This window comes from Anarrhichthys ocellatus, unplaced genomic scaffold, assembly GCF_004355925.1.
Source record: "Anarrhichthys ocellatus isolate YVR2014 unplaced genomic scaffold, GSC_Weel_1.0 scaffold112, whole genome shotgun sequence".
In the NCBI taxonomy this organism is placed as follows: Eukaryota; Metazoa; Chordata; class Actinopteri; order Perciformes; family Anarhichadidae; genus Anarrhichthys; species Anarrhichthys ocellatus.
The window spans coordinates 1-69,183 of record NW_022280142.1 but is presented as its reverse complement, the minus strand read 5'-3'; the positions used below and the strand labels follow the sequence as shown (position 1 = coordinate 69,183).

Genomic DNA, 69,183 nt, shown 5'->3' with positions numbered 1-69,183 from the left:
GAATGAATGTGTGTGTGCCGTCAGGGTTCCCACACAAGTCACCATAAATGTCACGAGACTTTCGATACGTTTCCGTCCTCTCATCACGTGTGCGCATGAACTTCAAGAAAACAATGATTTGCCCCCCCCTCCCCAAAAACAAAATCTTTAGCAACTGCAAACAGCTTGTTAAGACCTGGAAGTTGTTCCTCCGAAGTCTTCGGATGTGTTGCAGGAACCCTGAAGAGTCGACTGAGAACAGCAGATTAAAGTGGGCAGAATTCTCCACAAACAAAGTCCATTTGGCGTGTTTTTGGGGAAAGTGTCGATACACAACCAAATAAATAAAAGGTCACATTTATTTAGTTTTTATCTACACAGTGAGTTCATCATGTTGGGATGTCTGAAGGTTTTCTCTGGGCCCAGTAGAGGGCAGGACTCACTCAGTAGTCTGGTCTAAAGGCTCCCGGGTCCATCATTTCAGACCTGTGGGGACCGAATCCAACAGGCAACAACTTAGTTTCCTCCAAAATGCAGCAACACTGTGCAACAGGACCTGGACTGACCCGATTAGACTAAATATACTTAGAACACGACCCCCACTGGGGTCAAGGGTCAGGTCTCCAACACCAGGAAGTGGATCCATCAAGACCTCTATCCAGTCTGGTCTGGTCGTATATAGTATTTACTTCTGTTCCTGTTTTGAGGAAATCCTACGATCTTTCCAAATTCACAAACACTTAAACTGAAGCAAGTTTCATTTCTGTTCACTTCGGTGTTCGAGTGACGACGAGAGAGGAAGAGCTGCCTCCCCCGATCCTCGTTCACGAGTTCAAAACATATCTGAATAAATGTATTCTCGGATTATGAAACAGCAGCCTCGTGTTGTTGTTATTTAGCCTTTCTGAGGCTATCGCACGGTTGAAATCTCCGGTGTTAATTGATCAGCTTTTAGAGGAGTTGGTTTGATGCATTTTTCTTAACTTTTGACAGAGCCAGGCTAGCTGTTTCCCCCTGCTGTCAGTCTTTTCTGCTAAGCTAAGCTAATCACCTCCAGGCTCCAGCACCGAGCAGATGACAGAGAGGTATAAACCTATCCCCCCCCCCCCCAAAAAAACCCCGTCAAACTCCTCCTGCAACATGTTATCCAGCCAACGAACTCACTCAAGAGTCCAGAAATATCACGTCAACTATCAGGTCTTCAGTAGCAGGAACGACAGATGCACACATGCAACAAGAGGACAGAGGGGGAACACTTCCTGTTCACTTCTTCACCCCAACACTGAAACATCCAGAACATATCCGTAGTAGAGCTTAATGTCTGCATGCTCCTGAAGGAGTCACTGTGGATAACCACGTTTTCAGACGCACAACTGAACGCCTCTCTGTGTGTACTGGCTTTGACTTATAAACGCACACACACCTGTAGTTTCAGTGAGTGTTAAAGAAAACCACCAAATTAGGTTTTGTTTGGTTCACACAAACTGACGACTTCAGTCTGATCAGTGTAAATGTGTGTGTGTGAGATATATATATATATATATATATATATATGTATATATATGTGTGTGTGTGCATGTGTGTGCTATGACAGCATAAAGTTGACCCCCATGTCCCACATACATACATTACATATATTAAGCCACATGTCCCTGTGTAAACACCCATTCCACTAGTCCTACAGCTACGATGAGGAAACAAAGAGCGGAGGTGAAGAGGAGGAGGAGGAGGAGGAGGAGGAGCGGTGAGAAAGCAGAGAAAGGCCTCGTTCCCTTTGCCGGCTGTGGAAAGCTGGAGCGGTTAGCTGAGTTTGAACGCGGTTGTGCTCTGTGGCGCCTGAGTGAACTGTGCAGTTTCTGGCAGTTTAGTGTTTTCCTGTTTCAAAATAAAACAATAAAAAAAAAGGACAAAACTTAGACGTGAAGAGCAAGAAAGAAAAGGAATGAAAAAACATGGGTTGAAAAAAATACGAGAGACTGCAACGATGAGAGGAATGATACAGACTCGTCCATTCTCGTCCTTCGTCCTTCTTCCTGTCGACAGTGACCTCATTGCCATGGGATTGGGGGAATGTGCGCCGATGGCAAATGTATGAGAAAGAAAAATGTTTTCGTTTTTTTTTTTGTAGTTTTTTTTCTGAGTGAACCACGAGCCATGCACTTATTCTCAACTAAGAATGACTCACAACCCCGAACCCCCCGCCCGCCCCCCCCGCCCAGAAAAAAACCAAAACACCCTGTCGGTATGATACGAAACATCTGCACACGTAAGGCAACATTTTTGGTTTTTTGTTCCCTAAAACGGCCCTTCCAAACCAAGTGCAAAAAGTAAAAAAAAAAAAAAAAAAAAAAAAAAAAAAAAAAAAAATAGGGCAGAAACAAAAACAAAAATAAACACAAAAAATGAACACAACCCGGGTCGACAACTTAATACTGACGGAAAAAATAAATAACAAAAACATTGCCTTCTGCAGTAAATAGCGCTGAAAATGTAGGAGACTTATTTTTTAGTGTGGGGAGACCGGCTGGAGTCTATTCCCACTGTGCAAAAACCTCTTTTAAAGTCCCTAAAAAGACTTCTCCCCGTCTGTGAGGAGGCAGAGAAGGAGAAAAAGAGGGGAGACTGGTATTTTTTTTGTTTTGTTTTTCCTAAAATGGCTACGTGTTTTCCTCAGAATGGCCACGAATGGGGACGATACTTGCTGGCTGGGCCCGGAGCGCTCACTCCCGCCCGCTGGCTGAGTAGGAGAACTGTGGGAAATGAGGCCTTCGCTCGTTGTCCGCCGCGTCCATCCCGTCCTCGTCATCTGCAGAGAGACGGAGAACATCGAACATTAAACCAGCTTCAACACGTATGTCGGGTGATTTTAGCCTCGTTAGTCCATCTAGCTCGATTACAGTCGAGGTCCTTGAAGATGAAGCATCATTATCTTCCCTGATTTTTATCTATTGCCACCTGCAGGTTAAAAACATCCGCTTTCACACTCGATTTAAAAACAAATATTTGAGATTAACAACACAGAGTATTAAAAACTGTTAAATTGATATACAGAGTAAAATGAGTTCTCCTTTAAGCCAAATACTCGGCAGTAAACAAACACAGTTCCGCGTCCGATATCGGTTCACACGGTGAGCTTACATTTCTCCGGCGGAGTGATGGTGATGGTCTGTGCTGTGAACTCCTCGTCGAAGTAGCGCGTGTCCGTTTCCGAGCTGACCTGGGGCTGGAAAGGCGGGACCAGCTGGAACGAGACAGGAAGTAGAAGGTGACAAGTGTGAGTGACGGGACGTGTGATCGCTGAGCGGGTTGTGTACGTGTCCATTAAATGAGCACCGGCATTATCTTTGGGAGGTTTTTGTTCTTTAATAAACGCAGAGACGTTACTGTTACTACTGCGGTTGTATCTGTTTCTACTTGTTCAGGCACCTCTGTGTTATTTGGTGCCAGTGATGGAAAGTAAATTTACTCAAGTATTGTGTTTTAAAAAAGGTACGATGAGCAGGATTTGTCAGTTGCGGTTTGTAAACATTATTTTTGTCTGTACATTGTTGTTGTTTTTTGGGAAAATCCTACAAGGTATAAGTACAATTTGAAAGTACTTCTACTTTACTTGAGTATTTCTATTTTATACCACTTTATACTTTTACTCTACTATATTTGAGACTTATCGTTACTTTGCAGAATCAGATAAATAATACAAATTATCAACAATTAATTATGAATTATTATATTATTTTACAGTATATACATTTGGTAAATGAGCTCCACCAGTTATAATATAATACATATCATTCTGCATAATTACTTATTTTACTTTTGGTACTTTAAAGTATATTTTGATGCTGATACTTTTTGTACTTTTACTTTTTACTTGTAATAGAGTATTTCTACAGTGTTGTATTGTTACTTTTACTTCAGTAAAATTCCGAGTACTCTACTGTTCAGTGCCAAGTCAGATATCTTGGACTTTTAACTGGGATTCATAATCATAACTAAAAGAAGCCATATGCGACTCAATAAGGTGCAACGTGTAATACATCTGTGTGAAAGCAGTGAATGACTAAAACACATTATTTTCTAAATATTTAATGTAAACATGCGGCAAAGAACCTCGACCGACACGTCCGTGAGACGCTCAGAGTCGAGTGTGTGTGTGTGTGTGTGTGTGTGTATGTGTGAGTGTGAAGAGGACCTGGTGTTGTTTGCACTGCTTTATGTTGCTGAAATGAGGTAATTTTGTTCTTTTGTGTTCTATTTTGGACTCAACACATCCCAGCCGGGCTTCTTTTGTAAAAAAAGAAAGAAAATGAGGTAACCCTGATACCAGAATATGTCAGGTACGCTGTTTGAATAAATTACCACTGAACACGGGATGACGTCTCGGCAGCTAAATCCTGCTCTCACCTTCTTGTCGTAGACGTCCTGCCAGTCGACTGCGTTAAAGAAACTGTGTCGCATGATCTCCTTAGCGTCATCCGGTCCGCCGCCCAGCCTGTCAGAAAAGAGAAGAAGAAGACGACGTCGAAAGTCAGACATCAAAACGCTGCTCTTACAAAGTCTCCATCAATGGACCCAGAATATCCACCTGCTACGGATCCCAAAATAACTCTGCGGGGTGAACGGGTTCGCTCTGTGAAGCTGCAGTAGCCTCTTTTCAACGGCTTCTTCACTTGAGACAGAAGAACGCCTCCGGGACAATCGGAAGGGGGATATTAACAGCAGCCACCAGCCAATTCTGTCTAACAGGCAGTTGTTCGCTGGATACCAGTTATCACTAAAGGAGGTTCAGTTCTTAACGTGTTTAAATAGTGAAATGAATCGGTGTAGTTCTGGGACGTAAAGGACAAACTGTCCTGTGAATAAGAAACAGGATCCTGGAAAGTGAAAGGGCCACAGATGGTTTCTTCCAGCTACACCGTTTCTGTTCATATTTGTGTACGAGTACATGTGTGGATAGTATTTTAAATCTGAGCAGGATGGATTATATATCCAATCAGGCGTAGGAACAACTCGGGATCCCCCAGGAGCTGGAGTAAGTAGCTGGAGAGGAGGGATAGATTATTCACACCCAGAAACCCAGCCGACGGTGAAAAGATGGATGAATGTCCGAAACTGGTCTTGAACCTGACGGACTAGGTGTAGTTTTCACTCCCGTGCTATGATTATTTTACCCTGTATGTGAAGCAAATCAAATTAGACCTTCAGCTGCATCACTATCCACGGGATCTTGGTTATAAAGGTGATATTGCCTTTTTGAAATTCATCTCATATACTAGGCAATTTCATTTCTTCCTTTATTGCATCTCCATTTACTCCGGAAGGGTACTAGAAATAGGTTTACTTGGACCAGAAATATGCATATACGCCTCATGGTTGAGCAGCTATTCTTGATTAATTTTGGGTTATTTTAGGCATCCCGTGAAAGCCTGGCGACGGTGTGTTCGTCTCCTCATTATTTATGTGTGTGTGTGTGTGTGTGTGTGTGCGCGTACCGTTTGTTGGGGTCCTTGATGAGCAGCCCTGACAGCAACGACTTGGCGTCGGCCGACAGGGTTCGCGGGAACTTGATCTCCTCCATGAGGATGAGCTCGAACAGCTTCTCGTGGTCCTGGTTGTAGAACGGCAGGCGGCCGCACATCATCTCGTACGTCACCACGCCCAAACCCCACCAGTCCACCGCCCGCCCGTAGTCGTTGTCCTCCAGCACCTGATGACGTACAATATGATTTAACCGCGGTGTTACCGGTATTTCTATATAATCTACGGTTAAGAACTGGGCTCTAAATATGGAGTTAGTCCGCTTCTCTACCGTCTACTCAGTGTTCGGACTGAAGAGGTTTAAACTGTGATTTTTCAGGCCATAGCATGTTCATCAATATATTACAATATTCACTTGACACTGAAACAGGAAGCTATTCCTATTTAAATCTGGATCTTTGTCTCTTTTTGCCCTGAACGTTGTCAGTGTGGTTGAACCGTTGTACAGCGTTTTGCTCTCCATGTACAGAACAAACCTTTCATACTAAATGTTTGCAAAGAGGGACTCTGTACAACCTAAAAGCGTGAAAGACCATTTAAGGATATAGAGCAGTCTTCTCAGACATCCGACGCATTTTAATTCATCGTGTATTTCTGCCCTCGACATATCCGCTTTCACATCCTCCTAATGGGAAAATAACTTTCAAAACCTCCATAAAGAGCCACATTAGAAGAAGTGAAACGAGCGACTGACATTCTACTTTGCTGTGAGGAAAATATTTAGCTGCCATTAGAGGAACAACATGTTCGGGTACTTCCACAAGTTGAGCCCCGGTGGTTTGCCGCTTGGTGACAAAACAAAACGCAGTTTCATCATACGGGAGAAAAACAGACGACCGCTCAGTTTTTAAGCCTGAAACGAGCACTTTTCTTTTCTGCACTGCGTGTTCCATCAACTCTGAAACCCAAATGATCGTATTTTTAACTGGTGTGACCTCTGACCTCAGGAGCCAGGTACTCTGGTGTTCCACAGAAGGTCTTCATGGTGGCAGTGTCGGTGATGCCTTCTTTGCAGAGGCCAAAGTCTGTGATCTTGATGTGTCCGTCTTTGTCCAACATGAGGTTCTCCAGCTGATGAAGAGGACGAGGGGAATTAAAGACACGTGCACGATGTGGGTGGGTCTCTGCACGTCTCTGCACGTTTCCACATGTTTAACTGATAACCGTAAACCCAGACCAGGTGCAGCTTACCTTCAGATCCCGATAGACGATCTTGGCAGAATGTAGGTAGTCTAGAGCGGAGACGATCTCGGCGCCGTAGAAACGAGTGCGGTCCTCCGAAAATACTCTTTCTCTTGACAAATGGAAAAACAGCTGCCGAGAAAAAGGAAAACAAGTTCAAACACCACAGACGCCTCTGTTGTATTCAGCTGAGTCATCCGGTGAACGACCAGTAATCAAGACCAGGATCACCGAAGGGGAACCCAGGAGAGGCCGAGGTGGAGCGGACGGCATCCGATCGTTAAAGACGACTTAAAGCACCTCACGCTGTGGATAAAGGACCGCTGAAGCGTGTGTGTGTATGTATGTGTATGTGTATGTGTATGTGTGTGTGTGTGTGTGTGAGGAAAGGAATTTACTTTTGCATTGTAACAGAAATAAATAATTGTCTGCAGGATTCTGTAGGTAAACAAATGAAGTAATAAAAAAAAGTAAAACACAGTGAAAAATATATAAATATATATATATATATATATATATATATATATATATTGAGAGAGAGACTGTATATATTTGGTTAACCATTGATTCAAAATCGACACTGTGTTTTTGAGAAGAACATCGCTAAACACAATTATTTTTGTAATGTTCATTTAATTCAATGTTCATGCTTGTGTTGTGTTCGTTCTCTTAACTAAACTCCTTGTTGCAACACTGATTTAAGAACAGCTTGTAAGACATTAAGTAAGTGTCTCAGACCTGAATAAATTAATATTAAATATTAATATATTTTGCATCTCTTTGGTGGCATTAATGCCTTGGAATGTAGAAATTGATACCCGTCACCAACAAACAGACACTCCCAGTCCTACAATGAGAGCAGTGCAGCTCTTTGAATCCCACCGTCATCGTTCTTCAAGAACTCTTGAAATAACTTCCATGTTGGAATAAGACGGAACATCTGCCAGCATCAAAACCATTTTCTTTTTCGGGAGAGTCCTTGATGTCTCACCTCTCCTCCGTTGACGTACTCCATTACAAAGCACAGCCGATCCTTCGTCTGGAACGAGTACTTCAGAGACTGCAACACAATATATTCACATTCTTTAAACTCAGCAGAGCCCAGCGGTTTGTTTTAAACACATTTAGGAACAGAAGCTCTGTGGTCTGAATTCAGTGGATCCTTCCTTCTTTTAAACATTCATCAAAAGAGGCTGACGGGCCACTGCGTCTCTACATATTTATTTATTCCAACACAATCATTTGCATGCAATCTACCTGCTGGTACTCACAGTTAGGAATGGATGCCGAGTGTTTTTTAATACCCTACTTTCTGTGAGCGTGTGAGCGACTTCATCCTGTGATGGAAAAAAAGGGACGAAGGAGATGGTGATTAGTCGGGAGACAAAAGGTTGAGGATGGCAGGGAGGCATGTGAACACCACGCCAACGCCAGTATCAAACCAACCTGCATCTGATCTTTCTAAACACGCCCTAGACAGTTACGTGCCAAATATTTGACACTGAAGGTGATGCTTGTATTTGTAATTATTTCTTTACACATACAGGACTGTATCTTTTTAAAGTAACCAAAAAACAACAAAATAACAGACGACAAAATAACAATAAAATGTGATAAAAAGGGACCTTGGCTATGATGACTTCCTTCTTGAGGATCTTCATGGCGTAGTAGGTGCCACTGGCCTTCTCCCTCACCAGAATGACTTTCCCAAAAGTGCCTTTGCCCAGAAGCTTCAGATAGTCAAAGTCATTCATTGTCTGCACAAAGAAACAAGAGGGGATGGGGTGAAGAAACCTGGTTCTCCACCATTCTAACGCACTCACTTCATCTTTTTCAAAATAGGCTTTTGGAGCGGGAGCGTCAGCGCGTCTCCGCTCGGCTCACGCCGTCACCTTTCGTTTGTAGTGGCCGATGGAGGTGTCCATCTCCTCCTCGTTGACGTTCTCAATCTGGGAGGTGGGGCTGCTCAGGATGCCCTCCTCCTCCTGTTTGGCCAGAGACTCGGCTACCATCTGGATGGCCTCGGCCCACTCGTCCCTGCAGGTCACAACGACCAGGTTCAAAAAAAGCTTTTATCTTTATTGTTATTCACCAAAACACAAAAGGCAAATTTCTTTGTATGTGTGAGTTAAATGGGTTTTGGGTGAGGACGTCATTTACAGATTATTGTATATTTAGAATCCTTTGAGTCTTAAAATAGTAATGATCGACGGGTGGAGATTTTTCCTTCATCATTATCTCAGAAATAACAGAAGCCAGTAGTTTCCCAGATATTTTTTTAATCAGCGAGATCGCCTTATTTCTCCCCGTGTTAAATTTAGCCAGATTTAAAAACGACGGCTCACCTCTCATCAGGAGTGTCGACGTGAAACGTCCTCTCGATGACCGTGGTCCACTGCAGACAGCGGATGATGAAGGTGTTTGGCTTGGGCCGCTCCGTCTTCATCAGCTGACATTCTGGAAGTCACACACAGAGAGATCGATGTTCAGGCTCTGCATACATATTTCTTCCTTCAGCGTATGAAATATGCGCCCCAGTTCCTCTGCTCGCGTGTCTTACTTGCTACGGAGAAGTTGTTGAGCGGGTAGGCCAGGTCAGAGTCCTGCGGTTTGTCCTTGTAGCCGATGAAAGAGCCGTCCGTCTTCAGCAGAAAGTAGCGTGGTCGCCAGTTCTTGATGTACTCGCCTGCGGGGGGGGGGGGGAAGAGAGAAGGTGACACCAACAGGTTACATCCTGCTGCACTCACATGTGTTTACAGCTGGAAGCAGCGGAGTCTGGGCTTCTTGCATCACTTTGATTCTGTGATGAATGTGGAGGAAACGTGGCTCTGTAATGTTGGTGTTCGCCTGACGATCAGACTGAACTTATTATTCAGTCTGACAAGTTCATGTTCGCTGTTTTCTGTCTTTTAGGGGGTGTTGTTCCCTAAAGAATCAGCAGTGACTGAAATCAAGTTTTTACCTCAACGTGTATGGTAATATTTTACCTTATGCAACAAGACATGAGCGAATAAATCAGTCAACGCCGTGACTGAGCATTTCCGCCTTGCAGTGTACCAATGACAGTCTCAGAAACAGTCAGAGTTTACTTCGTCACAGGCCGGGCGGGGCTTCCTGTGTCATTAGCGTAACGACACGGAGAAACAAGGGGTATCAGAGGAGAAGCCACGTATCTGCATTTTGCAAGTTAGGCATCACTATTTTAAAAACTGATCGCAAAGACCTGTTGTTTTCAGTAGCAAAGATGTACCTACAGTATATCCAAACATGCTAAGAGATGTAACATTTTTCAACCGTTTAAACAGGATGAAAAAAAGCAACGTTATGTAACGTCATCTGACCTGAACGTGCTGCCATGTGACGTGATGTGGTGGTGCGTTCACACAACATAACCGACTGCAACCTAAACTACAATATGAACGTTAATATGATCCTGAACATAACTTAACCCTTTCAGGTGGCAATGTAGTTCACTCTCAGCTACAGGAAAAGGTTGAAATCATTTTCCAGGACATTTTCTCCACGACGAGGGAAACCTGAACTTCCAGCTGAAGAGGAAATCTTTTGATGTCGAATACGACACAGTGCTGGTTCCTATTCAGCAGCCATGACATTTGTGCCCGTTGGAATACATGAATATGTTGTCATATTAGCACCAAAGCCAACGAAGAAGAAGCCGGCGTTGGAACCAAAGTGTGTTTGTATTAGTGATAGAAGGCCTCGGCATCTTTCTCTGACAAAGCTCTCCTCACTATTCTCACACACTACATCATGTGTATGGCTCGACAGTAAAAAAATATTCCTTCCCGATACCGATTCAGATACAATAAACTTGCGTAGCCGATAAGGAGTACTGATCCATTAGCAGTGTGGTAAAAACAAAACAAAAAGTTATATTCTTTTATATATATTTACAGTTTAAATTGATTCCCCGCTGCGTTTCGTCCCGCCCAACATCCTGTTCAACAGGAAGTACGTCACATTAAAGAGCTCTATCGTGACCCCAAACTCAACATTCAGTTAATCACAGTTACTGAGGCTCATTTAGTTGAAACAGATCCATCAGTTTGTGAATACAAAGAAACTGAAACCGGTTAAACAGCTGAGTCTCCACCAACATAAACTCTGCGATCAAGAACAATAATGCTGCTCCACATGCAACGTTTATGACGGCTTTTGTTTCCACAGTTTACAAACCGCCCTGAACTGTGTGTGAACTGTGCGTTTTGAACTTAAACGGCCCAGAGAGCCGTTTGGGGCCGTTTTCTCCGGGAGGGCCGCTAGGACTGAATTATAAGAGCACACAGAGGTGCAATAAACAAAACAGGGACTTGTGGGGGCCTGGAGAGGAAGGAACCAGAGTGTTAGGTCATCCTCTGTAAGCTCATAGTGCCACAGAGAAACTTCCCCCTGCCTGGCAGCCACACACACACACACACACACACACACACACACACACACACTAAATCACTGTGGGAAATAACACACCAGCCAAGTGCAGCTCAGACTGGGCTGCAGCCCTGCAAAGCCAGCCGGCTCTGCTCGCCGTCTGGCAGGTAAACAACCATTGTTTGGAGGGGCTGTTCTTCAAACCGAGCAGGGTGGTTTAGGCCACGTTCACACTGAGCTGTAATGAAAACACATCTTTTATCTGACCGAGGACGGCCGGTGTTTCCAACAACCAAAGAAGCGGGGGTTTTCCAGCGTGGACCAGGTTTTCCTCTAACACAGTGACCCGGGCCTGGTCCCGTTCCCCTCTCTGTCCCCTCTAACTCGCTCTGTGATTGCTCCTTTTGAATGTCAACACAACCAATCACAAAAGGGAGGTGGTGTTGTTGTTGTTGTTTCCGTTTTCAGATGACTTCTAAGTTATAAAACAGTGATTTCATTGAACTGAAGGTTTGTTTTGATACTTGGTCGCAGGACGGTAATAAGTCATTTCATTCAGCCAGTTTCCTGTTTTTGCATTTCAGTGTGAACCTAAACTGTTTCAATTCCATACTACGTGTGTTTACATTCCAAGTCATTATTAGTGCTTTTGTCCCAGAATGCAATGCACAAAGGGAATGGAAAAAGTTTCAATTCAAAAATATAGTCAATCTTTGGTAAAACATTTTGCCTTCTTAACATGTTTAAGGTTTGATTTTCAATACACACATGTCCATCCAAGCAAATCTTAGATCATTTAATGTCAATATAAAATGTTTATTTATTGTAAAATCAGGCCTACGGGATGCCTCTGTGTGGAAGACAATGTTTTAGCATGTGAGTGCATTATTCTGGTGCATGTTTTGTATTTTATTAAAGCTGCTGTGGGTACCTTGAAAAAGGTCAAAAGAACTGTTAACCCTCCACAGCCTGAGTAGTTTATTGATTATTTACGCATCATTTAAAGTGCTTGTTGCTGCATTTTTACGCCAACCGACGTCTGGAAAGACTCTCGTTGGTGCGATATTTTTCCTTCAGATATAAAAATCTTGCTGAAAGTTTGAAGATCTGTAGAAATGACAAAGTAAAGTTTAAGGTGTAAAACACACTATGAAGAATGAATGGAGATTATGGAATTGAGACCCGTCTAAAATAATAAAAGCTACTATTATTTATAGAGTCCTGTAACACAACGGTCTCGGGTTCGATTCCCTCATCAGCTGAAACGCGACACACATCCTCCACCTGAACACGAAACGAACGAGTCAGCTCAACGGTTCAAACTAAAAACAGGAAATCAGAGGAATGAAAGAGAACAGCAGCCATCTGTGGCTGACAATGTTTCATTTAAGACACACCTAAAGCCAGACGCACCGAGATACATAAACTCATCCAAACAAGCACAGACGGAGGCGGCCACGAGCACCAGAGCACATCAGCCGTGTCTCAATCCAACCGTCAGGTTTGCAATAAAGGAGAAGTGACTTCCAGGAGCTGGTTAGCATCGTTTGTCTCTGTCGACTAATGTCGGCCGTGTTCACGCTCCCGCTCTAAACCCGTGACTGTCCACACAGAGAGTTTAAATACACTGGGATGTATCGTCCACCCTCACACAGGATGCATCACTGTGTTGACATGATTAGTCGATGTGTTCAGCTTGGTTGCCTCACTCGTCTTTCATACGTTTGGGCTTCGGTCTGGAGTATTTGGGCTCTGATTTCATGACATTTTATTGACTGAACGATTCATTTAAATAAAAGAATAGTTAGTTGCAGCTCAGTCTCGGCCAGCGGACTACTTTTTCTCGTTGCCTTTCCTGCTCAAGAGGACGTTCTGCTGCCAGTTCTCCACCAAGACAAACAATTATCGTATTGTGACAACCAAGCATCCTAATTGTAGACGTTCACTTTAGTGCATAAATAGGCAGTGGGCTAACACTGTGGGCACATATCAGACTTCCATAGTTGGCTTAGAACATTCTGTGACAATATTTGGTTTCTAATATAATCCAATAACTCTTCTGACTTCCTGTCTTACTTTGTATTATTTCTTGGCTCGTATGTAATTAAACTGAAGCACCGGTCAGGCTGTTCACAGCACTCCTCCGTCATTATTGGTTCAATGATACGAGATGTTTACGTCAATATTTACTACATAGATTCAGAGTACACCAAAAGAAAGGAGCCACTTCATGGATAAGGACGGCGTTATTCTACAAATTATATGAAAAGATGAAACCCAACAACGTGTTAATGTCTGAGGATGTCCTAACCGGCCTACGCTGGTTCCTTTTGAAGATCTAAATCTAAAAAAGGAACCAATTCACAAATATTAAGTTCCGTTTATTGAGGGGGAAATAGTGCATTTGTAGGGGACGATTATTTTGCGGCGGATTAATACGATTATTTAAAATTGGGGTTAGGTTAAAGATGAACACGTGAAAGCTCCTCACCTCTTTTTTGGACCCAGCCTTCCTTGATGACGTTCTGGTCGCTCATGGTGGCTTCTCCTCGTCACCAGTTCTCCCAGTCCGCCCAGTGTGGTGACGGTGAAGGGACGCTTGTTGTTCGGCTCAGTCAGCCTTCCGTCTGACCGCCACTTGACCTCCGACCTACAACCTACCTGCGCCTCCTCTCACCTGACCTCAGATCTGTTCTGTTGTTCCCCCACAATGTCTCTCTATCCTTCTCTCTCTCCCTTTCCCACAATCACTTTCTCTTCCCTCCTCTCGCCCCGCCGACCCAACCCGACTTTCTCCTCACCTCTTTTTTGTGTTTTTCACTCCCCTCTTTCCGTCCCTCCCTCCTTCCCTCTCTTACTCTGTTTCTTTTCCTCACTTCCTCGCCCTCTCAAACTTCTTCTTCTTCTTCTTCTTCTGTGTTCAGGCGCTCCAGCGGTGAGTCAGCCTGGAAGGAAACGGAGGCAGAGAAAGGAGAGAGGGGGTCAGTGGATAGTTTCCTTCACACAGCAAACACAGCAGGCCGCCACTTATTGTTCAGAGCCTTAGACACACTTCCTGTCTCCTTACATCCTTGCTCCTTGCCTCCTCACACTTTCTCCTTCCTCTGTCCCCTGCTTTTCTTTCCTTCCTTATCTCTATCAGTATTTCCCTAACTCCTCTTGTCCCTCCTTCCCTCTTTACCTCCCGCCCTACTTTTCACACTCCTTGCCCCCTCACTCTCCTCCTCTTCCTCTGTTCCCTCCTATCTCCTTCCTTCCATCGACCCTTTCCTAACTACTACTACTCCAACTTTTTCACCTCTTCTCCATCCTTACAGCCTTTGTTCCCTTCCGTCCTCAACAACTCCTCTCCCTCTTGCCTCCCTTTCCTTCATTCTCTCATCAGTCCTTCACTAACTCTTTTACCTCCTCATCCCTTGTTCACTCTTTCCTCAAAGAATTGATGAAGCTCCCTCCCGCAATATCTTCCTTTCTTCACAGGCCCCTACTTTACTTACCTGCCTCTCTCTCTAATTCCTTGCCTCCTCACATGATTCACCCCCTAACATCGCCTCCTCCTCTTCCTTTTTTTTCTTCCTTTCTTCTACTCTCCCTCCTTCTTCCTTCCCCAACCTTTTCTCCTCTTCTCTCCATCCTTCACTGGGCCTCACTTTTCTTCCCTCCCTTCCTACCTCCTTGCCTCCTCACACCTTTCTTTTTTACCTCCCTCCTTCATCTCTTCTTCCTCATTTCCTTGCCTCCTCACATCATTATCACCCTCCTCTTTCCCATCTTCGGTTCCCTCGTTTCTCCATTATTACTTCCCTGACTACTCAAAACTTCTTCCCCTCCTCTTCTCCGTCCTTCCTTCCCCTTCACACTAACTCCTCTCACTCCCTCTTGCCTCTCCTATTTCCTTCCTTCTCTCATCACTCCTTTACAAACTACTTTTACCTCAACTTTTGTTTAACTCTTCTTCTCGTTCCATCCTTCTTTCTCATCCTCCATCCACAACAACGTATCATTCCGCGTGGCTTCTCCTTCCTCATAAGTCTGGTCCCTCCCTCTCTGCCTTCCTCCTTTTCCACTCTTCCTCACTAACTCCTTCTCTCAATCCCTTTATTTTTAAAACAAAAACACCAACACTTGCTGGTTTCAGCCTCTTGAATGAGACGATTTGCTGCTTTTCTTTTTCATATATACGATAATAAATCAAATATTTTGGCTTTAATCAAACAAATCAAGCGATTTATCACTTTGGGCTTGTTGTGAAAGCTGTTTTTCACTTCTTGTTTTGCATTTAATAAACCAAACAACTAATCGATCAATTGACAAATTGAGCTTTAGTGATTTTATGATGTACATTGTGTATATATTAATATTATACATACAGTACATATTTAATGTATTAGTGTTGACCATCACTTAAACATTACCCAAGCACAGACACAACAGCACAACGGTTGCATGGACCTAAACAAATGTGCAACATGACATCGTTTACTCCAGCGACATGTTATATTTCATACACACACACACACTTGCAGCCCATGCACGAGCATTCAACAGCCCTCTTTTACAGCAGCTGTTGGTCCACGAGCTCTTCTAAAACCCCATCGAGATGGCACACAGGTCAGTTCTTAAAGGTCACATCTTTCAACCAAATTGCTCCTGAATTTGCATACAGACTCCAGTGCTGCTTGATAGAGACTGGAGCACCTATTGCTTCACACCTGATCCCCGCCTTTACTGTGAAGTAGCAGCAGGAATGTGACGTACATATATCCAAGTTATCGCCTGTTCAACACTTGTCTACATCTAGTCGGGAGTTTTAATAGAGGCCTAGGACCTGAGTCTGGGAACCACTGTCTCAAAAATGGACAGTGCATTTCCACTTTGACTTCACACTCCTGAACTCATGCTGCAGACTCTGACCGTCGATTAGCTGCAGACCAAAAGCACTGAAAGATTTGTAGCTGAAACGTAACCGGGGACTATTTTACAGGAACAGTAACGGAGGTATATGAGCTGTGGGTTGTGTACCAAAGCAACAAGATGATTCACCAACATGTTCTGTTTTGGCCTCTTAATAATTAGTAGTTCCTCGTATATGTAGTAATTTATATTCCTTCTTTTATTATTGCTTTGGTATGTGTGACACTAAATATTTATACACCAATGTACAGTATATCACAGACATGTATCATGATATAGGCAGAGGCAAAATATAAACAATAAAGATGATCAATAAGAAAGGAAAAAACATTTCTGGGTTTTTTGGGACATTTTCCTACTTTGTACTTTAACAGCTGCACAACAATTTCCCTTTAGATATATAAAGTTTAATTTCATCTTCAGTGTATCTTTCTGTTACTTTAGAAGTCTTAAATTGAACTATTTCCTTCTGGTGTTTTTTTCCTAATTGACGGCTGTCTGAAACTGAAACTGAAATGATTACACATGTACAGTACATGTTGCGATAAAGGTGAATAAATCTATTAAACTACATCTTAACTGTCCTTAAAACTCTCTCTAACACAGTGGGCAATATGGCGCAAATCAGTATCAGATATTCATTTTCAAAATAGACTTTCAATATTGATATACATCACAACATGCCAAATGTGTGCAAAGAGGTTCAAAACAATGAAATAACTTCTACTGTTATGCATTTCATGAAACGCTTAATATGTGAAAACCAAAAGCTTAAATTCAGTCAGCTTTTATGTCGAGCTTTTCAGAATTATCAACACGTCTGAGCGATAACGTGTTAAGATCAAATTGTGACGATACGATTCTGCTAAAAGCCAATAATCACTATTATATCATCGCCACGCCCTGCTTCATGATGATTTTTAAACGTTGTAATGCATATCTATTCCTTACATGTGTCACTTTGAAGAACCTCTGTGTTTTACAGACACTGTATAAAATGCCTTGCCTCTATGACGGTAAGAGATCAATGTTTTATATCTCAGCGTATTCGTTACAACCTGTCCATACTGTTAATACTACTAATTCTGTACGTATCCAGCATATCCACATCTACCTCTTACTGTCTATTATATTTATTATTATTACCATTAGACATTCAGTGTGTACATTACAATGCACTTCACTGCTGTTTTGCACTTCTGGTTGGATGCTAAACTGCATTTGGTTGTTTCATTACTTTACTACTCTGTGCAATGACGATAACGTTGAATCTACTCTAATCACAGAATGGTTTATGTCCTGTTACCGATCATGGGAAAACCTTTATGTCCCACTACAACCAGCATTTTACAAGAAATGTAATAATAAAACATGTTTTTTTCAACAACAAAGTCTGGGTCAAACTGCCACCCCACCGCATTTCATCCACTCCTCGAGGTTAGCCTTTCCTGTACAATTTACATTTGGGAGTAATAATCACATTTCCAATAATGATTAATGAATCATTATTTGGCATTTGGAGAGGAGGCCACTGAAGGAACTATTATCCATACTAGATAACCCGGACCACCCTCCCCACCCTCTACTGCAGGGACAGACTGCTCCAGCTCCACTGTCACAAGGACCGATACAGGAGATCATTCCTGCCCTCTGCAATAAGACAATAATAAATCACCTCTGGCCAAATCAATCACAAGACTATGACACCGTTACTCTGTTGTTTGTTTGGTTCATTCTTGAAACTACTGTTTAGTTAGTTAATTTAATATTATTCTATTTCATTGTATATATTGTGCAATTTTATATCTAATATTTTTTATTTTTTACTCTGGTATTTTATTTACCTGTATTATAATGCTGCTGTTGCGAACAAATTTCCACGTGCGGGATTAATAAACTATCTATCCATCCATTCATCCATCCATTCATCTGTCTACCTACCTACTTACCTATCTATCCATCTATCTCGGCAACAAGCTACAAAGCTACTGAAGACGTTGTGTTCCATGTTCCTTCACTCGCACAGCGAGACACCATCAAAGGAGAGATCCGAGAGGCTGGGAAACAAAACGCGAGCCCTCCAATGACAACAAAAACAATGGCTGACAGGAGCAGCAGCCGTTGTTTATTTCAGAAGCCGGTTCAGAGCTGCGGCCCTTTCGGCTCCACAAACAAAACAAACACTGAAACAACAGCTTTTGTTTTCAAGGGCGTGTGTGTGGTGTCATTATCTTAGTTACATAACAACATCCGCTTCAGCGTGCTCCGGTATATGCAATGTATATATAAATAAATGTCTAGAAGTGACTATTTCGTTCCGACTAGTCGCTGTTAGCAGTGATAAAAAAATAAATAAACCGGCTCCCGGTATGAAATGGTTGTATAAGCCTGTGATGGCTCGGAGGATGGAGGATGAGAACTAGCCAGATGATGCTACTGCTAATGTTAGCCTGCTAGCTGCCTGGCTGGGATTGGCTTAGCTTGGCTAACTGACGGAGGAGCCGTGATGTTATTTTAATGTCTGTAATGAAACAACTCCGGGGGATTTATCGGGTTATTTGAAGGGGTGGGAGACCGGTGGTGGTGGAGGGAGGGAGGGAGGGTGAGGAGGAGAGAGGGGGGGAGGTTTTGGGGGGGGGTGTCGTTCATCACGGAGATGGGCCGAGGCCAGACAGACGGTACCGTTACAGTAACGGTAACGGTGTAACGGACGGTACCGTTACCATTGTGGTGGAGGAGGGAGGGAGGGGGGTGAGGAGGACAGTAATGGTACCGGTACCGGTAATACCGTTACTATTACTGGCCCTCCTCTCATCCTCTTCGGCAGCAGCATCCCCGGCGTCCCAGACTGGCTAATGACGAAGCAGCGGAAGCTCGCTAACGGCAGCTAGCTCGCTCGCTAACGGCAGCGAGCTCGCTAGCTAGCATGCTAACCTCCGCTCCCACCCGCTCCGGGCTCGACACAAACCCGCCCCCCCGCCCCCCTCAAAAAAAAACGACGACCCCCAACCCCCGCGTCCTCCCTCCCTATTCCTCTCAATAGTCCAACAAACAACAACAACGCTATAGCATATATCACAATAATGATTTCACCTGGTAGTCGAAGAATGACACGGATGCCCCCCTCCTCTCCTCTCCTCCTCCTCCTCTCCTCCTCTATGGGTACTGGAGGAGCATCCAATGGAGGAACGTGCCTCAGTGGTGACAACAGCAGGAGGACAGCGATGGATCCATAGCCGCTGATGAAGTCCAGACACCGTGGAAGCGGTAAAAAAGAGGAGGGTTGTTTTCGTGTGCGTGTGCGTGTGTGTGTCCCCAGACAGACAAGAGACTGCGGCGGCAGACAGACACACGGACAGACAGACAGACCCGCTCGGCTCCTGCTCCCTCCGCAGCTTCCGCCAGGAAACCTCGCTCGCCTCTCCGAAGTCGACACGTTACGTCACGTTCAGCCAGATCTGACTGGGAAGGACTCCTGGTGCGTTCACGGGCAGTCGGAAACATGGACGATTCGTGCAGCCACTGCTCCCGGCTTAAACCTGCTGGGGAAATGTGACGGGATCAGGGAGCTTTGGCAGGTGGTGGAAGAAGTATTTAGATCCTTTACTTTAAGTATAAGTACTAATACTGCATGCTGGAAATACTCCACTAAAAGTAAACGTCCTATTTTCCACACTTTACTTAAGTGAGAGAGTGTATCAGCCAAATGTTCTAAAGGTATGAAAAGTAAAAAGGATAGTGCATTAAAAATGTTTGGATTGATTTTACTGCAGCATTACTGTGTGTTGCATTGCACTGCTGTATTTAGAAGTTACTTTTAACTCTTTGTCTACAGCAATGATTCATGTAAATGTATTTATATACCACCACTAGGGCGGATTGTCCCTTTCTTTAAATGAGGGCCTGAAAGTGATATCAGGTAAGGTCTTCTCAGAACCAATCAAATTGGCTTGTTTTGTCCGACCGACAGCCCAAAACCAAAAAGATATTCAATTGACTGTCATGTAAGACAAAGAAAAACAGCATTCTTAAATGCAGTCAGCAATTAATGTCTAATTGTGCTGTATAGTTTAATCTTTAATCCATTTTCTTATTTACTTTTTATCTATGTGGATGTTGTTGTTTTTGTATTATTATTAATATTTTTTGTATTTCATATTATATGTTCTAATCTGGGAGATTTCTTATGTTTACGCATATTGTATTAAATGTATAAAGTCAATAAAAAAAAGCTTAGAAATATGCAAAGTTGAGTATTTAGAAATGTATGATGCATGCACAGGAATAAAATATCTTTAGTAGTTTAGAAGGCCACCTGTGCCAGTGCCACGGTCTAAAAACACAGGCACCCTGCAGCTGACTGACAATTTAGATTTTATACAATGAAAGAAAGATTTCAGCTTTGAGTAGCTTTGACCAAACACATGTGTTTGGTTCCACATCTCAGTAATGGCTTTTTGCATCATGACATTTTTGATGGGCTGCAAACTAATGATTGTTTTTATTAATCTGTGTTGTTTTTCCTGAGAGTGAAAGCTCATTCTTGAGCAGATCCATTCATTGATAAGATGCAGGTGAAAGGTAGAAACGAACCCTTGAGTTAGCATTCTTGTCAGCAATTGTGTCAGTTAATTGGTTTATTGTTTAGCCAATAAAATGTCAGATGCTAGTGAATAACATGACCATCACATTGTCCCATTGGGATCCATTCTGTGGCCCTGTGCTGCATGTCGTCCCCTCTCACTTACTGTCTGTTTATTAAATAAACGCAAAAAGGCCACAAAAATAAAAAATGGTAAAAAAGAATGAGAGAATAAATTATTTCTCTTGTCAGACAAACAGTCCCAAACCTATAATATATTCAGTTTAAAATGATATAAAAGAGAGACAAGAAACTCTGTAGATCAATTTTCTGACGATCATGTAATGGATTAACCCACAAATCATTTCAGCACTACATTTTGATCATGTGTCTGGATCTAGGCTCCTGTGTGTCTCTTACCATGTCTGTACAGTATGTTCCAATATACTGGGAGGTGGGACTTTACAGGGGGTACGTGAATGCAGCACCCCTCTCCTCATGGCATCCAGGGCTTTTGTCAGTCCCCGGGCTTTTGTTGTCTCTCTCTCTCTCTCTCTCTCTCTCTCTCTCTCTCTCTCTCTGTCTCTCTGCTGGATTTACGTGATTCAGTTCAGTTATAATTCACTTCCCTTTTGACCCACAGCAGATATCATTTATAAATATATCCACTGGAGTAAATCTCAAACCAACCATATGGATGTTTTTTGCACGTTGATGATTATTGTTTCCCCCCCCCCCCAGACTTTTGTACTGTTATCAATGTACTCAGGCTTACCTAAATGTATAGCACCCCCTCCTCCCCAGCCTTCCTGAATGGATGCTTTGTTTGAGGATCCTGGTCCCAGTCTGGCTGCAGGCCTGCACAGACGCGACTGCTGCTGCTGCTTTGCATTAATCAAGTACAGTGTGTGAAATAACAATTCAGTGCCACGCGATGAAATGAGAGTCTCCACACACAAAAAATTTATTTAAAACATGCAAGTCAACAATATCAAACAAGAATACAACATCAATGAAAAAATGAATTTATTAACCATAAGCAATCCTAATGGTGTTGACTAATCACTTCAAAGTAATTCAATTGTTGAGTCGTCACACTTAGTAAAGATTTATTAAGTGTGTTCTGTTTTATATCTTTTAATTTGATATTTTGATTGTTGGTCAGACAAAATAAAGCACTTTAAAGATATCTCCTAAAAGCCTAATATGATGGTCATTTGACACAATTTTTGATATTTCATAGACGATCAAATAAAAATATGTCAAATGTGTATTGATTTCGATGTTTGGATGTGGAAATTGAAGCAGAGTTGGTGTCCAGATCTCTACATGTGAGGAGACTAATTTGATTTTGCCCTTTAAGTTCTGACTTCTCATTTCCTGAGTGTTATGTGTGTTCACACCTGACACTTAATGTCCTACATGTTCAACAATAACAAATAACTGTATTATAGAAAGGAGTCCCTGAAAGTCAAAAACATCACAGCATAAAAGTGTTGGCCCACACAAATTATTTTTACACTTACAGCTTTATCTGAGGGGAAGCTAAAAATGTGCAATTTGTCCTGAGGGTGGCGCCAGAGGAAAGATCATGAGGTTTACAGCAACACGCTGTCGCCCTCTTTGTGTGTGATTACACGTGCCAAGTTTACATTATACAAGCAATACAAACAGTATATAATACAAACAAAAACAAATGAATAAAACCAACCACCAACAAAACAAATCAGTAACAGTCAACAATACGGTGGTTTATCATAGAGGAAACGTGACTTTCCTTTGTCCATATTTTAAGATAAATGGTTTTCTTCTATTTATGGTCAATAAGATATGTGCACGTTATCGTTTAAATATACCAAAGAATGAAGAATACAAACATGAATCCAAAGAGTCCTACAGTAACCATAGAAGCCGTGTGTGTGTGTGTGTGTGTGTGTGTGTGTGTGTGTGTGTGTGTGTGTGTGTGTGTGTTACTGTGGTTACTAGTGTCAGTTTGCTCTGATGTCACACTGCAGTGTTGAGTTTCTCTGTCCTCGATCTCCTGCAGAGAGATAATATCTGAAGAGAAGAGACACTAATATATAAAAAAAAGAGGACAGGACACTCGTGCAGATTGTGTCTCAGGTTACCTTCTCTAAACAAGACTCCAACTGACTCCAGGTCAGCAGCTTGAGGGTACGTCTCTCTCTCACGGAGGTAGTTGATGAAGGATGGTGGGACATATGACGCATTTTAGAGTAGAAGTTGTTTTGTGTCTTTTTTAAAGACAAAAGCTATTATTATTCATGTTTTGTCAAGTTGTACAGTAAATACACTGAGGCTTGAATTGTTTGTTTCCTCTGATGTTGGAGGAAGTATTCAGATCCTTTACTCAAGGAAAAGTACTAATACCACACTGTGAAAATACTTGAAAAATGTCCCCTGTGACTGTTAATATATATTATATGATTAGATTATTATCACTCATGCATGGTACATTAACATAATTAACATAATTTAAAGGAAAAGCAAAACATCATATTTTTAAAAAGCTCTTCATATGTTTTGTGTACAAATATCTCAATTTGTAAAGTAACTAAAGTTGACAGAATAATGTAGTGAAGTAAAAAGTACAATATTCATCCCTGTGTGTGTCTAATATCTTCTGCTGTGTGACTCATTTATGTGATCTTGTCACCAGCAGCCTATAGAGGCCTCACAGCTCATTACAAAACCAAACGATCAATCGATTAATGGAGAAAATAATCAGCAGATTAATCCATAATGAAAATAAGCACAAGTTCAAAAGAGCATTAATATTAATGCATGAATAATAATAATATAATTATATAATATAGAATAGTATGACAGTGACGGGAAATATTTATACTTGAAGTACATTTTCCAGATTATACTTACTTATATATATATATATATATACCTTTTTACAGAATATATTTACTGAATATATTTACTGAATATATCTACAGGTCCCCACACTTTTAATTATCGATCAGGAAGATATTGAAGGTTAAAGACAGAGCTACATCCGTGTTCTTCAACAGGAAACTCCCACTAAAGCCGCCGTGGTCTCCGGGCTCACCCTCGACCCTCTTCGGACCTGGTCTTGATGTGGACTGGCCTCGTCTGCGATGGCGGGATCTGGTGTTGCTCTGAGGCTGCATGAGTTCAGAGAGCCTCAGTACTCCAGACAGCTCGATGGACCGACCACGTTGATACCGAAGTGAGTGAGTGAGCAGCATCAGCAATCTAAACGCCCAAATTATGTTAAATCCTTTGAAAAACTACTGATACCGTTTGTGTGCGTATTCTGAGTGAACTTTATATTCCAGATCGTCTCGCCTGGGGAGAGATGTGCATGGATTATATCCAGGACAGCTGGGTAGAGTCCATATCGTCCACTTAAAAGATTGGTAAGGCTGTGTGTGCACTACATGTTTAAAGTCCTGCAGTGAAGTCCAGTAATGTCTTTTATTTTATTTATTGAAGGCCAATAAAAGTCTGGAACTCACACGAGAATAATATGAGATTATTATTATGAGATTATTATTAAGAGATGATACAGAAGGAGCTGAATGTAAAACATCTATAAAAAAACAACATGAATTTAATTTGTTAAAGTCAGATTGTTATGTATTATGAGATTTACTATTTTTTAAGACAACAGTTTGGCCCGAGGGTGACACCACAGATCAATATTGAGTGTTTCCATTGTCTGCTATACTTATTTATCTGACAGCTTTAGTTACGTTATTTTTTTACATAAAAGCATTTAGTTTGAAATTCTTATATAAGATAATGCAGTACTGTAGTAATCTATAGCAGTATACAAAGTATCTCAAATTGGCTCCACATTAACGAACTACAACATTGAAATGCTCTGACGTGAATTTGTTAATGATAACAAGAGAATACTATCATAATCTATGATAATATAACACTTTGAAAGAAGCCATTGTGCGTACTGAGTATTTTTACTATTGATACTTTAAGTACATTTCGCTGATAATACTTCTGTACTTTTACTTAATTAAGTAACATCATTAATTCCTTCCTGAAAGCTTTCTAGTTCAAAGATGGGAGTCCAAAATGTGAAGGGTTCATCCTCTGGGGATGATGAATGTTGGTAGAAAAATGGCTGCTATTGTTTACAATAGTTGTAATAGCCAAGATAAAGTGTAGAAAACAAATGTCTACATGTAGTTGTACTCTGTCTCTCAACATGCTGCAGCTACAGTGTTCAACGTGGACGCTCTCAGTCCCTCAACGAGTCTCTTCAGTCTCCAATCGCTCCGGGTCAAAACTACCAGCAGAGTTTTGACATTCGTACCCTGAGAGCGCTGGCTGTCCTCCGTCACCGCCCTGCTGTCCTGGAACAGCGCCCCCCTCAGACAGCCTACCAGGACCAGTTTCAGTCTCCTCTCTTCCCGCAGTAGTTTAGCACAATGTGCTTTCAATGGAAACAGATGTGGATGGAAAAATGTTATTCACACCAATAAAACACAGAATTCATTCAATGAGGTTTCCAATGTTCAGTGGAGGAAGAAGTATTCAGATATTTTACTTCAGTAAAAGTAGTGGTACCACAGTGTAGAAAGGCTATTTTACAAGCAAGAGTTCTCTGCATTCAAAACTTTACTTGAGTAAAAGTACATAAGTAATAGCATCAATATACTTAATGTACTTTAAGGGCCAGCTCGTTATGCAGAATGGCACATTTTAGGATAATAAATATTATATTATTGGGTTATAAATATTGATGCAAATAAAAATATATATTATTAAAAAAAAATGTAAAAGTACACATTAATACATCAATAATAATAATAGAATAATAATAATAATCCAATAATATAATATACATTATTATAAAATTGTATACAAAAATAGTACTTTTCCTTTTGGTGTAATTAAGTATAGTTTGATACTGTCACGATCTTGGTTTTGATTTGGTTTGTTTCCTGTTTTATTTTGAATTTCCCTGCCTTTGTCCCGCGTTCACGTCACTTCCTGCCTTTGTGTGATTTCCCGCCTTTGTGATTCTCTGCCCCGCCCCTGATAGAATCCTCCTGTGTCTAATCACTTGTACTTCCCCAGTGTATTTAAACACTACAGTGTTCTCCTGTGCCTGTGTTGGTTCGTCTGCTATGTTCCGTTCAATGTCCCCTGCTTTGCTTCCTGGTATGTTCCCTGCTATGCTTACAGGCAGGGGCGTCGTTCGGCCTATTTTAGGGGGGCTGAAGCTATGAACTGAAATCTATGAACTGTCTGAAACAATGTATATCCGCAGCCCCAAATGAGCCCCAAAAAAAAATTGCCGCTAACATGCCACTCCCCTTGGGTCTAAGCCCCCCCTTTCTTTGTATCCTAGAAACGCCCCTGCTTCCTGATATGTTCCCTGCTATGCTTACAGGTACAGTATGTCCCCTGCTTTACTTCCTGCTATGCTTACAGGTACAGTATGTCCCCTGCTTTACTTCCTGCTATGCTTACAGGTATGTCCCCTGCGGTGCTTCCTGGTATGTTCCCTGCTATGTTCCCCAAAAACATCAACAACAAAAACAAATACAACAAAACTAAATACTATATACAAGGACACCAAGACGCAGGTATAATCATTGCAGTTAAAAAGTCACTTGTGGTTAAATAAACATACAGACAATTGTTCCAAAAATAATAACTTTAATCACTTTGTGTTGGCTCAGGTAAGACCTTGATGATTACATTTTTTGTTTCAGTCAATCGGCATTTAAATTTGGAGATCAAATTCCTCAACACAGCATGAAAGGTGGGAACATTACGAGTCACAAACGTATGACTTGCACTTGTCGATCTTGGGATTTTTCAGTTAGTCTATTTGGACTCCCCTGCTCCGTTAGTTTTGTTTGTTTTGGACATTTCTTGTTTATTAAAATTCACCGTGTATCATCCCTCTGTTCCCCCGTGTCTATCTGCATTTGGGTTCATCCCCTGTTGTCTTTTTGCCCTCCATGTTACAGATACTTTTGTACCCGTTAATTGGCAAAACAATTTGAATACGTCACATTGAGCCCTGGAATGTCAGCTGTCAATGAAGTGGAACAGTCCCGAGGCACAATCCGATGAAGTAAGTGATCAAACCTGTGTGGGTGGATCACAGTCTCTGCGTTAGATGAGACCGTGTTCTTGCAGAGAAACAATGCCTGTCGTACGTTGAAACATGAAAATGATCTGTGTGTATGTGTGTGTGTTGGTATGTTAACCACAGAAGCCGGTTTTGTCTGTAACTGGGATCATCACTTAACAAAGAGCCATCTGCAGATTCATTCCACACCTGATGTGTTACGATCCACTAAAGATAAACACAATATAAGTTGAATAAATCCCTGTTTTTGTTATCTTCGCCACCATCTTGACTGGAAGGGACACTTCTCTGTTTGGGAGGAGAGAGGGAGACACATCTGGGCCCAACTTTTGCCCGAAGACATTTTCTGCTACGATTCCAATAAAACACAAATAAGTATATATTGATGTGATATATCCACTTATGTGTGTGTGTGTCAGCTTCTTGAGCCGCGTGTTACAGTGCGACATGTCGGAGTGTTATCGTGCCACAGACTGGACGCATTGCCTCGTGTTACTTTAACCCGGGTACTTTATGTGTATGCTTGCTGTGGGTGAGTTCTGGAAGGAAAACCTTCTTAGCTTTGAATTATGTTTTCATATTTATGCTATTTTTCACTTTGCTCAAAGTCCGTTTCACACTGCTGGGGTTGTAGCTGAAAGAATAAGGCTGAAATTGTCACACATGACATCATTTCACCAAGCGGATGAATAAAGCATCTTCCATTATTATTTATAAGAATTCATGTAAGCAACACATTCATTTAACGGCTTACAGTCGGCACTGCTTGTGCTCAGATCATCATATCAGAAGTCTGTTACTTTCAGCCTGAATTATGTGTTTGTTATAGTTTGCTGTCAAATGTGCCGCTCTGTTGACAGCAGACTTGTCCATGTCTGTGATTGGTCACATGCTTTAAAAACCCGCCCCCTTGATGTGAAGGCACTCACAGCCTCACTCTACTGATTGCACTTTTCCAGTTGATCTTTTTTTTTGGCATTGTGTATATTTTGATTTGCACCTTCTGGACATTTTTGACATTCTATATTTGCATTCTTTCCTTCTTTGAATAAAGTTCCATCTTGTCATATTTCATCCTTTATAATTTACAGAAATATGTTTAATTGCTGCCTTCCTCCTGTTAATAATCTCCCAAACCCGGAGTCACAGGTTGAGCACCACACACATATTTTTTCAAATATTCATATTAAAAAAATGTTTTTCCCCTTTGTTTTATTTGTTTGTTTTCTTCTACATTTATAATTTCATCAATCTTTTGTGTCCTTGCACTGTATGTATGAAGAACTTGATTAAACAAACAACACAACACAAGGATGGGCAGTAAGAGGGTGAAAAGTGTTCATCCAAAGCAAACAAATCTGATACTTCCTGCACGGTAACCCAAATTTTAAAGCCTGTTTCTGTTTTAAATGGTTTTGGTGAACTATGAACGCAGCTGATTATCAGACATAAAAACACAAAAACAGTTCAAGAGTTCAAACATGCTTTCAAACGTTTATTTATGATGAGTAAAGATCTTCAACCACAGTGACTATTTGTATTGAAACAATAAACTACAGTAGATTTGTGAGAACTCTGTAGCATTAAATAAATGGTGTGACTGACAGAGAGACATAAACAAGCTTTATATTCATTTAGCATGGACTTCATGTTTTACTGTATTATACTGTGTGTTGCTGCTGGACGGTGGCGGGAGAAGTATTCAGATATTTTACTGAAGTAGAAGCAATACTACAGTGTAGAAATACTCTGCCAGAAGTGCTGCATTCATACTTTTACTCAAGTAAAAACACGGCAGTATTAGCATCAAAAGTAAAAGTACTCATTATGCAGAATGTCCCATTTTAGAATAATATATATTATATCATTGGATTATAATCATTGGTCCATTAATGTGTGTTCATCACTTTGATGTTGCAGCTATAAATAATTATTTTATAATTATTACTATTGTAAATAATAGAAACACCTCTCTGATAGATTTGTAAAAATGTGTTTGGTACTCACAGGGTACTTTCACTCATCATGCAGTACATTCAGTATTTGTACTGGATATAAAGTGGCGTAAAAAGTCACTTAAATTCCTGCCGAGGTAAAAATATAGATAACTGGACGCAAGTAAAAGTCACACAATACAAGTAAATGTCTTAATAGCACACAGTATTAACTGAACTATCAAATATATATATTTAATGTATATATATATATATATATATATATATATATATAAAAAATGTAATTATGTCTAAAAATCCTATTTTATTATTATTATCATATATGTTGTAATAAGTAATCTGGGGCGAGGGGTAAATAACTGAAACGTAAACATGTCTTACAGTATACTTAAGATTACATTTAGATTGATTTCCATTTGCACACTCTATGCTAATACACACTGAGTTACATATGGGTCACCTCAGTGTCATCTTTTCACCACTTTATGAAAAGACTCCGGAGGTATGTCAGCTCAGCCCTTCTGGAGAATGTTCTAGTGCTTTCTGCCAAGGGAAAGGAATCTAAACAGGTTTTTTCAGACTTCGTGGAAACATTAAGTTGTGTGTTCAATTTCCATGCATGTGTGTTTGTATCGTGACAGAGAAAAACTAGTTGTCCTTCTCCTTTGTGCTGTCAGGCTCATGGCCAACATGAGCTCCAATCGGATTCGGTGGGTCTGCACATTTTAGCATAAAACTGCAAACACAGAAAACACAAACTATCGAAACACAACGTCTGCCATCGGTCACACAACCATTCTATTCAGTGTTCCAGAAGAAGTATGTCCCAATACACAGTACGTCAAATGCAGTATGCCAAAAAATACCAGGATGTGTTGCTGCATTTGAACAGAATGCAAGATAGCATGCTTTTCTATTCTGACCCTCGATCCCCTACCGCAGCGGAAGATACGTGAAATCAACTGCGATGCCGAGAGAGCACAGACTTATGAAAGCTCATCGAGCCACCGGACGTATGAAGCAAGAGGGTCAAAGGTCAAGGAGCAATTAGGGTATGGGCCGACGTTTTTTGCAAGCCCGCAAGAAGAAAACCATGCCAAGAGCAGTTCTCTCTCTCTCGACCGGACACTCGCTAACGTTACACCGGCCTCGCAATACGACGGAAACCCTGACGGATTATTCCAGGCAGACACAAGGGGCTGCATGTGTCCACGACAATGCACGCAGCATCGTAAACGAGTGAAGTGGGGACTGCCTTTTATGATGGATTCAACCTGTTTGTGCATCAGGTTATTAGGCCCAACCGACGAGATGTTAATATCACTTTGCCGTAGTGGTATTGGGTGAGGTTTTATGTAGTTTTGAGAGTACGAGTACATGAGCACAGTATCGGGCCCGACTGGGTTTCGGTGCATCCCTAAGAGCAATGTTATGTCAAAGTACTTTGTCCCTGTATGCATTCTGCATGCAACGTGTACTTTGTAAGTGCAGCAGCAAAGGTAAAAAACTTCCCAGTTTGGATGTGTTTTCACATGGAGGCCACTGTATTTATCAGCCACTGTATTTACTTCAGAGCTTGTTTGCTGAAAACAGCTGCCTGCTGCTGTAGTTGATGAGAGCAGTGAGACTGAACCCATAGACTGTATGTAAGAAGTGGAAGTAGTCGTTGTGACGTCACCCATCGGTGTGTGGACTGATGTTTTAAAGTTTGGCGATTTGGCCGTGGCCATCTTGGATTAAGGCCGTCCCCATCTTTAGTCATCAGTGAACGGAAGTGACCATATTTGGACTGAGGAGTGATGTAGAGGAGTTACGTATACGGCTCTGGTAGCAGCCTGTCAATCACATTAGCCCCGCGCTAAAGCATACTCCTCTTTATAATCTGTTTGACTCTAAATGAACCATCATTTACTAAATGAACATCATGCTGTATAGAAGAAGACTTGAAACTAGAGATTGAGACCATAAACTCATGTTTACAATGTTTACTGAGGTAATAAATCAAGAGAGAAGTAGAGTCATTTTCTCATAGACTTCTATACAACCAGAGGAGTCGCCCCCTGGTGGTCAGTAGAGAGAATCAAGGTTTAAGACAATTCCGCATTGGCTTCACTTTTCAGAACTGGAGCTCACCGCCTGTGTCAAACCAAAATGATGAGCTAAAGGCTAAAAGGCTAAAAAGCCTATAGAGCTCCAGAGTTGGTGACAATTCTCTGATTTCAGCACTTTGAAATAAATCATATTTGAATACACACACTCACATATATGCACACATAAATATAGATAGATATGACACTACGAGACTACACACATGAAACTCTGTCCTGAGTTTGAAGCTGTGTGATTGTGATGCTTTAATGCTGTAATTCGATGCGGAATGCTACAAAAGCTTAAATGTCACCTTCAGGTTACATGAAACCTGCCATGATGATCTGATGTCATCATGGGGTTTTTACAACATGTAATCTGAAGGATCACAGTCGTCACAGAAGCCTTTGTGTGTGGTTTGGTCGTGACTTTGATCATTTCCTTGTTCCTGCTCGCAAAGCATGTGACAATGTGAAGAAAACTCGTAAAGCCGGTTGGTCCACTGGTTGAAGTCAGAATATATAAAATCTAAGATTTTCCTCTGAGACACAGAGCAGCAAAATTCCATCAACAGTGAAAGTTTATACTGCAGATAGAAGAACGAGGTAAGAAGCATCTCTTCTTCTTGTTATGTTTTAGCTGTGTTGCCTGTGCTGTTTTTGTTATATTGTGTGACAAGCGACATTTATATTTGAAATCAGGACTTCACTTGTTCTGTTGCCAAGTTTGTTTAACTCACTACATTAGTTTGAAGCTGGAGAAATAAAGATAATGAAATAACTCACATTAGTCACTTCAAACTAATTTAAAAAATAAATATATTTACTTTGAGACATGTTATTTGTCTCTGTTGTGTACATCTTGTACTCTGTGACTGTTAGTGTTTGTGAATTCATTTAGGATATAATTAAAAGGCAGATGGTGTCTCTCATGTAACATCCTGAATTAAAGGTGCAAATTGTTTCTTATTTTGTAGAGTAAAGGAGTAAAATGAGACATTTTACCATTTAAGCTACTCACAACAAAACCACAGAATTTGTTCTAATTATGAAGTTTTTGTGTGTTTCTCAACATTTACTTTTAAGGACAATAACATACATTTCTGTAAAAAATACAAAAAAGGTTTTGCTTTGTTTCACAAATTTCCCTGAAATGAGGATAAATATCATCAATCAGTGTTGATGTTGACCTTGTCAATATTTTTTTTGTTTTTCAGCATTCTGCAATAATCTGAATCATAACCGACAGTTCATTGGCTTTTTTTTTTGCATCTGCTCCTGACATCTTGTAATCTGTTCTAACCACTACAGGCACCATTTGACTGTAAATGGAGCCAAACACTGAAGATTAGTGAAAATGAGTCAAATGTTTTCATTTTCCCCACAGAAGGTGTTGACATGAAGTTCGGGTTGCTGGTGGTTTTGGCCGTGGCGGTTCTGGTCCCCAGCCTGTCCGAGGGCCGGAAAGTCTCCAGATGCGAGCTGAAAAAATTGCTCGGGGAAGCCATCAACCTGCCCAGACGCATTAAGGACAAAATCCTGGCAAGGGGTGAGGTTAATAAATGTTGGGTTAGTAGTCTGAGGGGTAGAAATGTCAGCTCAAGTCATGAGCTCGTGTCTCGAGTCATCAGCATGAATCACTCTGAAAAAATACAGAGCAGGAAGAGAAAGACTTGTTCCTGCAACCACGAAGAAAAAAAACTGCAAAAATAGAGATGTCCACATGCAGCAATAGAGAAAGTGACTGACATTAATGACATGCAAAAAGTAAGAGTAATAAAAAGTGGATTTTAAAAGAATAGATTTTCACTAATTAACATATTCTCGCCTTTTTCCTCTTTTGCTTCCTGCCATGTGTTTGCATGACTTTTTCACTGCAGTTATTTGTAACTTGGAAGCAAGGTCCCATCTGTACACCAACGGGTATGGCAAACGCAGAACTACAACAACCAGACCAACAACTGCAGTCACAATTCTCTCAACATCAATGACCACCAAGCCAACAACCATTGAGCAAACAACCACCGAAACAACGAGCACCGAGCCAACAACCACCGAAACAACAACCATTGAGCAAACAACCACCGAAACAACGAGCACCGAGCCAACAACCACCGAAACAACAACCATTGAGCAAACAACCAGCGAGCCAACGACCACCGAAACAACAACCATTGAGCAAACAACCACCGAGCCAACGACCACCGAAACAACAGCCATTGAGCAAACAACCAGCGAGCCAACGACCACCGAAACAACAGCCATTGAGCAAACAACCAGCGAGCCAACGACCACCGAAACAACAGCTAGAGTAATGAGACGAAAGCGTGAGTCTGACATGACCAGTGAGGAGCGTGACACAGCAGAGCTGGAGAAAGTGTTGAACATGATAGAAGAAAGCGAGGACGGCGGGATGAGCGATGAAGATGGAGAGAGTGAATCGGACGGAGAGAGTGAATCGGACGGAGAGAGCGAATCAGACGAAGAGAGTGCTTCGGGCGAAGAGAGTGCTTCGGGCGAAGAGAGTGATTTGGGCAAGGTGATGGAGGATCCTCCACTCCACTCCACTTTGTCCTCCACTCTCTTTGAGGACGAAGAGAGTGATTTGGACGAAGAGAAGCAGGATGACATCAGCGGTGAGAACGAAGAGAGCAATGAGGGCGATAGTAAAGAGGAAGACGAGGATGAAGAGGTCGAGGAAGGTGAGAAACGTAAGAAGCGCCACGCCCGTCAGTGGAAGCCCAAAAAGAAGAGGAGATTCGGCTTGTACGGGCTCTTCCAGCTGTCTGACCTGTATCACTGTAAGTCGGATAGAGGCTGGTCTTTTAACGTGTGCCAGACAGCCTGCAAACGTGAGTCTTTGATCAAAGAGACATACAGAAATTATTATTATTAAAAAACGAGATGTTTGACATTTAAATAACTGTTCCTTCTTTCCCCAGAATCCTTCACCGATGACGACATAATGGATGACATTGACTGCTTTGTGAGGTCTCGTTCCTGGATGTAAGTTTGCACAGCAAAGTTAAAGTGACGCTTCACCCTCATGGGATACTCCACCCAAAACATGATTATAATATTAAGAAAGCAAAAAGATATTTGGTTCCAAATAAGAAAGAAAATGAGTTATAGAGCTACATGTGTTGTTGGAGGAGCAGCCTGCCCCATAATGTCAATTGAATGTGATTAATTCAGAGTTAGTAGGAGCAGCCATGCTGTTGTTTTGAGTTGTGAGTGAACTGGACCTCAGAAAGAATATTTGAAAAAAATTATTATTACAGTGGTTTATTTACAGCATATACATACGTACATTTATAAGTTTATACAGCCTTCTTAGAAATGCCACATTTGATTTTCAACAAAAAAAGTGATTTGCTCTACAGCTGCAAAAATTGTCAGAAATTCCGTGAAAGGTTAGACATTTATATTTAAAATGAACTGTTTTCTTCTGTGTGTTGGTTTTTTGGAGTTTATGCATTTTTGTGGAAAGGAAGGTTTCTTTTATTTTTATTATAAATTTGTGGCTGAAACCTGTGTTGAGCAGAACCTTCTCAGCATGAAAGGGATCTCTATTATTTTAAACAAAAACGGAACATTATAACCTTCATGAAGGGAGGATTTACTGCAGGACACATGCTGCTTACTGACTAACTATAATAACTGCTGTTTTAACTAATTATTCCACTTTGTCCCATCTAAACAGAACTGTGTTGAGGAAATCCCTTCCCCAGTGTAAAAGACTCAACCTCCACAATTTCTTTGGACACTGTAAATGAGCAGCGGGCACATTTTCTACATGCAGGATGTCACACCAACATGTTTATCTCCCAGACATTGTGAAGCATTTTACATTTTCTCACAAATTAATCTGTGATATTTCTTTGACAAAGTCATTTGTTTTCGTTTGTGGCTGAATTCGCCTCAAAACATCACCAGTGATGAGAGTTGAACTGTATCTCAATACTTTCAATAGTTTTGATGATATTGTTGCATCACTTTAATCTACCGTAAAAAAATATTTGGTGAGTAGAAATACAAAAAAATATGATTCTTGTATCTTTTGCTATATCTTACAATAAAGATGTTTTTCTGCATATTTGTGTTTTAGGAACATGTCTACTATGAGAACACTGACTGATCAAAGTTAGATCTTTTCTGGTCAGACTATTAATTCTGACAACATAAAGTAATAATTAACAATCAGAATGCTCTAACAGGCCTCATGGATCTCTTTAAATAGAAATGTAACTTCTGGGCCACCTTTCCACTGCTGCGATATTAAACCCAGTTTCCCAGTTTAAGGATTCAAGGTTTTATTATCGTTATGCAATACAGGATTAGATAATGATCTATCTATTTGACTCTAAATGGACCATCATTTACTAAATGAGCATCATGCTGTATTGAAGAAGACTTGAAACTAAACTTAAACTTATTATCATCGTCATATATATATATATACATATATAATTTGTTGAACCTTTTATTTGTTTCCAGTTATATTAACCGAGGTTACACCTAGAAACAAAATGCGTGCAGATTTAAATAGTAGCAGCTTCCTGTTTCGGTGTCAAGTGTTTCACAATAATGCAGCCTATCGCAGCCTGTAATTAACAGGCAACATGTTGCTTTAGTATCTGGCCACAGTGACAGCAGGAGGCTGTGAGACGATGTGGGTCACTTTCCCTTTTTCTGCTCCTTTACACACAACCTATTGTTTTCTGATCAGCCTGGAGAACTACAACAGCTTAAGTATTAAAAGTAAAAAGATAAATTAAAAGAGTTCTGGATCCACAGCTAATCATGGCCTAATTCATTGTTTGAATTCAGGCCTTCTTGCTCAAACAAATTTAAATTTAAATTTAAAGTGGAGACATGTTTCACCCCCCATGATAGATGAATTAAATTTATCAAACTTGAGGAAATTAGATTCTCCCTTAAAGGCTCCTTGAAAACCGTTAATAAAATAGGGAGACCCTTTCACAACTTGTAACTTTTGGATTTGTTTTCTGTGTATTTGTTTAGTTGTGCAGTTTGGTGGCTCGTGGGCATTACTAGTTTGGTTCTGATGGGGGGAAACTAACAGGCCCTGAACTCGTGTACATTTTCTTTTGTGCTTATAAATCTGTGCAAAACTGCAACAAAGATATTTGGGGGAAAAGAAAGTTCAATAAAAGAACCTTGATGGAAAAAAAAAATAGTTTTTTGCTGAAACTAGTTGTTCCGCTGCTCACCTTTCACACTGCTGTGATGCTTTTCTTCGTATTCACTGCTGTCACATTGCCGACATCCGATCCTGAAATAATGAATATGTTGTGATTACGTGAGAAATTAAATGGTGTCACCTTATCTGGTTTATAGTCTCAGGGCCCGAGTCTTTTCAACAGCACGAAGGCGTGACCTGTAAATGAGAAAAGATGTTTTCAGGTAGATGGATCATCCTCCCCCCCCCTCGACCTCAGAAACCAGCTAACTGGGAAATTTGGAGCAACTTTGTGCTCTTCCTGAGCCAATTGTTCCCAGGAGTCATGGGAGCGGCCTTTATGGAGAACAAAAGATGCAGGTTCTCTGTGATTCGCCACCTCAGAATCTGCAGACAGTATATATATATATATACTTCGTGTATCGTATGATTTCAGAGAGTCAATATGAGGGTACTTGTGGCGTTTCTCTTGTCGGTGCTGGGCTGCAGTCTGGCTGAAGGGCGACTTTTGTCCAAATGTGACCTGAAGAATGAGTTTGTCAACCTGGATTTGAACTTCGTGGCAAAGAGTAAGTGCTGCTTGTAACTTTTACATAAGAAACACAGAGGCCTTCTATTTATGGGTTTAAAAATAAATAAATGTTCAATATTTTTGTTAACTGCAAGTAAGAAACGGATGAAAAATTGCAGCTTCGTTTAATGTGATTCACGATATTTCTTTTGGTGAAAAATGAACATTTGTTTTCAGACTTGAACAGTTTGGAAGCTCCTGGACTGAATCTGTATCGCCATACTGATTTTATGTAAACCAGCATGACCCTTTATGTCTTTAAATTGTTCTTTTTATCCACATACACTTGTATGGATGCACATAAGTATAACAGTATACATCTATATATGCAGGTGGAAGTGTATACTGTATATACATATATGTATGAGTGTACGGTACTTTACACCTTTAGTCTAAAGTTTAGACTAAACGGTAAAAAGTTGAATGTGACGGCTTTTTTGCGGCTTTTTCAAATAATACAAAATCAAATAGAAAGAAAATAAAAGTATCTAGAAACCTGAGCGCATCACACATCACATAACACAACTGTAAATGCATTTCATGAATTCAAATAGAAACTACAAACAACATTTTGCATAAATTATTTGGACAAAAATCCAGGTCAGAAAAATACAAAACAAACTTAAAGGGGAGAGATCTGAGATTGGGAGCATTACAATTGTCTCTCACCGGCTCTATGGAGCAGAGGAATGAGATGTATCAGCCTTTGGAAACACACACACACACACACACACACACACACACACACACACACACACACACACACACACAATAATTGTTTGGGTCTGCACATGATATTTGCTTGCATTAATAATACAGAATATCAGCAAAACGACCCTTTAGGTTAAGTTTTGTTCAGATTAAAGTTGTCAAGAGGTATGGCATTAGAGTAAAGCTCACATTGTGCCCAAAATTCACGACAACTTTGTGAAAAAACCCACCTGTTATATTTAGATATTATATATATATATATATATATATATATATATATATATATAGATTGTATGCAAGTAGAAGTTTTTGGGCTGATGGTGGCGCCAGAAGAAAAAAGAGGGGGTCAGAAAGTCATTGGGGATCATCCTCTGGGGATCAAGAATATCCACAGCGAATTGAAGATTGCCCAGGAGTTTGTGAAAGTGTGTTTCTTTATTCTCTTCCCTTGCCTTCAGTTGTCTATTATGTGGAGCGGATGTCGGGCTTTAACACCAGTGCGGTGACTCACGAGACGGAAGACCCCGGTAGCGAGAGGAGGCATGCGAAAGATGGCGGCACAGTCTGGCCCCACAGCGTCACGCCAAGGAGCGCCAAGATGTCTCCGGGACCCAGCGGGCCTCCACACCAGGACGAGGAGGCCCCGACGTTCTATGGTCTTTTCCAGCTCAGTAATCTCCTGGCCTGCAGCGACGGCACGACTCCGTCCCCCGACATCTGCTCGATGGACTGCAACGGTGACTTCAGTTTGTGTTTGTTTCCATATTTATGTGTGAACGTCATTGTCACAACTGAGAAGGTGTTAGTGATCTACCAACCAACCGTGTCCTCAGGAGAAGCGAAGCATTTTTAGACTCAAGTTACAACAAGTTCAACCTGCATCTTTGACTTAAAACAGTAAACTTGTTTTCTTTCCAGACTTCATTGACGACGACATAAGTGACGACTTAAAGTGCCTGTTGAAGGTCCATGCTGCGTTCATGTAAGTTCAGTTTTAAGGTTCTTCTAATACTTGAATATTCATGCAACTTGATACTTCTACTCCATCTCAAAGGTAAATATTGTATTTTAGTTTTACATTTGTCTGACAGCGTTAGTTACAGTTCTTCATCTCCTTCCTGTCCAGTTTAAACCTGGTATCTCCAGATGTGTTGATGTTGAATGTTTGTGATGAACTGAAGGATGAAATGTTCCTTTATGTGTTGATAAAATCCTCCTACTTCTTCAGATGAATAAACTCTTTAAAAAGCCTCGTGGATCAGCTGGAAGATGCTTCAGAACAAACCTGACAACAGGTTGTTTGTTCTTTAGATACGAGGTTCTCACAGGACAGAGACGCTACAAACACGTGATGATCTTATAGAATAAGATGCTTTGATGTAGATTAAACTAGACAACAGGATATAAAGGAGTTAAAAACATCTACAGCAGTGAAATACAACATAGTGGAATATTTTCACAGTGTGGTTTTAGTACTTTTGCTTGAGTTAAGAGTGCTGTGAATGACTGAACTGAATTTCTAATGTGAATACTTCCACAGGAGAAATGCTTTAGGGGGGCCCCACTGCGAAAAGTTACAGCAAAGGTGGGTAATGTATTCCAATGTTATCAACAGTGAACAGAAGTGATACAGAGGCAGTTTAAATGGTCAGTTGTGAATGCTGGAGATTGTCCTGGGCTGATGTTAGAGTCGCAGCCTAAATTATGTTCCCAGTTCTCATTTTTAACTTCTAGTTTCCTTTAGCTGGTTCCTTTTTGGTAATCTGTCTTTCAAATACAAGAAATTCTGAATGAATTACCGTTTAATTGTGACATCAATACTTCACAAACAATATTAACATCTCATTTGTTTATTTGCAGGTACATGCACATCTACCGGGAGTGCGGAAATAAAACCTCTGACTACCTCAATGAATGTGAGCCATAACTATCACTGGAGGGATTCACCTTCTCTCAAATGAGTGGTCATCTATGCCAGTAATAAAGTGAAGCAGCACGTTACACCCGTAACATCCAATAGTATCTGAGCTTTGTTGTAGAAAAAAGTGACACAATGTGTGCTTATGAGGGAATGTCCTCCGAAATGTGCATGTCATTAAAGATTATTGAAAGGCTTTAAATTGCTCTGTAGAAATGATTACTCACTAAAGAGTCTTATATTTAAAGTCACGGATGTAAGGAACTGTGCAAAGGTTATTGGTGTGGGGGGGTATTTAATTTTATGGAAAAGAGTTTAAAAAAACATCAAGTGCAACATCGTCCCCCAATAACTCAATCCCCAAGATTTTGTATGTTAAAATGATGAAAATACAGCCATCATTTTAATAAACAGTTACGTCAAAGTCATGGAATGAGAACAGACGGCTGATTTTGATGAGAACGTTAAAACCTTCAAATGGGGGATTAGGCCTACAAAACGTTTAAAGACCCTTACCTGCCTTCCCGGGGAAGGCCGACAACCTTCCTTCAGCACAAAGACAAATACTTAACAACCTCCACACAGTAACAACAATTAAAAAAGGGAAAAGAAACTGCAGCAATTTTCACAAAAACAAGTTTTTCTTCTCAAACCTCTCGAACCTGAACTCAAAGGAGAGCAGCGTCTTTCCCGAGTAACATGATGGAAGTTCGATATAAACATTTTCAAGACCGCCATCAATGTGCCAAAATGTTTATTGTCATGTAAACATTTATGCTCATGGTTTATGAGCATAACATTCATTTTACTAGCTGAAAGATAATTCAATGACAACATACTGTGAGTCAGTTTTATATTAGTATCAACATAACATATAGTATTTTACTTCTAACGCATGCAGCATATATACTGTACAATTCTGACCCTTGTGCCTCACTGGGGACATTTTTGGCTTTTTCATTTTTCATAAAAATTTGGTGAGGTTGTGAGTTTTATTTCCAAATTTTGGAAGTTCAACTTCAGCTTATAAAATAAATAGGAGCAAAAAAATAACAACAATATCAATGTTGTTGTTAATCATTGACATATCCCAACCTCTGATAATCTCCCCTAAAGGTATATGGAAACAAATTCATTGTTAGTGGGGTTTTTCATAAAAGACAACAGTCACATTATGTAAACAGACTGGCATTTAAGAGGTTAAAATCCCCAAAATAAACTAACACTTGGGTCATCAACGAAGTCATGATCCGGAATGTCTGAATCAAATGTCCTCATCAAACTGTTGATATTTGAGTCAGTATCTGTTCAGAGCGAGTGATTGTTTGTCAAAAGGCAACACAATGAAGACAAGTCTGCGACAGTAACAGAGTCAAGTGTGACCTCTAGTGGTGACAAGTCAGAACAACAACAACATAACTCCAGCAGTATTATCGTCTTTTTTAACTCTTGTGCCTTACTTTTAAAAAAAAGTTGCTCTCATGTAGCTAGAGGACAAACATGTCTGTGTCAAAAAACAGCTATAAAAGTATTATATATTAATATTGTGTTAAATTTTTCAACCAACATCCGTCCTGATCACAACTCTTGACTTTTCCTCTGTTGCCACCAGCAGCTTGACATTTAATTTTTTTAGTAATATATGTTGACAACTATTCGATGGGTTGCAGTGAAGTTTGCTCCAGACATTCATGGTGCCCAAAGGATGAATCACAGTGATTTAGGTGATTCCTTAACTTTTCCTCTAGCGCCACCAGCATGTCAAAGTTTTCACTTATCCTGCGGAATATCTCATCATCTAATGATGGATTGGCACATGTCAGAATTTCAAACAGACGCAAATTATTTATAAGTAAAACAACCGCATTTTAGGTCTTAGACGCCCGGCTGGTGCTCACTGGGTCAGAAGACTGTGCACGGGATGAGGGAGGAGGGAACTCCTTGTAGCAGCAATCTTTTCTCTGTCCGATAATCCACATTCAAATAAATGTAATGTCAATGTATGAGCTGTAGGTGGCGACAAAACGCCAGCTTTCTTTTCTTAGGCACTGAGTTACCTGCAAGTGCAAAAAACAGAACAACCGGAAACTAAAGGATTTTGCCCTCACAATAATCTATCTATCATTTGTGCTAGTGTTGAATTATAAAGACTACTTTTATTTGTACAATATGCATTATTTACCGGGTTAGTTTTTTATTTATTTTTTGTAATTGTATTACTGTTTTCTGGAGTCCTGGATTCTTTTTTTGTATATGTATCCATATACTGTATGTATATATATATATATATATATATATATATATATATATATATATATAGATATATATATATATCTATATATATATATATTTTGTATGTACTCTGGCCTCTAAATACAAATGAAGTGTCACTTTGTACTAGATTTATGAAATGATTTGTTTATTTGTTTTGTTTTTTTCTTTTGCATTTATTAGTTTACTGGTCTATTCATCCACCTCTCCATCTCTCCATTCATTCATCTCTTTTGTCCCCTGACATATCTAAAAAAAAACAACTAAAACAACAACTTTATTTGGAAGAAGAAGAAGAACCGTACTGTGATGACGGCCGGTTACGTCATCAAGGTGTGTTTTTCTTAACACAGGTGGGCAGGTGAATCGGTTTTTGTTCTCACTGCACACACGCGCTCGGGCTGAAGGGTGACTGTTTACCGAGTGAGCAGAGTTTCTATGGAACATTAAGAAGGAAACCAGGAACTGCCGTGACACAAAAACGCCACATGCTGTTGTGAAAAGTCTGCGTGTCTAATGTGTTTCTAAGTCAGACTCGTCGGGTTCTTATTCGTTGAGTTTCACGGGCTGAAAAGATGCTGCTCGGTGTTGCGTTCACGGTCCTGCTCCTTCTGATCAGCGGAGTTTCTGCAGGTAAGTGGCTGAACTCACTGACAGCATGTTATGTTGGGGGTCTTCACATGCTTCTGTTAAACTAGAACACTGTTGTTGTTTTAAAGTGGAAAAAAATAGATGAAGAATATGAAGTAAAAGTGACACTTATGATGTTTCACTGTTTATAACTCAACATTACGTGGACCCTGGTCATTCGTGATGGACGTTGGTCATTGTTAAAGTTTTTTGTAACACTGGTTTAGTAAAAAAAAAATTCAATTAAAATAAAAGATAAAATGTGTTTTAGAACATGTTAAATATTTTCAGAATCAGAAAAACCATCCACGCTTGTGATTAGTGCTGACACGTTTAGTATTTTCTCAAACTCTGTGTTTAATCCTTTATTTAAACACTCATTCGACTCATTGTTCTTCTTGACAGTGGTGGAAGGAGGATTTAAATCTGTAAACTCCAACTTGACTGTTTGGATTGAGAAGGACAATTCTAGTTTCTACTTCAGACTTTTGACATTTTCTAGATGTTACGAACAACATTTGTTAATTGATTCATCCGATAACGATTGATGGATAAGTCCATAATGAAAATAATTGTTGTTGTTTTTTTCCTTTTGAGGAATTAACGCTTTAGTTACGACTTTTAGCATAATTTGAGTGACACTGCATATAAATGGAGAGTTGTAAATGTGGTTCAGGTCCAGAGGTTGTTTCTAACCATTTTATTATCGGCTTAATAAGTAGCCTTCATAATTACTGACTTTTTGTTGCTGCAAGGATCAGAGTTTAAAATAATTCCAACAGTTGTAATACGTTATAATCTTCTATGCATTATAATGTGATTATAAATTCATTTTAGTGGTATTTTTTTTTACTTAAAGCAAACAGTTAGAGCAATTTATAATCAAATTGTAATGCGTAATGACTACCAGGTGAGACGGTAGCTGAAGAGATGACGAGGGCGGACTCGTGATGGAATGCTGAAGAGCAGCCAGAGAGCTACTACACATACCTGTTGTGGTTGTTGTCGTACTTGTACTTCCTTATTGTTGTCACAGCGGCGTCATGATGTAGGACAAAAGGTTTGATACTACGACGGTTTCTCTAAAAGTATATCTTTTGAAAGTTGTAATATACATCACAATATATTGAATTGTGTTCTCCACATCATGATGCGTATAGTGACCCTGAGCACTTACTGGAATACTGCAGAAGCGTTGCGTTTGTTCGCTGTTCAAGCAGGAGTTGACCACAGCTGACATCAGTTTCATGTCTGTGCATTCAGTAGAGAAGGTCTGCGGTTAGCTTAGCTTAGCACAGAAACTAAAGCTAATGCTGCTAACATATCTTATCATATCATATCTTACAACCAATGTTTATTTTGCATTTTGCATCCTTTTTATTCAGCGTGTAGAAATACATGTGGCTTAAATAAAGCAGTTGGATTACACTTTGCTTCTACTTTACTGACAGTGTGTACATTTACTGAAGTACTGTGCTCCAGTGCAAATTCAAGGTACTTGTACTTTTAAGGCTATTTCCAATCTATGCAACATTATACTTTTCCTCCACTACATCTCGGAGGTAAATGTTTTTATTTATTTATTTATTTGCATCTTTATTTACTTGTGAGATTCCCTTCCTGTCCAGTTTAAACCTGGTATCTCCAGATGTGTTGATGTTGAATGTTTGTGATGAACTGAAGGATGAAATGTTCCTTTATGTGATGATAAAAGTGTGAACGGTGTTTACTTCAGTGAAGTTATGGCCGGCTTCTATCGTATGAATCCATATGTCTGATTAGATAGTATTCTGTGTTGGCTGTAAAAGGTTCAAAAAGACAATTTGGTGTCCAGTTTATGAGGTGCACCTGGATAAGCTTATGCAGTCTCACACAACAATAGTTCCACTCTTCATGAAGGTTACAACGTTCAGAAATGAGTTTCCTCTGCAGAGATAAAACTTGAACTTCTATTTCTCCTCACAGGGGAATTTGATTTCCCTCCCGTTGATCTGAAGGAGGAGGACTCGGCGGTCGTAGTGAGTTTCACACATCCCCTCTGCTTCTACGGAGCGCCGACGCAGACGGATGGAGCCACGTTTAAATTTACCGTCTCGACAGATGAGGTAAGTGCAAACGACGACGTTTAAAAGACTTTACCGCAGGAGGCGCTGCATGTGGAGGATGGGAGCGTTTCAAGAAAAGTCTTTCTGGACGGCACAAAACAAAATGCAGAGGTGTAATGTTGTTAAGATAATGAAAGCAGAACAACTCGTTTCCCAACACACTGGAGTTCAAATGCTTTATTCATTATTTCAATAAAACTGTCTATGTAAACTGTATTAACTGTCTATGTCCTGTGGCTTTCAGGCAGATGTGAATGGGTCTTGCACGGCGCAACAGAACATCTGCAAACGTTCTGTCTCGTTTCCGGAGGGCGTGGAGAAGTGCGTCGCGCTGGAAGGATCGTTTGACGGGAATCGCGTTGGCGACGTGTCGTACTCGTACAGGGAGACGGGACGCATCTGTCTCTCCGGTGAGTCCCGTGCTGCTGGGAGAGCGTCTTCAAAACATTCACCTTCTCAAAAACGTGCTGATGAAATGTGTTTGACTCGAGCACATTTCATCAGCACAAATACACAGCGTGGACTTCATCAACAGGAAGTGCTGGAAGTATTCAGATCCTTTCTGGATTAATATCACTGCTGCATTCATGTGTATGTTGCTTGTAACTCCTTTATATCCTGTTGTCTAGTTTAATCTTCATCAAAGCATCATATTCTATAAGATCATCACGTGTTTGTAGCGTATCTGTCCTGTGAGAACCTCGAATCTCTAAAAAGAACAAACAACCTGTTTTCAGCTTTGTGACGATGCATTTTCCAGCTGATCCAAGAAGCTTTTTAAAATATTTCTTTTTAGCTTATACCAGCTAATCTTTCCTGATTTCCTGCAGTCCTGTCGCCAAAAAACGTGAAGCTCAACTGCCAAAATCTGAACGTCTCAGTCAGCTGGGAGTACAGCGAACAGAAGCCTAAAACCAGCTTCAGGGTGCACGTCGGAGGATCTGCTGGGTGAGACTCAACTCTTCTTTCTTTGATAATTCTTGACTTAGTTTGATTTATAGCTAAATGTAATTGAAGTTTTGCACTTTAAAAAAAAAAAACAGTGGCAATACATGAACCTATTTAGTGCTGAAATTCCATAGATGCAAATTATAATACTGGATTGATGAAGTCAATTAGTGGATGTGGCGAGAAGGAGAAACATTTGACCTCATTCACCAAATATTCTCAAGGAGAAATTTCTTCTTAAAATCCACTCACGCAGTTTTCACGAAGCTTCTGACGTCCACCAATGTTTTCAGCAAGAATCAAACGCAGATTTAAATCATATTTTCATTACCTTAGAATGAGACGTTTGTATTTACGTAAACGGTTCTCTTCACAGAGCCCAGAACCACTGGATGCCTCCGAATCCTTCACACTGGCCCTTTAAGTCATAAGAAAAAGATGAAGTCATTTACTAAGTAAAAGGATCACCCTCCTTCGGCATCGTGTAAACGTGGGGGGGGGACGAGCGTGTTCCGTGTTCCCGAATGCTGTTCTTTGCGTGACGATCTGATTGAGTGAAATGACGGGTTGTGATTCTCATTTTTAAGGCATCTCGTGAGCGACACCACAGAGCATCAGTACGATCTGAGCCACTTCGTCTGGGCTTCTGAGGAGCGCTACTTGGGCTTCCATTATGTCACCGTGACGGCCAAAGAGGGAGGCAACCAGTCCGAGTCGATACCATCGAGCACATTCACCTTCAACCATTTAAAAACGGCTGAAATATCCCGTAAGTAACGTGTAGTTTAAAAAGTGTGTTTATTTCCCTGCAAATCAGAGAGAAGCCACGAGAGTGTGGTTGAAGTTGGAGAAGAAGAGTTCTGAATGGATATAAAACTTGACTTTCTCTTCTCAGGTAAATTAGATTTCCCTCCCGTGGATCTGATTGAGAACAAATCGGGGGCCACATTGAGTTTCATGAATCCGCTCCTCTTCTACAGAGAGCTGAAGCAAGCTGCCAAGTCGGATTCTGCCAAGTTTAAATTCACTGTCTCTTCAAATGATGTGAGTGCAATAATGTTGAATTACTGTATTTGAAGGACGGGTGGGAGACTCGGATCTGATGGAACCAGTTTTGTTTAATTAGAACGAGGGATTTGTTAAGAGATCCTTTCACCCCAGAACAATAGATTTCAAATTCTTTATTCACTATGCGAATATGCAAATGAGATGTTAATCAGCTACGCTGTGTGACTTTCAGGGCGATTCTGAAGGAGCTTGCACAGCTCAAGAGAAAATCTGCAAACTTAATATCTTGATCCCCGAGGGCGCGGAGAAGTGCGTAAAAACGCTGAAGGGATGGTTGTTCGAAGGGAGCGAAGTCGGCTATGTGGAGTTCAGAGAGATGGGCCTCCTCTGTGCCAGCAAATCAAAGGGTAAGTCTGAACTGGGAAGACTTCTTCAAAAATGTATCAACTGCATCAACAAAAAAAGGGTCTGTGCGCTTTTTTTGTTTGATGTTTCTGGTTTTACAAAGATTAAATGGAACAGCGGTCACATGAAATATAAAATAAATCAAGCATGTTGACTTAATAAACAGCATGGATACTGTTATCAACAGGAAGTGGTGGAGGAAGTACTCAGATCCATTACTCAAGTAAAAGTACTAATACCACACTGTGATAAATACTCCACTACAAGTAAAAGTCCTGCATTCAACACCTTACTTCAGGAGAAGTATGTCAGTATTATCAGCAAAATGTACTTCAAGTAAAAGTACTCACTGTGCAGTAAAATGTTCGCCGTTAGTGTTTTACTGTAATATGCTTCTGGATTAATATTACAGCTGTATTAATGTGTATGTTGAATTTTATCTCCTATATATCCTGTTGTCTAGTTTAATCTTCATCAATGCATCATATTCTATAAGATCATCACGTGTTTGTAGCGTCTCTGTCCTGTGAGAACCTCGTATCTCTAGAAAGAACAAACAACCTGTTGTCAGGTTTGTTCTGAAGCATCTTCCAGCTGATCCAAGAGTCTTTCTAAAGAGTTTATTCATCTGAAGAAGTAGGAGGATTTTATCATCACATAAAGGAACATTTCCTCCTTCAGTTCATCACAAACATTCAACATCAACACATCTGGAGATACCAGGTTTAAACTGGACAGGAAGGAATTTGTACTTAAAATAGAGGCTCAACTGTTCGATGCATTGAACCGCATTAAGTTCAGATAAACTTAGACTGTGGAGTTTGTGCCTCATCTCTTATATTATAAGTATATTCAGAGGAATCACCAAAAACAAATCCAACTACAGATCTCCTGACTTGAAATATAGTGAACCTATCCTTCAAAATAAAAGCGCTCCAGCACCTGCGCTAAATCCCCCCCCCAAAAAAATCCAATCGTTGATCGAACTAAATCACTAAATCAAATGTTTTTTGTGGATTGCAGAGGTCCACGTGCTACTGCTTGTTATACTGCTGTTCGTCTTCGCCATCGTAAGCAGTGTGATAATAATCGTCATCTGTAAGGTGAAAGCCTGGACACTGAATGTGCCGCCGAAGCCAAAGCCTCTGGTAAGGTGTCAAATTGGAACAAAAATATATGTATATTGGCAATGACGTTGTTTTTAAAACCTTTGTCTGTCCATGTCTTCTCGTTGCGTAGATCTCACTGCAGCCAAACCACAAGGCGGGGGACCTGAGGTACGCTCCTGTGTCCCGTACAGTCATCAGCCCCGTTACCCTGACTGACAAACTCTGCAAGAACCCTTCGGTCAGCTCCGGGGAGGAGGACGACCTCCAGGACAGCGGCGTCGATTCCCGGCGTCGATTACTCGCCAGGCCGTACGCGGAGGGAGGACTTTCAGAGGGATACGGGAGACACGAGGACTCTGCGGACGACTCGGAGAAAACTGAGATTGTTTCGATGGATTTGGAGGAGGAGGAGGTGGAAGTAGAGGGGGAGGGGGGGTCGGGCTACGAACGCCGACATATTTGCCAGGTGGACATGGGCAATGGAGACATGGCCACGGGTTGCAGCGAGGGGTAAACCAACTGACGAGAGGACTTGATTTGGGATTAAAGTTTGTTTTATTGATGGTTCTAACTCACTCAGGACTACGGTCACATGTTCGGGACCGAGTACGCACTCTAGAGCCCGAACAAGTACACTCAGGGAGGTGCTGCCTTTGCTCAAGAGACATCTCGGAGACATTCGTGCCTTCTTCTTTCTGACTACACTGATAAAAATGCACTGACCTTTAAGGATGTCGTTGGTTTGCTTTGTGAACTATTTTTGGAGGAAATTTAAGGTGGAGCCTGACGCTTCTCTACGAAATCAAAGAGCTGCAACACGAAGGATTAAAAAATGCAGCAAAAAGAAGAGAATACAGACTCAGAGCGGTGACCTTACAGTCACCTTCCATCCCGCTGAGCATCTCTTACCTTTAGCCAGTCTCGGCTCCTGTCAAAAATACAACCGGTGAGATTTTCATCTCAGGAAAAACAAGTTTCACAAGAAGAACCGACCGCAGGTCGTAGATGTATCGGTGGTTGTTATGTGTAGCTGCCAGTCATGAAGGGAAGTGGCTCCAGGCTTTGTAAAAACGCGACAGTTCAACCAAATGACACGCCAAAAAAAAAAAAAAAGCATTTTCCCACTAGCAGCAAGTGGTTATTTAATCACGCAGACAGTTTACGTGTAGTCTAAAGTTTTCTGCTGCTGGGTACAAATGTAATCTCTTTATGATTTCACAGGGACTATTTCTTCTGTAGAAAGTAGTTCTGATGGAAACTATTTAGTACCACTTGAAAATAAGAAAATCTTGTTCTGGCATTTGGGTCAAAGACAATTTTAACAGTTTTGTTTTCAATGTTGCGAGTTAAACCGAGCTCCTTGTACATTGTGGACTTTCCGCCCATGACAGATTGTTGGGTGTCATAAATAGCTTTCTGCCTCGCTAACTGTGCCACACCTAATCAGTCATCGCTGTCACTGCTGGGACACCTGCAGAACTGGCTCCGGTGGTGACGAGTGAGTGTTTCTATTGTGTATGCATCGAGAGCGTTCTGTTTGTTTCCATGACTTCAGGGTTTTAATGTTGTGTGAACTTCTCTTTTTATAAAGTGGCTGTAAATAGATTCAAACAGGAATTAGTTTGAGGGTTAAACACCGAAGACGAACTTTTATCCAGAATGATGTTCTTTTAATATTATTTGAATTTATTTGATCTGATCAACATACTCACAGAAAGTTTACATTTAATGTTTTTAATAAAGGGACATAAACAATATTGATATTTTCTTTTGTGAAGTCTAAACAAGGGTTGAGTATCGATAGGAAACCTTTGATATGATGGCGGAGTTTTAGCACAAATACCAAAAAAAAAAAATCTTTATTTAAATTTTCACATTTTTGGAAATAGGTTTTCAGACAGAGCTGGATGAGAATACTGATACCACTCTTATAAATATGGAACTGTCAGCAGCCAACTCATTTTAGCACACAGAGAGAAACAAACATCCATAAAGCTCAGTTATTAACAGGTTATATTTTATGAAGGCGGTGTCAGACTGTGCCTAGTTTCTTTAAGAGCCACCGAAACCCCCCCCGTTAACATGGCGGTTTATTGTTTATACACTTCTGTTTTTAAACAAGATATATGGCATTACTATTGAGCTTTAGAAGAGCTAAGGATGCTAACTGCTAACGTACAGACATGAGTGGTATCATCAGCCAGGCTTTAGTATTCCTGGATTTCAACGAGAGATGTTCCGATACCTTTTTTTTTTTTTTTTTTTTTTTTTTTTTTAAATTTACAATACCGATTGAGATGCCTGAGCAAAACCAGTGTGTCTGTATATATTTAAACATCTCCAGATGATTTGAGGAAACTCGAGGGTCTCGGCACCCCGCCCCTCCTCCTGTTTGTGGCTCGTTTTGTCAGCTCCGCTCAAGTGAAGCGCCGCGTGTCCACCGCTGACGCCACCAGCGGTCTGTGCGGGCAGAGTTTCGGCAGTTCGTAACTAAAGCTTCAGGCCTTGAACGTTCGTTCTCAGGTTCACCATCTGCTTCTCCTGTCGGACTTTTTCTTCCATGAACGCCATCTTGTTGGCTTTCTTCTCCACTCTCCGCTCCTGGTCAACACACAGAGGTTAGAATTTAAAAACATATTTTCATGACAACTTCTCCTCCGTGGTTGGCATTGTGTAACTTTTCTTATCGTGAAAAAGGATTGACTGCAAAACTGATGACGCCCTTCTTTAGGTAAACATTTGAATCCAGGTTGTCTGCAGAGTAAACAAAGACTGACCGTCCTCTGGTGTAATTTGGTGATTTGTTTTTACTGCTGGCTTTATGGTCCATTTGACTCTAAATGAACATCATGCTGTATTGAAGAAGACTTGAAACTAGAGATTGAGACCATAAACTCATGTTTATAATGTTTACTGAGGTAACAAATCGAGAGAGAAGTAGAGTTATTTTCTCAGACTTCTACACAACCAGAGGAGTCGCCCCCTGGTGGACACTAGAGAGAATGCAGCTTTAACACATGAAGCATCGACTTCACTTTTCAGAACCGGAGGATGCAGTCTGGTTTGTAATAGTTTTTGGACACAGAGGAAGAGGAGCTATCAGGCTTTGAGACACACAGAGACAGCTCAATGTTGAGCGGTGAGAAGGATTATAGGAGGAGTAACATTTTGGTAATATCCTCTCTGTATATCCTTTTTTTTTTTCCTCTCTTCCTCACCTTGCGTTCTTCCTTGATGGCTTGTTTTCTCGCCTTCCTCTCCTCTGTGCTCTCCTCCTTGTCGCGGGGCTGCGTGGAGACGCGCGGCAGGTCTGAGTCGTTGATCATTGTCATGCGCTCCGCCTGCTTGGCGGTGAGGCCTTTGGCAGGAAGGACGTCCAGAGGGATGCCCGTCTTATGGGACACGCGGATCGGCTTCGTCTGAGGACAGAAGGAAGACAAAGAATTGTTGTTTAAGTCTTATTTTTAGTCTACGTGCAAAATTTATCTCTCGCTGTTGACAACTCTACATAATTTATTTCAAAATAAGGTGTCATGGTGGGACCGAGTTTCGCCTCTTTATGTCTAAGAACAGGTACAAAGATGACAAAAGAGTGTTTTCATACCTTTGGTGGATCTTGAATAACTTTGGGTCTGTTATACATGTTGGAATATGTACCTGGAGAAAACAAACACCATGCAGTCAAAATAACAAACGGATACAATATCTGCAGAATACAGATAAACTATTAACAGTCAGTGTCTCACGCATCTCACCATTAAATACAGCACAAACTACCTATATTATGTATATTATGTCATTTCAACACCTGAAAGTTGTTTGACTAGTTTTTTTCCCCTCATGAAAAAGAAATATAAAAATATTTTAAAATGTATAAAAACCCGAGAAGATCAACACAAACATTATATTTCACTCTACTCGAGAGCATTTACGTGCTGGAATTTATACGACAGCACTTGTGACATTTTAAGATGGACTGCTGCAGGAGTCAACCTTTGACCAAATGTACTTTACTGCGCCGACGTGGAGCAGATACGACTTCAACCTTTGGCTCCCAATGAAAACACCTAAAAGGTCTCAGCCAGCAGATGAATACACACCTGGTCTAGTGTTTGAAAAGAGAGAAGTTGTACTACGGTGTGGGATCCTAAAGCTTTATCAAAGAACACACCCACATGTTGAAGATCATAAACTTTTCTTTATCCTCTGCTGTGTCAGGACCTCCACTGAACTGAGAAGAAACATCCGTTAAAAAGAGATCTGCTTCTACAACACATCAGCCGTTAGCAGTTTAACTGGAATACTCCAACATTTCAGGAACAGGGTCCAGTTTATTTACGACATAATATCTTTCACGTGATCTGAGTGGGTATGTTTGCTCAAAGGATTTATGCTTTGTCCCGTAGAGGCGCTTCATAATGCAGCTTTCTATAACCGCCACGGTCTCTGTGCACATGAGACAAACTGGTTTTCAATTCTGCCCGTGGAAAGAACGAACGAGTCCGTCCATCCCTGTTTAAAAGATCTGTTTTTGCCGTGTGTGTGTGTGTCCTACTGACTCGAGTCCCAATGCTCATCAGAATGCACAGATTTGATTGGCTGAGTTGTGTCACGTGAGACGGTTTACGACACATGCACTGGTTCTGTGGGCGTTACTGTTCCGTAAAGGCTAGAACAGAATTCATCGGTTCTAGGTCCGGGACCACGGCCCTCCTATTAGTGACCTCTACTTTAGGACATATGCTTCTTTTCTGTCTCCCAGAGTTAGAGGAATGTTGAGGTTTGATTTTAGTAGGATGGTCCTGTTAGTTGATGAGTCGACTAAGATTCTTTACAAGATTAGTCGTTTTTTTTACGCTTATTTACAAGAAACTTAGGGAAAAAAGAGCTTCTGTGTGACTATTTGAGGAGAAGCTCAAAAAAAGAAACTAATGGATTAGTGGACAAAACCGTACGAGATTTTCTTTGGTCGAGGACGGCCTAGATATTAATTTCATCTTTGTACAGTAGCTCGAGGGCGTGCTTAGCTTAGCTTAGCACAAACACCGGCAGCAGACGGAAACTCTGCATCTAGCTGCATCAACTTTGCCTTCAAACAAATACAAAACTAACTTCACTGTGTTTGTTGATCCTTAAAGAGGATGTTTCGCTTCATGATGAAGAAACTGCTGGATGAGTGAAGAGTGGAACTTAAACTCACTGATGATGGTTTCACAGTCCCACTTCTCTTCTGGACCCTTGATAACAATCCTTTCCATCTCCTCCTCCTCCTCCTCATCATCATCTTCATCCTCCTCCTTCAGGACAGGAAGTTCTTTTGGACCGAGGTCATCGGGCCTCAAGTATCTGAACCGCAAACAAGATGCGCGTTGGTCAGCTGGTTGATTTAAAGCAACGTTTTAAATAAAACAATCCGATGCTGCATCAATCGCCCACCAGATGATTTGAATTAAACTTCAACACAATTAAAGACGATAATAAATATAAACAGCGCTCACTCTTTCTGTTTCTGGATGAAGTAGTCTTTGATCACTTCCTCCAGGCGAGCGCTGTCCGGCTGGATGAAGCCCTCCAGCTCGGCGTTGTCCAGAGCGCCGATCTCATCGTCATCAAACTGTTCGTAGAACTGAAACAACGGAAATGTTAACGGAACAACTTGAGTACGAAAAGTAAAAGTACCTCTCAGTGTTTTACTAATATATCTGATGTTTCTGGATCAATATCACTGCTGCATTAATGTGCATGTTGTATTTTAACTCCTTTATATCCTTTGTTGTTCTGAAGCATCTTCCAGCTGATCCAAGAGTCTTTTTAAAGAGTTTATTAATCTGAAGAAGTAGGAGGATTTCATCAACACATAAAGGAACATTTCATCCTTCAGTTCATCACAAACAGTTTCTACAACTAGTAAATATATTTGTCTGCTAAATGTAGTGGAGTAAAAAGTATAAAGACTCAACTAAAGAACAAGTACCTTGAAGTTGAACTTGAAAACAGCACTTTAATAAATGTACTTGGTTACATTCCACCACTGTGTCGGTAAATAATCAAACGGTAGAGTTCAAAGTGAAAGTTCACCTTTTCGAAGCGGTCGTCCAGCAGGGTGAGCTGCTCGTTCCTCCTCATCACAGACGACGTCATCGAGTACTCCGTGAAGCGACTCTTCGTCTCCTCGTCCATGAACAGAAACTCTGGAGCGCGTCCTTCCCCGTCGCCCGAAAACCCACCTTCAGAGTCGAAGTCTCCTTCCTCGTCTGTGTCCTCGTCTGTGTCCTCCCACTCATCATCATCATCATCATCATCATCGCCTCTGCCACAGGTTACACACACAAACACACACACACACACACACACACACAGGAAATCATCGAAGACAGAAAAAAACAATCAGTTTAAAAAAAAAAAATCAAGATTAAAATCAAGAAAATCTGAAGAAAGATGTTTTTATATTGCGTTTCTTACTTCATGTCCACTGCTCCACTCGCTGTGTTTGCTTTGACGATGAAGTCGTCGTCCAGGAGGTTGTCGGGGTCGTCGAAGTCGAAGTCTTCGTCGAGAGCAGCCACGATGTCGGGGTCCAAGTCCAGACGTGGTCCTGAAGCGAAACACACAAACGAGATGCTGACACCCGGGACTTTTAAGGCTGCTTTAGGCCACTTCACATGTTGGGGACAACAAGCAGCAGCAAGAGGTGAAAGTATAAACGGCCCGAGGAAACTGGAAACACATCCAGTTTAATCTATCTATTTATAATGATGAGTTTGTTCCCTAAATTGTTAATTATTTCACAGTTCCCTCTGAACACCAGCAGAGGTCGATAAAGCTCATAAAGTACTTAAAGGGCGATGTTGATATTTTCCAGTGTTTTTGGGACCAACAACAACAACCACCACTTTTGAAATCAGTCCAGTTTTGAGCGAGTGCACAATAGACAGCAGACGCTCACAGGATGCAGTGTAATGTTTTTGGGGGCAAGCTTGCACCGCCATTTACGTGCACTAAAGGTTCTCGTTTCTGCCACCAACGTGCTCAGATTGTTAGATGTTTCTGACAACATTATGGAAAGACTCTTGCTGAAGGAGAAGCTCCGTGTTATCTAAAATATCTTCAATGTCGTGGCTGAATATTTAGAGAATTTTAACGATGTGGACGACGTCTTTGAATTTGACGGCCGCCCGTATTTAAATTAAGTTTCAATAAAGTTGTCAGACACTTAAGATAGCAATCTGAGCCTTTTAATGAACGTAGCGTGACATTGACGCTGCTCACTTCCTCTCGCAGCTCACAGCAGACGGTTACAGCGTTTTAAAAAAAACTTTAAAACACAGACGTTTCCCTTTAATGCCATTTTAAGCTGATGTTTACCTGAGATAGGAGCCGCTTTGTTCAGAAGTCCCACCTCCTCTTCGAACTCTGAGGCGAACACTGAGGACGGCAGGTTGATGGTAGTGGCCTGTACCATCAGACAAAAACAGGAAACATTTCAGAGTAGATTTCCTCTCATCTTTTGTGCGTTAACTTATTTTTTTGCTTGATGACGTCTGGGATTAACAGTCTGATCAGCTGCATTTAGAAACTCCTCTGGAAGAAAGCTTTAAATTGCACTATTTTGAGGTCTCCTTCGCTAGTAGCAAACTGCTTTCTAACAAAGAGGACCAGAACTGGAAAAAAAACAGACCCTGACATCATAATATGAAATGCCAGAACTTTTCTAAAATTTGATTTCAAAGTAAAAGTACCTCAAAACCTTTGCAGCTCTGGGAAAGCCATTTCTAAATGCCAGAACTTTTCCAGGGGTAACTCTGAGTCAACTTACAGGAACGGTGTTGTCACCCTCCTCCGAGTTCTCCTCATCCTGGAGATGAACCGGCCGCCTGTCGCCGGGTGCCGGTGCGGCTGCCACCAGCTCGGTCGTGGGCACCGCCTCCTTCAGGTGCTGCAGGTAGTTGTAGTCGTCGTCGTAGAAAACGCCAAAGTCCCTTTGCTCCTCGCGCCTCTTCTCCGTGTCCCCCTGAGAAACATCGAAAGACGGAAATGCTGAATAGTTCAGAACATGAAAAAAGTTTCAAGAGTACAACACTGAACTGCTCTTAACTCACAGGGGCGGCACGTCTCTGTTGTATATTGTACAGTCTGTTCTTTAAAGGGTCCCAAGTTAAAAGTAGCATGACATTTATTAAAGAAACAACAACAACACCGTTAATGTGTACCTTGATGGCGGGCAGGAGGACGTGCTGTGGGGCTTTCTCATCTGCAGCCAGCGGGTCCCTCTGACTCCTGTGGACGAGGTGAAAGGTCACGGCCTTCTTCTTTTCGATGAACGACTTCTTCTTTCGATGAGGCTGGAAGACACAAACACAGCAGTGAATGGCGGTGATGATAGAACGGTGAAGTATTTGGTTTGACCCCCTCCCTCTCGGGGTAAATCTGGGTGGCGAGGAGGACAACAGCGTTAACTCCCCTCTCCCTTATTACCCCAAATGAGGTGCCCTTGAGCAAAGAGAGATGCAGTGGGGAGCTGTTGGGAGAAATCCGTCAGTGAGGATTCTGCCGTTTCATATTCTGACACCAACTGTACCCTACCATGCTGCACTGAGAGTCATTTTTACACACAACCTCGTTAACCTCGCATGTTAAGAGCCACAGCAGCATCCTTCAATTTCATTGGACAGCATGTGTACGAGCATGTCAGGAGCCAATCAGCTACTTGACGTAATTAAGTGGTGTATTGGTTTGTTTAGATTTTTAGTTTTGGTCTGGCGGCTCACTACAGGCAGTTTGTATGTGTGGGATTGGGGAAGTTTACGGTGTGTTTGGCTATAACAGAACAGCTCGGTGAGTTTAATCTCGTTTTTGGCGAGATTACATGAAGTGTATTATATGACTACTTCGAGACGACTGCCTGCATTCATCGTGCTTGTTTTTGAGTTTGAATGAAGTGTGTTTACACGGCGCCTTACAGTCCACTCGTGTCCAAAGCATCCATTTGACCACATAAGGAGGCAGTTATTGACATTTCTAAGGAGGTTTAAAACACTATCGAACAATACACACCTGCTCTTACATAGCTACGTTACATATATTTTTGCAACCCCAGCAAGATAGTTACTGTTAACCTGCTTGTTTGTTTATATATAAATATATATAAATAGTAATGAACAATACACATATCAAACTATAGAAAAACAAGAGCAAACGAACAATACAAACGAACATTTAGTTTACGATGTTATTTTTAATGCATATCAGTGACGTTCGTCGCTGTTAGCTATAAAGGTTAGCTTATTAGCTTAAAAATGTCAGTTTACCATGTTGTAACGGAATATCTGCCGCTGTCCTTCGACTAATCCGGTTTAAAGACGGTCAAACCTCTAACGACACGTGGCAGTTAAAAATAAATAACCGTTTAAATCCAGAAACTTTTGTTGTTGTTGTTCATCCACGCTGGGTTATCCTTCACCATGCTGCGGCCACCATTGCTGGAAAGAACCATTTTGGCGAACACCGGGGGGGGGGGGTTAAAAGGATATTAATATGATTTAATATGGAGAGCTCGCGGGATTAGTTTACATTTTTATTGTAATTCATTAGTTATCTTAAATGGAAACTTGTTTGTATTATTAATGTAATTCATGTCATTATACACCAGGTACTCCCTCATTATGCATTGTTGGTATAGTCCACAATCTTTCTCTCTTCATGTACTGTTGGTGGAAAACCAGTTTATAGGCGCATTACCGCCACCTGCTGACCTGGAGAGCTTAGTACAGCACTTAAATACAGCACAGTAAATGAGTTACATTCTAATCAGGCAGTCTTTTAAGCATTTCATTATTTAATTACATTTTCCGTTTTATTTTTATTTGTGGAATTTTCTAAATTATTTTGCAAACAAAATACATTTTTAATTTCTTATTTATTTATTAGTTTTTTTTGTGAATATTTGTGGCAGCAGGATGATGTGTGTGTGGGATTGAGTCAAAATAAACTACAGTGTGTGTATTCATGATAGAGGAACATTATTATATTGTTCAACAGTGAGGCTCATTAATATGTGTTTAATGGAGCTCTATGGTTCAGAGGAAGAAGATGCATCAGGCTCTGATACACAAACAATACTTGTTAGCAGAAACATTCACTGGTGGTTTTGGTCCTTTCATGGGATTTGTAGACAATAAATGAATATAGAATATCACCACACTTATTCTTTAACTTGAGCTTCTGTTAAAGCAGCCGCACTGTGAATTTAATTACTATTTATCAGACACATCCACACCTTCATTCCCCTCCACGCCTAAACTACGTGGGCAGGAGCCAAAAAGTATTTCCCATCCAACATCAATAAGTTCACTCTGGTGTTTTTCCACATCTCACTCTAAACATCGGTGGCTGTGAAATGTTTCCTGTTGTTCCAGTTCAAACAACATTCTTTCTTTCTGTCAAAGCAATACCTTCACCCACAATCTACAATCTACAACCTACACCCTGCACATCTTTTACACTGATCCACCTGCATGAATGTTATTTTCATTTTTATGTTCAGTATCTTTATTATCTGGTTATCAAAACAACCCCCGTGGTGACAGCAACACAAAAACAAATGAATGTAATGCCACGCAACATTGGTGGAAGTAACTAAGTACATTTACTTCTAAAGTACAATCTGAGTCACTTGTACTTTACTTGAGTATTTCCATTCTGTGCTAATTTATACTTATACTCAGGGAATATATTGTATGTTTTACTCCACTACATTTGATTTGATTACTTTGCAGATTACGATTATTATTATTTTAAGAGGTTATTGTTAATATTATTGTTGCTTATAGTTCACTCCAACATTAAAGTGATTGAACACAAACGCATCAATAATTCTAATTCAATAATATAATATATATATCATTCTGTAATTGGCACATTCTGCAGATGAGTACTTTTAGCACTTTAAATGCATTTTGTTGCTCGTACTTTTGTACTTTTACTCAGTAAAACTTTGAATGCATGACTTTTACTTGTAACAGAATATTTCTTTACTTTACTCCTACATTATCTGAGCCCTTCTTCCACTATTGCCAATGCAAAAAAATGTCTGATTGTTTAAATTAAAAGAACAACCCATTCAACTTCTGGAGAAGTTTCAGTCACTGGACTGTTGTTGGTTAAAAAGCAAATTAAGGATCAAAAATAACAAACGTAACCTGCCCATCCTGTAAGGTTTAATGTGTTGAACTGTGTTGTCGGTGTTGTAGTTATAAAGACAAACTATTTATTTAGTCACCAAAATAAAGTGATATCTCTTCAACTCAGCAGCATTTCAACCCAAAACCAGACGTTTTTATTCAAAGTTTATTTCCATTCACGCAGAGAAAATAAAACAATGTTTGCTCCAAAAGCACGAGTCAGCACATTTTAACAGTCGATCCCAGCATTCCAACTCTTCCGCGCAGCAAGTATCTCACTTTATTTAGCCAAATAAAATAAAAATAAAACCGATAGATATTGTGAGTTTGAGGCACGAATATTCAGCACGCTGCACACATTTTGTTCTTCTGGTGGCTTCTGTTTGCTCTCAGCGTTTCCTCAGACGTTCATCGACAACATCAGGAACTGTGAGGGGAAGAGAGAATAGACTCAAATTAAACCAAGTCCCAGAATATTAATATCTAAATTCAGTTGAGTGTTAAGAGAGAAAACTCTCTTGTGATAAGAAAGACAATCCCAGGAGGAAATCCATCCGTCTGGTTTAGCAGGTTTGGTGTAAAACAAACACCTTCCGTAGTGTTGCAGAGATTAAAGGGTGTCGTGTTCCATGAACGTGGTTTTTACCTGCATGATGTTCATGTTCACCCGCCCTCTGCGGGATTTGTCCAGAACCTGGAAAGCTCCTGGTTAAGAGGAAGAGTTTCAGTCAGCTCAAAGTGGCAAATATCTCTTTACTTTAAAGGCATTAATGTGGTTATTGTGGACCCAGTGGAGGATTTTATCTCAACTTCTGTCTTCTTTTATACATACTGAACATGTTCATTTGAGTTTAGATTCTATTTTGATTTGATATACTTCTAATTATTTATTTATTTGTGTCCTTGTGCTGCTGCAACACCGGAGTCTCCCCTCTGGAAACCAATAATGGATTATTTTATCTTAACGATTCATTAAAGAAGTATTCAATTCAACACGGAGGGTCTTAAATGAACACAAACTAACACAAATACATCTTTACTGTGATCATTTTGGGCCGTTGATGTACTGTGAACCCAGCAGAGGATCTTATTTCAACGTACTGAACATGTTCTCCAGGCGGACGATGCAGGTGAGGTAGTCGTCGAAGTCGATGTCGTATTTGTCGTCAGCAAACCTCAAGCCGATCAGCTGCAGGAGTTTGTTGTTCAGCTGCATGCCTGAACAAAAAGATGTACACGCAAGACACTAGATCATTCCCACAAACTGATGACTGTCATGTTTATTGGCTGTGGTGCTACTACCACTAACACTGTAATACTACTTTTATCACTTTCACTTGTTATTATTAGGCTTATTATTGTTGTAGTTATTGTGGACCCATTTACATTGAAGTTACAGACGACGAGGCGTACACAAAAAGCAAGAAAAGCGTTTTTATTGCACACAAAATGACCGGCAAACTGTTGCGTCATTCATACGCCTCTTTGGTGAGAGCGGGCTGGTCACCGATTTAATTATTTGTGTGCGTGTCTGTACATGTCTTTTCTTCAGGAGAATCCTACTCATTGTCATTTTCAAACAGTCGACTCTCACCTGCAGCTTTGAGAGCGATGCGAAGCTCGTAGGACGACATCTTTCCTGAGCGGTCGGTGTCAAAGGACAAGAAGAGCATCTGGAACAACAGAAACTCAGATTAACAGCCTGAAGCACAGAAACACTCCACCGCCAGAATGTAACTGAGTACATTCACTCAAGTACTGTACTTAAATACAATTATTATTATATGGAGTTTTTCCATTTTATGCTACTTTATACTTCTACTTCACTACAGCTCATTGGGAAAAATGTACATGCTTTAGTTACTTCACAGATTAAGAGTCGCAATGCAAAATATCAATATATTATAAAAGGATTACCCAGCAGTATATAAAGCAATATGGATAATATATATATAAATACATTAAAATGAGCTCCACCTTTTAGTTTCACCAGTAAAGTAATGAACGCATTAATGCATCAATAATTATAATATAGTAACGTAATAATGTGTATTCTGAAATGTGTCATTCTGCATAACGAGTACTTTCACTTTTGGTACTTTAAGTATATTTTGATGCCAATACTTTTGTACTTTTACTTAAAAATGTTGAATGCAGGACTTCTACTTCTATGTATTTTTATAATCTGTGTAATTTGTACTTTTACTTGAGTAAATGAGTACTTCTTCCGCCTCTGAGTCACGTTTTTTAAACACATAAATCAACACGTACGATCCACTTCTTCATCTTCTCCCAGAAGACCTTGAACTCTTGGAACTCCAGCTGGCCCGTGTTGTCCACCTGGTTTACTGTCAAGGGAAAAACTTTCCCAAAGCATTTTATTGTACGGGATTAATGTTTACTTATGTCGCCTGAAATCTAAGGTTTTGACACGAGTCAGTGGGTGATGTGGAAGGATACATCCATCAGGTTGATGATACTGTGGCAGGTGCTCAGACTCAGGCCTTCAAATTTGATCTCTTTTCCTAAAAGCAAAACAGATTTCAAAAAGAAGTGGAACAGTTAGGTTTTTAAAATTTGCATCAAAGTGAAAAAAGGGAAATGAAACTAAAGGGACTAGCTGACAAAAAAGCCCTCAAAATACGTTTCCTTTTCACTTACGTCTGCTGAGGACGCCGTTCAGCATCTGCTGGAGCTCTCTGACGGAGATGGCCTCGTCCTGTAGACGCACAAGTAAACTTTAAATTCATACATACCATGGTCATCTACAAATCTGACCCAGTGTCTGAGAGGGTAAAACTCCAGAGACCCTGCCGGTCGAGGTCATGTGATCTCTACGCTTCACAAATGTGAGATTCTGATGTTTTCTTACATCACCAGCGAGCTGTTCAAACAGCCTCCTCAGGCCTTTCTCCTCGTCCGTCTCGTCCTCTGGAGCGGAGGGTGGGGGCGGCTGGTGGAAACAACACGGCATCATCAGTACAGGCGAACAGGACCCGGTTGATTGATTAAACGGGATTATTGATTATCAAGTTCCTGGTGTGATCTACTTACATCTGGGAGGTCAGCGTCAACGTTGCTTCCCATCTCGCTGTGGAACAGAAACACAAGTTGTGATACTGTGTCGAGACATTTACCTATTTTAAAATGATTTATTAATACCCCCCCAAGACTTACATTATTATCAAAATAGAAAGCCACTGAAACTCTCCATTAAATATGTATTTTTTACTCTTTATGGGTTCACTAGGGTTTTCAATAGTATTGACTTTTTGTTTCCCAGTTTTGTTCCCCCGATGTTTCAAACACTCACAGAGCCTCGGTCTTCTTCTCTGAGAAGACCCTGATGATGAAGTCGGCCTCGTGGTGGGGCTGGAAGGTGGTGGGGACCAGCAGGTAATTCCCAGGAGGCAGTGTGAAGCGCTCCGATATCTCCCGCATGTTGATGTAGGTCCTGCTGCGAGCTTTGGATGCGTGGTAGCGGAAGAAATCTTTTCCCAGTTGGTCCACGTCCTCTGGAGCCTGAACGGGCAGAGACGAGAGATGCATTTTAGCTTGTTCTAACTGGACAAGATATGCTAATAAACACAAAACAAATACATTTGATATACGTAAATGTAGGGGAGTGTGAGGGAAGTACGAGGCCTGATGATTGACTGACAAAACAATGTGCCCTCAGCGTCCATTTAGTAGCTGTTCCGGAGCTTTCGGTCATATCACATGATCTTCAACAGCAGATAGACTTCACTCAGTTGTCGTGGATTGTAGATTTTAAAGCATTTTAAAGCCTTTGAAGATTGAAAGCACCAGAACAGCTAATAAATGGACCTTGTGATGAGATTGTATTAAGGTCAAGTATGAACACATTAAAATCGTGAGAGGTAAATCTTAATGTGCACTTAAAATATGTATATGTTCCGAAAAATGTACTTAGAGTAATATAAATAACAATATAAATGTGTTTCTATCAAACCAATTTTGGTGTCTTATCTTTGAAATATTTCAGTTTAAGTAAAGTTAAAGTAATTGAAATAGTTAAAGCCAACATGGAGTCCTGAGCCAAAGGCTGTTCTGATGAGTTGCACTTTCACTGCGAACACTTAAACCTAGATATTAAACCTCGTTTCAAGCAGGAATCTGTCGCTCGTTCAGTTTCTTTCTGACCTCGTACACTGCGAAGCCGATGGTTTCCATGTCCATGCCTTCCTTCCTCAGCTTTCTTCTGTTCTTCTGCATCAGAGCGATCACCACGCTGCACACGTCGTCGTCATCGTCAGCGTCCTCCAGCTGCAGCTTGAACTGCGGGTTGGTCCAAAATGTGTCTGCGGATTGAAGATTCGGAGATGAGGATGGCAGTTGAGCAGTTTAATGACAAAAGGCAACAAATCAACACAAAAAGAATATAAATATTAGATTAATTATATCATCTAATCTGCTGCCAGTAAACCCAACTTGTTTATTCTGCAATAAAGTGGAGGCAAATTCCTATTGATTTCTTTCTCATGTGATTTGTGAGGTCTGGTGGTCTCACCGATGAAGTTCCTGCAGCCTCCAGCGGTGGAGCCGCGGATCCAGTTTCCCTCAAACATGTTTACTTCCCAGTGGCGCTTTGTGTTGTCGGACAGGTCGTCGGGGGTCATGTTGCAGATCTCCACCTTGTTGTAGTTCCTCTTGAAGTCGTTAAACTCCATCCTGGAGTCACAAACACAAGCGATGTCATCTCAAAATACAGTGAATACACAAGAGTTCATCTTGATCACATTTGTGCTCAAAACACATCACCACAGAGTTTGATTATAAAGTACAATAATGAAAAGATTTGAATGCGTTTATTAAGTTTGTGAGTCTGGATGGAGTCACTGTTCCATTAGAAAAAGATATTTACTGGCGTGTGAAATTTAATATTAATAAAATCAAACTCCAGATTTAAGTGTACAGCACCAAATGCTAAAACTCCCTCATTAAGATTAAATTAAAGACGATTTCTTTTTTTCGATGTGGCATCTTTGGGCAAGTTTGGGCACATTATATTTCTGACCCTTTTTACAGTGATTATTATGTTCACTACATTCCTGCGTGCAACATATTTAATACACAAACCTAACGCAAAGACAGAGTTGTATACAGTTAAAAACATTTCTTGATTTTTAGTTTGGACCAAAGTCATGACGTGGACTCACCAGAATTCACCATTGTCTGATTTCTGCAGGAGGCGATTTTTATCAGCTGCGTCAACATTATTCCACTCTCTGGAACTGAAACAAGACGAAACAATCTGTTACGACCTTAACATGCAAAAATCGGAGAAAAAAGAACGGCAATACTTTCCACCAACAACTGACAAATACACATCGCAAAACTATATTTGTTTTTCATTCATGCAAGTATGAGGTTGTTAAACTGAAGCCTGTGAAAGGCTTCAGTTTAACAAGGAAAAGTCATTTTGGTGGTGTGATGAAGGACAAACAATGTCCATAACAATATGATGAGGTTATGTTTGGTAAAATATCCAGGATTGGTCATTTTACTCTCCCATCCTAATTAATGCGATAATAATCTTATTGGTATTATAATACCAATAAAGATGCTTTTAACGACTTGTGTCCACAAGATATCTCTGTAGACAAGATAAAGTGGTATTGTCCTTCATGCTCACCTGTCACTCCAGGGGCCGTTCCACTCGACCTGACCCCAGGGGTTCCTGACCCGGACCAGCTGGACCTTCTGCCCTCGGACAGTCACCTGAAAATCAGACATTTAGTTTTTTGTTAGTGTAAGATTCTGCGTATGGCTCTGCTTAGTAATTTCCCTGGAGAAGTAATTAAACTGAATAAAAGTTTTCTCTATACTTTTCCCTCATCATTATTAGTAAGTCTGCATTCAGAAATACATAAAACTAGTGTTACCTCCTCCACGCCTGTGATGGAGTACGCGTGTCCCTTCACCAGGCCGGTGGTTGTCTTGGCCTCAGACTCTGCAGAGCTGGTGATCTGGAGAAAACCACAACGCCCAGAGAGGTGTTTAAAACAGAAGAGCTTGGCTGAAGTACTTACTAAACTTCTTGTACAGTATGAGAGGTGGAAGTAACAATAATTAAATGATATGAAAAAAGGTTTTTACATCAATGGAGCATCCCATCATGGAGCCTCTGTCCAGTGCCTTCTTCATGGTCGAGAACAGTCTGTCTGTGGCGTTATTAGTTTCGTAAACTTCACCGACACCGCCGGTAAAATCCTCCATGGCCTCCATCGTGCTGCCGCCCTTCAGGGACTCGTAGCTGCCGTGCAGTCTAAAAAACAGGAAACAGGAAAACACATCACGGTGGTTAACACAGAATGAACAAAGTGAAATCAAAGGCCAGACTTAAAGATTTAAAAAGCTGTCAAAGCTTAAGAGGTTAAGGATGGTGGTCTTGCTTTGGATGTTCATGTTCCCTAGGGGATGAACCATGATCCTTTTGGTGACCCCACAGCAGCGCTATCAGGCCAAACTGTCAGCTTTTACACAGATTAAGAGTCTACATTACCAAAGTCAATGGGGACCATGAACGCCTATACATCTTAATCTGTCTAATTGCTGTTGATGTATTTCTGTCTGGAACAAAGCGATGGACTAATTGACCAACTGCTAGCATGGCTAAAACTCTAACACCATGACATTTACTGAGTATGTTTATGCTCCCCAGAGGATGATCCCTTTCCTAGTTTATACACTCTTATGACCTTTCCTCAAGGTCCACTCTGAGGACAAACTTCATCTCATGCTGCGTTCACAATACAAGCGACAAAAGCAACGAAACGACAAAGTGTGGTCAGTTACATTGTGGTAGTTATGTTGTTAAATAGCCCTGGCAACTGGCTAATGGCATTCCTTTTGATGGAAAGGAACAATGTGAAACAAAAACGTATGATGATGTTCGTATCGTGTGAACGCAGCATAACAAAGCACAAATCCAATGAAATTTCAGAGAGCTTTTGTGCTCCCCAGAGGATGCACCCTATTCATTTTAATGGTCCTTTCATTCACTCCACACATGTTAAAGTTTTCAGAAATGTGGGTGTAATGCAGAGCTTTACATTTTCAGTCACATTTAGGCAGATATGATAAATAAAATACAGTTATAGTGTGACATGATTGTGATTTTGGTGGAAACAAAGTAGATTTATTATGCTTATAATCTGTCGCTGATAAAGGAGGTACAAAAATATGTTTTTACTTGGCGTAGGCCTTCTCCAGCAGGGCGCTCCAGAACTCGTCGTTGGAGGCGGAGTGAAGCATGATGAGTTTGTCTCTAACCGCCGGCAGCCTGTCGTCCACCACCACGTCCAGCCATCTGTTGTGATTCCAGAACTGAGGGACAAACAGAGAATGTGTCACTAAACATCCTTTTCTCACTATTTAGTTATCTGTTACATGTTTGTTGGATTTGTTATTTTTGGCTCATTTGTGAGCAAAAAACGACCTCCTGTTTTATTGTGATCGGCTGAGACACCTGTCAATCAAGCAAACATGCCCCCAAAAATACTTCTCTTTCAGCCTTAATATCTCTATGACATAAAAACTAATAATTAAATTATACTTTTAGAGAGAATTCAATCCTTTTTGACTAAACTGTTTAAGGTAAGTGAAGCTCTTTGTTACTGCTTCACTAGATGCCGCGTAGTTTGCATACATTGACTTTTTTATATTTTATTTGCTCTGCTTAGTATGTGTGTCTTATTTTCATGTATTTATATATTATTATATAAACACACATACTGTGGAGCTACGATATCTGTAGCTTTATATCATATTTAGGATTATTCTTATTTGGGGAGGAGGTCCACTGTGCAAACCTACAGTTTTTATAAAGTTTGTTTTAAAACATTAAACCCTGCAAAGCATAACTCTGTAGAGCTAACGGACGGATGGAAGGAGGGTTAATTTACTATATTAAAGAAGTTTTAACCATCAAATATACACAATGCTTCAGCTGCTTCCTCATACTCTACATGTAGAGGAAGAGATTAATCTGGGTGGATAATTTGTGTCTTTGTCAAGGTAAAGTTTAGTTTTCTTGTTCTTGACAGACACTGAAATGTCTGAAAACGAGCACAAAAGACTCAGTCAGAGGGAAACATGTCATCCGATAAACCATCTCCGCCTCATCGGCCTGCAGTCGATCAGCCGGCGGTCTACCTGGAAGTGAAAGATGCCAGCGTATCTGCGGTCGAAGTCCTGGTCGTGGGGGACGACTCGGGCCAGGGTTTCTTTTTTGAGGGTCAAGGATGCGATGGCTGCCAGGAGCCAGCAGTCCCCTGTGGTGACAAAACGGGTGCATCATGGGTAAGTGGGTGAAATATGTACAAAGAAATAGACACAAAACAACTCATGCAGACAGCTTGAGTACCAACCAAGTTGTCCTTGGCAAATGTCTGTCCTGTCTGCGTTGCCGACGATGAACTTCGGGTTGTCGCAGATCTCCTGTAGAGAAACCGGAAAAGAACAGGTTTGGTGTATTTAAGAAGAAGAAAAATGACAGTTGAGAGGTGACACAGGTGCCTTTAATAGGTGTGTTCACATTCCAGGCATATTAATCATTCTGAATTCCCTCACTGAAACACACACAAACAACACAACAGCTGAAAGCAGCTGAAGCGTTGACTCTGAAGCAACGCCCAAGAGAGAAATGTGTAGTCATCGTAACAAACGTGATTGGTGAGTTTACCCCAATTTACTCAGGTCAGGTTATGTTAACAGGTAGAAATGCAGGAAATGAGCTAAAGCACACAGTCAAGTGACAGACATCAATGAAGAAAGTCAAGAAAGCTTCCACGAATGTATGAATCTTCAGCTGATCAGCTAAAACCAACCAAAATCAAACGTCTGGGCTCGTCTTCTGAGCAGCTGCAGAGAGTTTTATTTTACTGCAGATAGCGTTGAGGCGTGTGGGGATAAAGTCTGCGTACGGAGCTCAGAGTGAGGAAACTGCCCATGCACTTGGCTCTATTTACTCAGCTTTCTTGCAGAACTGGTTTTGCAGCTAGGACGGGATAAAACCAACTTCAAATAAACTTGCGCTGTATTTCTTCAAAGCCTAAATATCAATAATTACTTTCCAATGCTGCCAGCACTCATTCACTCAACTGCCTCAGACAGTTTTCATTTATTCAGCCTGTTCTGAAGCAGAGTCTTACATTTCTGAGACTTTAGACTTTAGTAAATATGACCGGTTTTAAACTGAAAACGACTAGAATATTAAAGCATGTGTTGACCCATCATAGAAAATCTCATCAGCTGATCAGCTCACCTTGAAACCGCAACATTTCATTCATTCAACATTTCAAAAACTGAATTTGAGACACAAATTGGCTACATTTAACAGACTAAAACTTGAAATCTACAAATGATATGTGTGCCTACGTACCTTCGGCCTCTTCCATTCAATATTGACAGGAACACTCTGGCTGAAGTAGAGCGAAGAGTCTTCGGCGGGGAAGTCTGGATCCTCAAACAGGACCCCCTCCTTCAGACATTCGTGCCTCAGATCATCAAACGACTTCCCATCCGATTGCGTGTCCACGGCCTTCTTGGAGCCGGAGCCCTGGCCCGACAGCGTGGACTGGAGAGGCATCTTCTTCAGGAGGAAGAAGCTCAGTGAGCGGAGGAAGAAGGAGACGTGAAGTGGTGTGTGATGGAGTGTGTGTGTGTGTGTCTGATGCAGGACAGAGCCTGTCAGGTCGGTAGGGCAGTGAGGTACACACCCTCCAGACAGAAACTGGTTCGTCCTCCTGTGGCGGTGAACCTCACCCCAGCTGACTCTCTCTCGTTCTCTTTAGTCTCTTATCTCTAGCTCATTCTCTCTTTCTCGCTTTGGGTTTGACTTACAGGATACTGTAAGAATTCATTCCTGGTGGTTTGGCAACGAATAAATTCAATAGTTTGAAGTGGTGTTCTCATTCAATCAGTATCTCTGTTAGGGAACTTTTGGTGCACTTAAAAGGACCACAGAAGTGTTGTTGTTCATTTATGTATTCATATTTATACTTCTGTCTGTACTGTAAACATCTGACATATAGTGTATTTATATTTATACTTCTGTCTGTACTGTAAACATCTGACATATAGTGTATTTATATTTATACTAAAATGTCTTTACTAGATATTTTAAGCAAAATGACCACAAAGAGACGCAAAATCGTCCCAAAGAGACACAAAACGACCACAAAGAGATACAGAATGACTACAGACACTAAACTTCCTCCTCTCTCTTTCTTTGTCTGTCACTGATCAGTGTAGATTCGGGGGTGTGCCTCCGTCGTCTCTGCTGCACCCTGCCACCCACATCAGTCTAAGACTCAGTACTCCAGACTGTCCTGCTTTCTGCCAACGACG

General features: G+C 40.8%; 7 protein-coding genes and 1 long non-coding RNA gene across 9 annotated transcripts; 5 read left to right on the top strand and 3 right to left on the bottom strand.

Annotated features, from left to right (window-relative positions):
- Positions 1-1,824: 1,824 nt before the first annotated feature.
- Positions 1,825-19,452, bottom strand: akt3b (v-akt murine thymoma viral oncogene homolog 3b). 2 transcript variants are annotated; one of them, XM_031876628.1, is made up of 14 exons: positions 19,096-19,452; positions 13,580-14,033; positions 9,260-9,385; positions 9,045-9,156; positions 8,592-8,736; positions 8,325-8,456; positions 7,971-8,036; positions 7,691-7,759; positions 6,709-6,831; positions 6,460-6,588; positions 5,472-5,686; positions 4,384-4,471; positions 3,118-3,220; positions 1,825-2,785 (listed from the first exon to the last, which is right to left on the bottom strand). In XM_031876628.1, the coding sequence occupies exons 2-14, from the start codon at positions 13,623-13,625 to the stop codon at positions 2,700-2,702; spliced, it is 1,440 nt and encodes a 479-aa protein (XP_031732488.1). In that variant the 5' UTR covers positions 13,626-14,033; positions 19,096-19,452; the 3' UTR covers positions 1,825-2,699. The 2 variants fall into 2 exon arrangements, with proteins under 2 accessions (XP_031732488.1, XP_031732489.1); XM_031876629.1 differs by lacking the exon at positions 19,096-19,452 and adding an exon at positions 17,952-18,583.
- A 3,141-nt stretch (positions 19,453-22,593) lies between these two features.
- LOC116399432 (uncharacterized protein C1orf100) lies at positions 22,594-25,351 on the top strand. The gene is made up of 4 exons (XM_031876590.1): positions 22,594-22,759; positions 23,629-23,807; positions 23,917-23,997; positions 24,816-25,351. Exons 2-4 carry the CDS (start codon positions 23,716-23,718, stop codon positions 25,018-25,020), a joined length of 378 nt encoding a protein of 125 aa, XP_031732450.1. The 5' UTR covers positions 22,594-22,759; positions 23,629-23,715; the 3' UTR covers positions 25,021-25,351.
- An 88-nt stretch (positions 25,352-25,439) lies between these two features.
- LOC116399487 (uncharacterized) lies at positions 25,440-27,450 on the top strand. The gene is made up of 3 exons (XR_004213836.1): positions 25,440-26,193; positions 26,323-26,372; positions 26,584-27,450. It is a non-coding gene; the product is annotated as an uncharacterized LOC116399487 (long non-coding RNA).
- Positions 27,451-31,290: 3,840 nt separating this feature from the next.
- On the top strand, positions 31,291-34,844 carry LOC116399475 (mucin-22-like). Its single transcript, XM_031876667.1, has 5 exons — positions 31,291-31,356; positions 32,138-32,299; positions 32,631-33,602; positions 33,693-33,756; positions 34,454-34,844. Exons 2-5 carry the CDS (start codon positions 32,149-32,151, stop codon positions 34,524-34,526), a joined length of 1,260 nt encoding a protein of 419 aa, XP_031732527.1. The 5' UTR covers positions 31,291-31,356; positions 32,138-32,148; the 3' UTR covers positions 34,527-34,844.
- Positions 34,845-36,398: 1,554 nt separating this feature from the next.
- On the top strand, positions 36,399-39,162 carry LOC116399437 (lysozyme c-1-like). Its single transcript, XM_031876597.1, has 4 exons — positions 36,399-36,522; positions 37,694-37,972; positions 38,154-38,217; positions 39,096-39,162. The coding sequence occupies exons 1-4, from the start codon at positions 36,399-36,401 to the stop codon at positions 39,160-39,162; spliced, it is 534 nt and encodes a 177-aa protein (XP_031732457.1).
- A 2,657-nt stretch (positions 39,163-41,819) lies between these two features.
- On the top strand, positions 41,820-48,742 carry LOC116399472 (uncharacterized). Its single transcript, XM_031876661.1, has 9 exons — positions 41,820-42,057; positions 44,020-44,159; positions 44,404-44,569; positions 44,990-45,107; positions 45,695-45,876; positions 46,003-46,151; positions 46,348-46,522; positions 47,544-47,668; positions 47,760-48,742. The coding sequence occupies exons 1-9, from the start codon at positions 42,000-42,002 to the stop codon at positions 48,141-48,143; spliced, it is 1,497 nt and encodes a 498-aa protein (XP_031732521.1). The 5' UTR covers positions 41,820-41,999; the 3' UTR covers positions 48,144-48,742.
- Positions 48,743-49,347: 605 nt separating this feature from the next.
- ltv1 (LTV1 ribosome biogenesis factor) lies at positions 49,348-57,106 on the bottom strand. Its single transcript, XM_031876662.1, has 11 exons — positions 56,938-57,106; positions 55,840-55,971; positions 55,446-55,640; positions 54,995-55,082; positions 54,092-54,224; positions 53,708-53,939; positions 53,128-53,255; positions 52,830-52,975; positions 51,234-51,286; positions 50,848-51,048; positions 49,348-50,230 (listed from the first exon to the last, which is right to left on the bottom strand). Exons 1-11 carry the CDS (start codon positions 56,938-56,940, stop codon positions 50,120-50,122), a joined length of 1,422 nt encoding a protein of 473 aa, XP_031732522.1. The 5' UTR covers positions 56,941-57,106; the 3' UTR covers positions 49,348-50,119.
- A 1,835-nt stretch (positions 57,107-58,941) lies between these two features.
- capn9 (calpain 9) lies at positions 58,942-68,558 on the bottom strand. The gene is made up of 20 exons (XM_031876673.1): positions 68,216-68,558; positions 67,203-67,272; positions 66,988-67,106; positions 66,026-66,159; positions 64,930-65,098; positions 64,716-64,799; positions 64,466-64,551; positions 63,990-64,064; positions 63,341-63,501; positions 62,974-63,131; positions 62,123-62,331; positions 61,864-61,900; positions 61,682-61,762; positions 61,471-61,528; positions 61,270-61,334; positions 61,081-61,149; positions 60,404-60,482; positions 59,911-60,027; positions 59,456-59,514; positions 58,942-59,236 (listed from the first exon to the last, which is right to left on the bottom strand). Exons 1-20 carry the CDS (start codon positions 68,420-68,422, stop codon positions 59,210-59,212), a joined length of 2,064 nt encoding a protein of 687 aa, XP_031732533.1. The 5' UTR covers positions 68,423-68,558; the 3' UTR covers positions 58,942-59,209.
- Positions 68,559-69,183: the final 625 nt, after the last annotated feature.

Excerpts from the sequence above, each read along its gene's own strand:
- akt3b (XM_031876628.1), bottom strand. The coding sequence starts at position 13,625 with ATGAGCGACCAGAACGTCATCAAGGAAGGCTGGGTCCAAAAAAGAG. Across the intron at positions 9,157-9,259 it reads CAACAACTTCTCCGTAGCAA|AATGTCAGCTGATGAAGACG; the intron begins GTAAGACACGCG and ends TGTGACTTCCAG. Across the intron at positions 8,457-8,591 it reads TCGGCCACTACAAACGAAAG|ACAATGAATGACTTTGACTA; the intron begins GTGACGGCGTGA and ends TTCTTTGTGCAG.
- LOC116399432 (XM_031876590.1), top strand. The coding sequence starts at position 23,716 with ATGGCGGGATCTGGTGTTGCTCTGAGGCTGCATGAGTTCAGAGAGCCT. Across the intron at positions 23,808-23,916 it reads CCGACCACGTTGATACCGAA|ATCGTCTCGCCTGGGGAGAG; the intron begins GTGAGTGAGTGA and ends TTTATATTCCAG. Across the intron at positions 23,998-24,815 it reads ATCGTCCACTTAAAAGATTG|CTACAGTGTTCAACGTGGAC; the intron begins GTAAGGCTGTGT and ends AACATGCTGCAG.
- LOC116399475 (XM_031876667.1), top strand. The coding sequence starts at position 32,149 with ATGAAGTTCGGGTTGCTGGTGGTTTTGGCCGTGGCGGTTCTGGTCCCC. Across the intron at positions 33,603-33,692 it reads GTGCCAGACAGCCTGCAAAC|AATCCTTCACCGATGACGAC; the intron begins GTGAGTCTTTGA and ends TTCTTTCCCCAG. Across the intron at positions 33,757-34,453 it reads GTGAGGTCTCGTTCCTGGAT|AACTGTGTTGAGGAAATCCC; the intron begins GTAAGTTTGCAC and ends CCATCTAAACAG.
- LOC116399437 (XM_031876597.1), top strand. The coding sequence starts at position 36,399 with ATGAGGGTACTTGTGGCGTTTCTCTTGTCGGTGCTGGGCTGCAGTCTG. Across the intron at positions 36,523-37,693 it reads TTTGAACTTCGTGGCAAAGA|TTGTCTATTATGTGGAGCGG; the intron begins GTAAGTGCTGCT and ends CCTTGCCTTCAG. Across the intron at positions 38,218-39,095 it reads AAGGTCCATGCTGCGTTCAT|GTACATGCACATCTACCGGG; the intron begins GTAAGTTCAGTT and ends GTTTATTTGCAG.
- LOC116399472 (XM_031876661.1), top strand. The coding sequence starts at position 42,000 with ATGCTGCTCGGTGTTGCGTTCACGGTCCTGCTCCTTCTGATCAGCGGA. Across the intron at positions 44,160-44,403 it reads TTACCGTCTCGACAGATGAG|GCAGATGTGAATGGGTCTTG; the intron begins GTAAGTGCAAAC and ends TGTGGCTTTCAG. Across the intron at positions 46,523-47,543 it reads CTGTGCCAGCAAATCAAAGG|AGGTCCACGTGCTACTGCTT; the intron begins GTAAGTCTGAAC and ends TGTGGATTGCAG.
- ltv1 (XM_031876662.1), bottom strand. Across the intron at positions 54,225-54,994 it reads CAAAGCGGCTCCTATCTCAG|GACCACGTCTGGACTTGGAC; the intron begins GTAAACATCAGC and ends GTTTCGCTTCAG. Across the intron at positions 53,256-53,707 it reads TGGACGACCGCTTCGAAAAG|TTCTACGAACAGTTTGATGA; the intron begins GTGAACTTTCAC and ends CCGTTGTTTCAG.
- capn9 (XM_031876673.1), bottom strand. The coding sequence starts at position 68,422 with ATGCCTCTCCAGTCCACGCTGTCGGGCCAGGGCTCCGGCTCCAAGAAG. Across the intron at positions 63,502-63,989 it reads TCAGACAATGGTGAATTCTG|GATGGAGTTTAACGACTTCA; the intron begins GTGAGTCCACGT and ends TTGTGACTCCAG. Across the intron at positions 61,150-61,269 it reads GTATCATCAACCTGATGGAT|GTGGACAACACGGGCCAGCT; the intron begins GTATCCTTCCAC and ends ACAGTAAACCAG.